Here is a 66,112-nt window from a genome sequence, read left to right as displayed (position 1 = left end):
TGCTTCTGGTTGACTGGCGCTGTAGGTGCTGCCACACAGAGATGGAGCATGGTGCTGCAGGAGCATTGATTTCGTCGATGGAGCTTTGTGAGGCTGCATGCTATAGACTTGGAGTTGTTTGGAGTAGAGGCTTGTTGCAAAGCCTTTGTGAGTCGGCATTCGGAGGTGCCAATCATTGGAGAACCATCGTGAAGCGTCGAAGTGGCTGCGGATAATAGATGGGAAACTCTTTGGAATTGCACGTCTCGTAGTCATGTACTGCACAGCTCTCTACAGCCTCAACCTATCTAGAAATAGATTGACCGAGGGGTTTCCTTCAGAGCTTGATAAGCTCAACAATTGCAAAAGCTTTACTGGGTCGATGGAGAGCGTAGCCAGGTTGCATGGCTCGTAGCAGGCTGGTAATGGAGAGAAGAAGTGCAATGAATGGAATTCCCTCAAGAAGATGGATTTCTCTTGCTCTTTCTCTCAATGAATTCTATCTCACAAGAACTCTTGAGATCTAAAACTAATCTTACATTCTGAAACTAATCTAAGAAAGGAAGCAATCCTAGTGAACTACTAATGAGCTAAACTAGGAGAGCTAAACCTATGCTCTGATACCATGAGAAAGAATGTAAGATTGTGCTAAACCTAGTGCACACAAGATCAGCAGAAGAACTAAGGAGGCTCAAAGCACACTAAATAAGACATGAGAGGGAGATAGCAAATCTATATTTCTTGCAATTTGTGTTTAACAATACATCGTAGGCCTCTTATATAGAGAGTGCCCTTTGAACAGTCAACACTTGTGGGATCCTCTGATCCACATCTCTCCTTGTGGATATCCTCAATCCATATCTCCACATCATGTGGTCCACATCTTAGGGTGGCTACTTTAATACATTCCTTATCACATACCTTTGCCCTTTAATCTATGTGCTCATGGCACCATATCTCTCAACACGTGGACGATAAGGAACCAGCCCCTCTCTGTCCAGTTGTGGGAACCTTCATTCAATCCTGACTTACCTCCACCCACTAAAGCGCCCATTTGGGTAGAGTTCCCAGATCTTCCCCTACTGCTCTTTCCACAGTTGAAAGCGCTCCCCTTGGCCGGTTTCTAGGATTAGAAATGGAGAGATTCATAAGTTCTAGAGGAAATCCGCTAGCCTGTGTGCTGATGGACTTGTCCATAGACCCTCCCAATGCCATTCGAGTACTGGATGGAGACGGGTTGAAACTAATACAAAACGTTTTCTATAAGAATATCCCAAATTCTTGTTCTCACCGTGGATTGGGAGGACACTTCATTAAAGACTGTCTTGCCCCCAATAGCCGTGGTAAAGAGAAGTAAGTTGAGAAGAGCAAGGAGCCGGAGGCATCGGAAAAGATCAAATGTAGAGGAACCAACCCCTTCGCCACAGGAAGAGGAGCCAAATCAGATTAAAGAGAGTCGGGTAGAAATAGAAATGAAAGATAAATAGATAGAAGAAGAGAGAACCAACGGAGAGAACATGGAAGATACCTCAGGAGAAGAGGATTTTGTACCCAACACACAAGATTTTGAAGCATAATTAGAGCAAGACGAACTTGAAACCATCTCTTAGGATGAATAGCCATTCACCATTGTGAAGGGGAAAAGAGCCACCTAGCTTGAAAAAAAAATGAACAGCTCCCAGCTAGATAACCCGACCAAGAAGAGATTAGCAGAAAGAGAAAAGAGGAGGTTGTCTCGAGGCTTTGCATTATCCCCTCAAATGAGCCCAATCAACTTCAAGAAGTTGAGGAACAAAAGCTCCACCTAATGATGAGTCAAAAAAATTTTACTTGTCTCTCAATTAATGTTCAAGGGTTAACGAATGACTTGAAGCCCCTGGTTTTCAAGAGATGGTTGAGAATAAACAAGATTTCCCCAGACTTCTTAGCTCTCTAGGAAGTCAAAGTTGGAGGAGCTAAGCTTCTTTGGCATTTAAAGCAGATCGATGATAATAGAAGATGGTTCACAACTGATCATGATGAAGGGAGAGGAGATGTAGCTATAGGTGTTGCATTTTCGATTCGAGCTATGTCTCAGCATTCCTCTTCTTTTTTGGCAATCTTCTTTCCTTTGTCCTTTTTTTGTAGATGGTGACATCTTTTTCCAGTACTTGCAACTAGAATTATGGCTCTTGAACTACTTGCCTTTTGCATTTCATGTTGCAGTTTATTTTGTAGCCATGTTCATTGGAATGTCCTTCTTCCTCTTTTATTATCAATAGTAGCTAGTGTGGAGTGAAGGCTTCGTGTTTGTGAGTGGTATCGTCCATGTTTGTAGGAAGCAAAGCTACATATATAGAACCCCTCCCTAAACTAGAGGTGCATGTGTTGTCCATCCCTAAAGGAGAGGTATGCCTTGCCTATTTTTGAAGAGAGGTGCATGTGTTGTCTGACCCTAATCCACAAGTTCATGTGATACTTGGTTTGCATGTTCTGCCTTGGTGAGGTTGGTGAACTTGAGCTGCATATTGTGCATACTCCAAATACTCAACCATGATCTTTGTCTATTCACCTCCACATTCAAAAAAATTATCCAAACATTTGCAAGAGCCTCCAATGCAATATGTAGGTCTAAAAACTAGGATAGTTTAGGAGCTGGCATCACGCGTGCGTGCGAGAGAGAGAGAGAGAGAGAGAGAGAGAGACCATAGTTATCAAGGAATGCCATTGCCTCTTCTTGTAGTACAAGAACATCATTCTAGAGTACCAAAATCCTAGGGAACATTCGAACCTTTCAATAATGCCATGTGAGCAAATTTGATTCTAGAACACTCGAGAATGGTGTTTCGATCTTCCTAGAATGTTCACAGCTCCCTCGTGTTCCAAGATTTGCCGCCTGGAATGCAACCTATAGGCTGTAAAATTGCCCCAAATTGCCAATTTTGGCACTTTGCCTCACTCTCCTAGCCTTGCCTTGCATGGTACTCACCTCCTAGCACCTCTACCCCCCTCCTGCCCGGCCGTGACATAGTGCTACTTCCACTTGTCACCAATATCTCTCCTTGCGGGAGTACATAATTTATTTTGGCATTGCCTAGAATCTCGTGAATCTTTTTTTTTGCTAGAGTAGTGTCTTCAGACCATTTCCCTAGTGCTTGCTTTGGCAAACTATTCTGGTCGTTTGGTATTTATCCAAGTCAAGCACATTATTGGGCAATTTGGACTCTATTGAAGATCGCAATCATAAGGTCTTTGATGATCCATCCTTCGCTAAGTATCACTTCTTCCGGGCATCCCTACGCCAATCCTTCTACGACTGTCTCCATGCGTGAGATCTTGATTATCCTGCTTTCTTGTCATATAATGAGATCTTTTAATGTTGTAGCTGGCTGTCCCGTTCTTGGGAACTGTTTTTAATAATATAAACAGAAATGAATTTCACCCAAAAAAGTGTGCACGCGCACACGTGTGTGTGTTTTTGGTGTGGCTGTGCGTGGACAAATCAGCCATGATCGATATTACTTGCTTCTCTTCATTTTACCTTTCATAGAGTTATTTGATCAAATGCTGTCATTTCCTCCCACAAGAATTACAATCTTTCCTCCCACAAGAATTCCAATCTTTTCCTCCCACAGGAATTACAATCTTTTGCTGGTTTTTCTTCTTTGCTGCTGATCCCCATGTTCTTCTAACTTCTTTACGCATGTATCATTGCAACCATTGCAATGGCATCCTTGTGCATATGTCTTGGTCATTTTAAAAACATTTGAGGGCCATTCCTTTGCATGATCTCCTTCCCTTGTGTCCACAGCTGTACAGGCAATTCTAGTGTGCCATATCAGTTTTCATAGAAAACCTGCAAACTATATACACTGAACCTGCAACATTTTCATCTTCACCCGTAAAAAATATTTTCTAAAATTTGTAAAATCTGTAAAATTTTAGGCAATTTAGTTATATTTTAGCTAAAAAATCAGCAAAATTTCGGGAAAAACCTTCAAATTTGAAACCCCAAGTTTTGAGATTTGTTCAGAAAAATATTTTCTATGAACACTGTGCCATATATTGCCAGGGAAGATTGGTCTATGATCAAGTCTCATACATGCATGCATGTGAGCTGTACACGACATCATGAACTATGTCAGACCTAATTTGAGCATGTGTAGAATAAGATGCTAAAATGAATAGCACAGATACATAATTGTTGGCTGAAACGTCCAGAAAGATTGAATGCCTTCCCATGGTAGTGACGTCTCCCTGCTCTCTGAGATTTTGCTCCACATTTGTCTCTCTTCATGATGAATCTCCACTTGGAGTCTTGCATTTTACTGTCCCAAATGCTTTTTCGGGCCGTCTTAGTGTTGAAATCCTCTCTATGGGTCTGACACAAATTCTTGATGTGATACTCTTGATGTCCGCTTGGGCTGTGAAATTCTGTGCTACTCTCTTCAAGTCAATGTCCATGTCTTTCATCCAGAGTAGATTCTTGCCTTATATTGTCCCAGCTGCTTATTTGGGGGATGCCCTAGTGTTCAAAGCCCCTTATAGCAATTATGCCTTGTCTGAAACACTCTTGAATGTCTTTTTCCATATGAAAAAGGTTGTGTATTAGGTATATTTCTCTTGTTATTGTAGATGGGAGATCATTGAGGAATGAAACTGCAACGTGCCATAAACAGCTTCTCTCTGCCTTTTTTATTTCCAGCCACATATACTGTTTGATTCTTCTCCAACACGAAAAGTCATTTTCCCATCCTCTTTGATATAACAAGTGATTCCTCTGGGCACTGTCCCTCTATATGCTGGGCACTGTCCCTCTATATAGTCTTTCTGTTCCAAACTGAGATTTTTGTGAAACAATGTACTAAAGTCTTATCTAGAGATTGTTGGTATATGTGCAATGCCCACCTTTTATATGTACCATAGTGCCCTTTTGCAAGGCCCCCATTATGAGGAGAAGGCATGGTGTGAGCACTGGACATTGGTAGGATCCTAGTTTTGACACTAGATGAGGTCTCATGGTGACCGTTTGATGGTTAGGAGATGGTAGAAGGATCAATGTACTCCATGGGGGTTCAGGGGCAGCGTCCCCGATGGGGGCGTGGAGGCAACGTCCCCAACAATAGGATTCGGGGTATGCCCTCCATTGCATGCGCGCGATCATTCGCGTGTGAATTTGCCCTTGCGCGCGTGATTGATGGTCGGTGGTCAATGGTCTTTGGTTGGTGGCGAAAGTCAAGCAAACATGTGCCACCATCCTCACACTTAGTCACACATTGTGCTAAGTCAATATGCATGTGCCACCGCTAGCTCACCAATGTGGTGGAATTGGTCTACTACGAAGGGCTATATAAGGAGGCCACTTCTCAAGCCTCAACATCGAATGCCAATACCCCTACCTCCAGTCCTCCATCTAGAGACTGTCTAGATTGCCATCGAAGCTCTACTGGAGAGCGCACGGGTGGACAATACCATCAGTTGTATTTGATACAAAATTTTTATTCTGCTCTATTGTGTCTATTCTTTGGTTATTGCACTATCGTTGTTGTCAAATGATCTCTCCGCTGCATCGTATTTGTACAAAGATTCCATATCTTGAGCTTCACACACACACACACACACACACACACACACACAATCCATCCTTCAAATGGCAAGTGAAAGGAAGATAAAAATGTCAACGTAGAAATTTGTGCATAATATCCTTTCAAGAATTCATCAGTAACTCTGACAAAAAAAAGATCCAGGATGTCGATATGCGTCCGCATATAGTATCACCATGATTAGAAAATAAATTGGAGAACTCAAACTAAAAATAACAAAGAAGAGAGTTAAAGGTTGGTATTTTATGAGGTTGATCAACCTGGAAGGCTGGAAGACATCAAATAAGGTCTTCCATATGTTATACAATGAAAGTAAATCACAGACTTGATCCACCCAAGTGGCATGGTGCACAGGGACTAGCAGTCCACCACATTGGCACAAAATATGAGGTACTCTTCATGTATTACATACAAACATCTGTTTCTCACAAAAGCCTAAATGGAGGATACTGAAAAAATGACAGTATAGCTACCCACACAAATGAATAAAATTATGCATTTCAGTATTTATATCAATCATTTTGATTCTCTAGTGGCCTGTAAAAATTCCATATGCTCAAGGTTTGAATGCTTCCACAGGAAGTTGCAGATGTGATGGATTGCCAAGGCAAGGACAGTTTTCAACCTGCTGGCAATTTTTGAGGACTAATTCAGCATCACTACCGATTATTCTTGCTTCTTAAGAAAAACCTGCTGAAACTGTTTCCATGTTTTTGTGGAGAAGACAGAGGTGCCTGGTTTAAAGACTTGGAAAGGTCTATGCCAGAAAATAGGTGTGGAATCTTCTTTTTTGATACTGGCTTTGGAATGTATTTGACAAGCTTGGAATCTGTCTCTGTGTCTGGTGAGCTTGGCATCTGTGCTACGACCCGTATGTAGTCTTCATGAACAAGGGATTTGTCACCAAATAGATCTGATATTGTCCTCCCTGAACCATGCCCACCTTTTGCAATGCCTATTAGCTCTTCATCCATAGCATCAGATAGTGCACTTTCACCAGGGTCACTAGATGTACTCTGTTTAGACCTTTGGCCTTTGTTATTTGCGTTCTTAATAGCAGGTGAGACACCCTCTTGGTCCATTGAATTTTTGGTGGGGTTTCTTTCATTTCCTTCCCTTTTTGATGGACTCCCTTGGTTTTGATGAAGCCAGTCTCCTCCTGACTGCATTCGTTCAATAACATCCAACTGATCAGCTGATGAATCTGCGACCACAGGCATTGGCTCCCTTGGGGACGCGAGCTCCTTCAAATGCTTCCCTAGAACGAGAATGGTTCGTTGACACTCTGCTAGTTTCTCTGTTGCATCCGCGATTCCTTGATCCTGCACAAATCCATGTAGGCATTCAATATGGTGGCTGCCTAACTTATGAACTTGAGAACATTTCTACTTGTGTCACCTCCTGGATTTTCTGTGTAACCGAAAAGTAATCCTGTTACTACTAATGATAAAACGTTTATAAGAACAAATTCCTCTTTCATACTATACATGTCATGACAAGCTCCAATATTCTGTGGTCATGATAGATAATGCTTGCAAGCTCTTGTTTTTGCATATTGAGACTCCAGAGATACAAGATTCAGAGGTTATCTCATTTTAGTGAAGGGGACGGACTGCGAACACCAAAGGAGAAAGCTATGAAAACGTGGAAAATCTGTAGTTTTTGATGGGGTAGTTAAAATATTATCTTATATTCCACCTATTTTTATATTTCCCCCAAAATAGATCACTACAGACACAAAGTATAACTGGCTAGCCCAAAGCAGAGCCAGAAAATAGATTGAAGATGGAAAACACCTCCATGAACTAAGAATATCACCTTTGCAGAAGACCCTTTGGAACTTTGAGCATAACATATGTCCCCAGTTGTTCAGGGAAAAGACTTGGAAAAATATGAAACCTTTCTCAAATCATTTATGCCTCTATTGCTCCTTTTTATCTTTAACGTACAACCACTTTAGACATGTCTGAATGACAATATCTTATGCAGCTGGCTTCTTCGATAGGGCTTACTGGATTAAGGGGAAAATATCAAGTATGAATTTCATTAGTTCTGACAAGAATTTGATTTCCCTGCTCCAGTTTTTGTTCAATTGGTTTGCTATGATTCCAAGACACACTCATCTGTGGTAAGGACAGATAGCAACTATCATCATCACTTTGTCCTGGAACAGGGTTTTGTAAAGAAAAGTTTAATTAATGCGATACGTGGGTATTTTTCTAGGAGAAATTGTGTGTTAATCTTGGGATAAACATACTCAGTGTTCATGCAAAGTGATCTGTATTCTGATTCTGTTTTATCTACGCAACACATTTCATTCAGATTAAAATGATCACAAATGCACAGTTGAGCCCATAATCCTCACCACAGATGTCAAATCACCTACTCATTGAAAGACCTGAGGACCTAAGACAATCCATAAATACATGAAGCACAGTCAATGCCATACTTAAGTCATCACCTTCTCACAAAAGGTGATAAACCTGCATCAAGAAATGGACAACCAAAAGATGAAATAATTGCCTGTTCTCATCACAATTTAGAAGAAGTATATGTCTTAACATGATTTATAGACATTTCACTCTTCTACGTATGATTTTGTTGCTATTCTGTAAAGTTTACCGGAGCACATTCCCTCTTTCCCTGAAGAAAGCTAACTGCATATTACCCTCTGTTTACAAGAACAAAGATGGTAGTAGATCCCTTTGCAGTGTTTAATTCCTTGAGTGTATAGTTAGCCATCCCAAACCCCATTTTGATACAGCTAGATTAATCCAGGATTATAGCAGTTTAATGAAAAGGAGTTAGTAGGTACAGTGGGTAATATGCTATTTTCTATATGAAAGAAACTTTATGTAATATTCTAAAGAGTGATTTTCGAATGTATACGATGAAATAGATGTGAAGAAGAAACTCAAAAGGAAATAGAATCACCTTGCTACTTTTTGTTCCATCAAGAATGACTGCACATCGTGGGCACTTTAAGCTAGCCCTGCAGAAATCATATAGAAATAATTAGCGATGAGAATAAGGCAAAATTAACATATCTACACCACCTTATTTATTTTGCAGGAGTAGGATCAGATAATCGATGTAGAGAAGGGAAATCATACCCTTCTCTCATAGACCTAAAAGTAAAGTGATAGAAAGGAGAATAATGACGGTCTTGCTTCAGACTAACTTACTTCTGGAGCTGTTGTTGAAGGCTTTCACATTTGGCCTGCAAGTCTTGATTCCTTGTGTGCTCCTCCGTAACACTCTTTTCCAGAGCTTCCAAATTTTCATGCATCTGATATAACTCTGTTTCATTATCCCTCAGTTGAGATTCCAAGGTTTCTTTTTCTGCAGTCACAATTGAGATGCGTTCATCTGCCAGATTCTTTGATAATTCTGAAGCAGCAAGCCGCACTCGCAAGTTGACAACAAGTTGCTCTACATCATGTAACTGGCCCTTGACAATCTCAAGCTTTTCCTTTTCTTCTTCCAAGTTATTTTCTAGCTCAGTTTTTTCTTGTTTCAACTGCACAAACATTTCTTCTATGCTAGCCATCCTAGAAAATTCTGCTCTCATGTGCGACTCCAAAGCGGCCTTTTCTGCCCGGACCTTCCTAAGCTCCTCCTCGGTTTCCAGAGCACAAAATTCTTTGGAGTCTGATATTCTATCATCAGCAGGAGCAACCTTTGCCATTGATTTTTCAGACCCATCAGATTTGCTTGTATCAGAAGCATTACTATCTGCTTCACCAAAATCTTCTTGCACACCAGGTTGAGGTATTGGTCTACTGCAGGAAGACTTCAACGCTCTATTTGAAGAGATAAAAGCTACTGAGAAGTCTACCTTAATTATTTGGTTCAACACAGAAGAAAGCTCTGCCATAAACTGCACCAAGTCTATCTTCCCATGCAAAAATTGGTTACTTGCTGCAATGAACTTCCTAGTATTTGCCTCCAGCTCCATAGGTCTGTTTTGCATACTGGGATGATCACTGCAGCGACTTTCACAATCACCATCAGACGGAGGATTGTTCTGAGGCTCTTCAAGGCAAACAGAAGAACGGTGTGAAGTTGTGGAAAAAGCAATGTCTTCAACAAGACGGACTACTTTGCAAACAGCTGAGGTGAGCTCTGGGCCAATGGTGAAGGTTTTGGTTCCAGCATCAGACCTTGTGGGTGAAGCATGTGCTTGAGGAGAACCATCTGAAGACGAAGACATGTGGGGACGCTCAGGAGAGCCCAAGTTTGAAACATGACCAGGAGATGAAACTTTAGAGAGCTTCATGACATGAACTTGAAGCCCAGTCACAGATGTACAGTGGGCATCTGCAATTGCATTTTTGACATTCTCCAGAATTCTATCTGCATCCTCATTTCCATCTTGAGCTTCAAAAATCATGTTCAACTTCTGCTGGAGGCTATACAGATTCAGCTCATTGGTGGCATTCTTTGTTCGCAGCAAGCTCAACTGCTCTTCTGCAGTCGCAAGCTTATTGCTGATCTCCTGGCACACCTTCTTGGTTGTCTGAAGCTCTTCTTCTTTCTTTGCAAGGACCTCATCTGAGGTTGAATCCATTTTTGTGGCAGTTGTACTTGGTTTCTCCAATTTTTCTTCGAGTATACTGAGCTCAGCAGAAGCCTTTACCTGCCTTCTGGGAGACATTGAAACCATACGTTCTATTTCAATAAAATCCCCAAGAATATCTGAATTTCGTTCTTCAAATACCTTGTTGGACTTGTGGGTGCCTTTTCCCTTCTGGAAATGAGAAAGTTCTGTGATCAAGGCTGATGCCCATGAATCTGCACAACTACGGTCATCGTCATTTCCATCCTCAGACATAGAAGCCTGGCTTGGTTCCTTGCTGATGCTAAGCATACTTGGAGCTTCTAAATGAATACCATGGCCCATCATGGGACTCTTAGATAACTTTGAAGAATGTGAGTAAGTATCAAAGTGATCTTCAACGGTAGACAGCTTGCCAGCAGTCCTAGCACACATCAACCTCACAGCTTGTAGTTCACTATTTCTTTTGGTCAAAGCCTCCTTCAACATCTTTGTTTCCTCCTCCATAGTAAGTAAACGTTCTGAAAGAAACTCACTTTCTGGTTTTTGAAGGGGTTCTACAGATGAAGCTTTTGGTGAGCCAGTGACCTTACCGCCTGACCTCCACCTGTTATTTTCCCCTTTATCCAATGCTTCAACTTCAAGCTTCATCTGAACCAGAGCTCCAGGACCTGGCAGCTTTCTACGAACCAAAATTCGTAGCCTCTGACATTCGGATTCCAGTTTTGATATTTTTTTAACATTTTCCAGATGCTGCTTGCTTGAAACCTCTGCAGACCTTTTGTTTATCTCCCTTTCCTGATTGCGTATTTCCAACTCCTTGTTCAAAATAAAGACCTCATACTTTAATGAAGCATTTTCTTTTTCAAATGTTTCAATTCGAACCTGCAGCACTTCCACTTTGGCTTCTGCTTGGGACCGAGCCTGGCCTAATCCTGTGATTGTTTCAGCCTGGTCCTTGACAGTTTTGTAGAGAATCCTATTCTCTTGCCCAGCCTCCATAAACTGTTGCTCCACATCAGCCAATCTTGCCTCAAATTCCGATCGTAATTTATCCCAATCTCTGGTTTTCTTTACGATGGCCTCATGTATTTTCTGCTCTTGTTCCTCCCGAACATGTCGCAGCTGTCGCATACATTCTTTCAAGGCTCCATCTAGGTGAGTGACTCTGTCCTCAGCAGCATGCTTTTGCTCCACCAAAGCATCCAGCTGATGCTTCAAGGCCACAGATTCTGCTTTAGACTTCTCCCAACCTGAAATTGCCCATTGTTGTTGATTGAAGTGAGATGAAGCGATATGTAAAAGTTTTACTAAGCTTTCCAGCACAAAAGCTGAAGGCATACCTGACACAGCTTCTTCAGCCACTTTCACATGTTGTTTGACCAAGTCATCGGCTGCTAGCAGTCTTTCATTTAGAAGTCTAATTTTTTCCTCAGACTGCTGCTGCTGCTGCAACATTGCAGCATCTGGAATCCGCATATGGTCCACCAGTAACCCCGATACAATCTGAAATAAACACAAACCAGGAGAATCAATCTTTGAGAAAATATGCGATTTAATTATATCAAGAGGGCCACCTTAGAAAACAATGCAACTGCCAATGATCACCATGTTTAGAACGCATCTTGTAATTTTGGCAAAAAATTAGCCATAATGTGTAGACAAGAAAATCTCCACCTCCCAGAAAGACCAGACCGTTTTCCCGACTGACCAGAAAGACCAGATGTGTTTTTCTGACAGTCAAAAACAGCCGAGAATATGTCCACAAATCATAACAAGTCCCTTTGTTCTATTCTATTGGTGACTTATCCCACATCTAGGGGCATCCTAGTATAGTCTCGTATAACTGGACGGTTCAGGGACATGCATGACCACAAAAGCACCTCTGGACAAGAGTCTGGCTATTTTCAAAGGGATTAACCTTGTTTGTAAAGATCTAAAGATCGGGATAGGTGTTTTGTGTGTCCTGAAATCCAAAGTTCAGATACCAAAGACAAACAAACCTGTAACGTACACTCGCTCTCCAGCTTCTTTTTACACGCATCTAAAGGTTTAAATTGAGCAACATGCCTAGTTCCTGACCGTTAACTGCTACTCCTTATCAAAGGCCATTTCAGATCTCAGTATAGTCGTTCAATCATCATTAATGATATATCTTATCACAAGCATGAACTTGGAAACCATACTTGGTCCTCCGACAGCCTGGTTGGAGATAACTCTCCTGAATCAGTGGAGTTTAAGCTCTTGTCTGAAGCCTTTCTTCTCCAGGGCCAGTTCCGTTTGTCCATGTTCCGAAGATGCACACCTCAAAATTGCTTTCTACGTCGTGACATGAGTCTGCAGAAAATTGGAAAATTAGCATTAATGCGCATCCCATTCCGTTCTAAAGATTATAATTTCAACTTTTGGTCTTTAAATTCATTGACATGATGCCAACAGAAATTCTTCCTATCGTCCGCCTTTTGATTTAATTTAAGGGCGTGCCATGGATGGCGAACAATTATACACGAAGACTACGGGGCGGAGGGAAAAGGGGACGCCGTTTTAAGGCCATGTTCATCAAATTAGCTTGCAAGATGACCAACATTGGAATTCTTGCACATCGTCACCAAAATTCACGGCAAGGGCATACTTCAGCACTTGGAAGCATTGATCGACTGAAGAAAAAATTGAAACGGAAAGAGAAGCATGTTGGAGGAGACTATTTTAGAAAAAGAGAATTTGGTGTTTTCAGAACGTTGATCGATGGATGGTCTTACCATTCCGGAGTCGGTGAATGAGATCGATATGGCATGAACTCATCTTAAGTACGATCATTGCTAAGGCGGTCCGATAAACGGGAAATCTTTAGAATCGCCGTAGCTTATTTTGGGACGGCTGCAAACACTTCTTTGGCGCTCACAAATCCGACACACAAAAGCCTCGAAACGGAAGAACAGAGCAAAGAAATGGAGGCCCTATATGGGAATCTAACGACAGCTTGAGAGAGACATGGTCATCTCGACACCTTGATTCAAAGCACGAAGATTGGAAGGACACAAGCAGAGAGAAAGATCGATTCAAACGAAGCAACGGGGAGGAGCTTCCGGTTGTGAGAGCTGGATGCAAAGATTTTGATTTAAGCTTTGGAGCTGCTGGCTTACTTTGCACTCTCGCGCGTCCCCATGCAATGCTTGCGAGCTGAACTGAAGCTCAGCTAAGCAACCACATTAACATGCAGATTTCAATGCAATGAGGCAAGTGCCGTGCTATGGCTTGCTGAATGCAAGCGGATCAGCGTCTGATCTTCTGCTGCGCAGCAACATCCAGCAGGATGAAGGGATTCTAAGCAGCACACAAGCTTAAGAAGCAAGGGACGGTTCACCAGGGGCTGGATGCTGTCGGTGGATGGAGGTAGGGAGCTCACCATGTCCGGTTGAACGTCACTGAAACGCTGGGGCATTGGGCTCCAGGGCAGCTCGTTTCACCATATATGCGACGGACAGCTCCCGCGTAAAATTTGGCAGAATCACTTAGATAGGAAGTCACAGTCTTTCTGTCTCTCTCTCTTTCTCCCTGTCACACTCTCGCATGAACTCACACTTACTCTCTCCCTCTCTCTCCCTCTCTCTCTCTCTCTCCCTCTCTCTCTATGGCTCGCTCGATCGCTCGCTCTTTTTCTCGCTCTTTTCCTCGCTGTCTCGCTCTTTTGCCTTGCCAAATCCGGCAGATTGACGATGAGAATCGCGCAAAAGGCAGCTCGCTTTCTCCCGGGACGCGAGGGGAAGAGGCGGCGAGGGGATTGACATGGAGGTGAGAAAAGATGCAAGTAATGGTGGGAGGGAAAAGGCGGGGGGGGGGGGATGGAGAGGACCGGGGGGGGGGGGGATAGAGAGAGACAGGGATGGACGGAGGGGGAAAGGGGAGCTGCGAGGGACGAGGGGTCCGCCATAGCCAGAGAGCTCGGGGACGTTCAAAGTGATGAGGACGGAAAGTGTTGATATTACGAGATGGTGAAGATGAAGATGAAGATGAAGAAGATGATGATGATGATGCAGCGATGACCGTTTTAGTTAGTTGGATTGTTCCGCTCAATGTGACACCTCCCCCCCCCTCCTTCCTCTTAAAAGGGCCCTCTCTTTTCTTAAAAGGGGGAGGAGCTGGGTTTACATCGCACAAGGGCATCACCATTGGAGGGACTCGGCCTTTCGTAGCCCCCCTTGCCCCCCTCCATCCTAGTTGTAGCCTCGAGAGTTTCTCAACATGGAAAGCCTCAAGCATCCCGTAGACCATCAGACACCTTTTTCAACCCGTACGCGATCAATGGCCCAAGGGAGAGCGGATTTTGCATGCCATCTATCGGTTTAGGTAATGTCCACCAACCAATATGTGTTCCTTGATCTATGTAAGCTGACGATCCGTGCTCAAATAGCGCCACGCCATGTGTACACACAACCGTCATCGTTGTGGCTTTCATGCCTCTAAACATGCACCTCTAGAGTGAATCTATAGCACTACACCACGTGTACACAAAGCCACCCTCAGCACAATTCTCACACCTCTAAACATGGGAACAATGTGGAGATTTCAACCAAAGGGAAGAGTAGATCTTCCAATTTTTGGACTAAAGTAATATTTGAAATGCACTTTGGTTTATGCGGTAAGTTTGGCAGTTGTCGACAAGTCACGAGGCATGACAGGTGGCAGCACATATCAAATCTATATGTGTCTATGGCAATGCCAATTGTTGAATGGCAATCTAGTCCAAGGTCGTCTTCCACAAGTGAGAATGATGATGTGTTATTTTTTAATGCACCCACCCTAAGGTTGGCAAATGTTTCATGGTACCAGGGGAGATATACTTTCCACCCTTGACAGGGGAGAAATGGCACTAGAAGAGGCAGTGCATCAAGGGGAAGAAATGACAATTCGCCCACTTGAAGAGCTTAGAGGACTTCCTCGTGTATGATAGTGGGGTTGAGATAACCCCACTAGCAACCCGTTGAAAGTGCCCCATAGTGACTACCCTGCTGAACTCTTCCTCTCAGCTCTGTAACAACACCAGCCCAGCATCTCCGTTTTAAGGCTTGCAAGCCTAGCATTGCAATGCCCAAGGATTCTAATTGGCCTAGAGACTTTGATGTTCGAGCGAGTGGCTGAAATAGCCTTCAAAAATCAATGTCATGCCTCATTAGAAAATACGAGCAAGCCTTCATGAGCAGCACAAGTCACCCCTCTGCATCCATCGCCCGTAGTAGCTGCTTAAGCCAACTCATACTCTAACCACTTGAGTTGTCGTTGCTCAACATCTTGTAGCACCCTCCTTTCGTGTCAGATGTTGTAACTTGTACTGCCCAACATTCTATAGCAAAAACGAGGGTACTACAAGCTGCCAAGTAGTTGTAGTACCCCCTTTCTATGTAGCATCCTATAGCGAAATGAGGGTGCTACAAGATGCTTCTAGTTGGCATCTTGTAGCACTCCCCTTTTGTGTAGCATTTTCTAAGTTGTAGTACACACCCTTTCCCTTTGTTATCATTCCCCATAAAGACACACTTAATAAAAAAATTTAAGTTCACTAAGGTACTCATCCTTTAAGGATCCCAAATCTGCTCATGCTTTAATATAGTGTTGTAATGTATGAACATTGAAAAAAGAAATGGGCGATACATTTGACACAGTGCTCACATGTTTACTCACACAAATTGGAGTTGGCCCATCTACGTCCCATATACCCCCTATGGATCCCTCATTCCTTGGGAATTCCGACCATCCCCTAAACTCTAAAAGATGACATTGTGGGGTGGGCGATTGGAAGGGGGGGCTTGTTTCTCACCACACCCAAAGATACCGTACCTAGAAGCCACCACGACCTAACCATAGCCTCACCTTAGCATTAAGAGTTAAATCTCTCATGTTTCACTCCTTAGTACCCAAGCCTATTATCATCAAGAGTTAAATCTCTCATGTTTGACTCCTTAGTACCCAGCCCTATTATCATCAAAACCAAGAGCACATATAAGATTACTGCTAGCAATGCAAGAGAAAATGACTTATCTAAGCCACTGTCAAATGTTTAAAGGAGCCCCCTCGAGGGGGAGGGGCGTGTGATTGCCGTCAATTAGTTAACATTGGCCGCAAGGAGGTGATTCACAACTTGCATGAGTATATGAGCTTTTCCCTGTAAAGGCCAAACTCTTTTGTAGCATTACACCTATCATTACCCCCGAATACAATCACACCTATTAATATCCACCGGTACAATTACACATGCCCTCTATCCCACATATAAAATTTGCATGTGTCCTTGAGGGTTTGACATGGGAAAAATTCTCCCATAGCTCCAATGCTCCTACAATTATTGCATGTCCCTAGGGGCACCATGCCCTATGGTCCCATCATCATTCTCATAAGAATAGACCTAGGTACTATAGGGCCCCTAGAGGGTTTTGATTGCCATTACTCAAATACATCAGTGAAAGGTGGTGGTTCTGAATGCGCATGCATGTGTGAGATTATTCTTTTAGAGGCCAAACCCTTTTATGGTGTTGCCCTCGTTAATATCAATAAATAGAATTGCACATGCTGTCAAGGTTTTAGCATGATTGAATTGCACATGTCGTCGAGGGTTTATTTATATTTTTGTTTTTGGATCCTCTACAAACATAAAGTGTCACCCACACTTCTATATCTATGGGTGTACATGCCCTATAAAAGGGTTATATATAAGCATGCCAAACTCTCATTATTTCCCCACACCCTTTGTGTCTTTGTACAATTGTCCCATGTTTGTTTTTACTCAAGTACACACTCAACCCAATGAATTTTCATAAGCCATGCTTTCATATTAGGTGAGTCTAGATCCCAATGAGATGGTAAGGTAACCCCTCGAAAGGGCTAAAGGAGGTAATTCCTATGAGATGGTAAGCAACATCGCCTAAAGTCTAAAGGGGGAAATTTCCCTCTTTGTGGGGGACTTCAACACTATTACTATGTTACCCTTGATGGACTTGTCATCACCATTATGTGCTTTCTCACCCTACACTAAGGATGGTAATGCCAACCTCATTGTCCACCAGGGACCATTTCAAGGAGGGTATTGCTAACCTCATTGTCCACCAGGGACCATTTCAATGTGAACAAATGATGTATGCATGTGTGTGTGTTGCGTGGGGGGATCGAAAAATTACTGACTTGCATAGAAAATCCAAACTCTAAAAAATCCCTTTTTGAAGGTGTCACAAAATACAACCATTTATTGTACAGATGCACTAGGCTAAGAGGCAAAAGCAACCGTACATGGTCTATGACACATGACGTTACAAGGTTGAATTCTAGAACAAATTACTAACTAAGTTGATGCATGGATTAAGATTTTATATTACCATTTCCTATGTACAATCACAAGTCAGAGGCTATACCTCCCACAACTAGAAATACATTTGCAAGTAAAAGTCACATAATCTAGCTACACAATTTCACAAAATTGAACTTGCATGGACTTGAGGTAGAGAGCTAGAGTTCCAAATTTTACACTTACCCTTGAACTACAATAGATCTTTGAGCATTTTCTTTCAATAAGAATTCTACACTATTTTTGTGAGAGAGATTACATATTTAACATAAATACATGCCTATGCATCATAAGACTCATAATCATAGAAACATTTATATTTTCTTCTTTGTGATAAAGTATTGCCCTTGCTACATTGCCGTAACTTCCAAAAATTAGATCCCCTATTATTCAAACTAGAGGAAAACATAGAGGGCTAAAAACATAGGAGGATATGAAATCGTTCAAATCATTGATATAAATGTCACATTGGGATAGGGGTGGTTTAATCTAGTTTTCTAATAGTGATGTGGATGAAATTCTCGATCAAAAAATCCTTGAAGGCATATCATAGATAGGGCTTTCAAGTAGTGATGCCCCGGAGTTGTAGACGTAATTACATAGCTATCTAGACACAAGTGCAAAATCATCTCATATTGCCAAAATGGGAAATCTTATACAATTTTTTTTAAATTTCTACTACAAATTTAAAAGCCCAATTTTCTAACATGCAATTTACTACAATTTTGAAAATTGATAGGTGTCTGTATCCCAATGTAACCCAATTTTGCATTTAGTCGTTAATCATCCTATTTTGTAGAGCACAGCAATATAGAGTTGTACTAGCTATTTTTTGCTTAGTGTGCAACCCAAGATAACAAAATTTGGTAAATATTAACAAAGTTTTGCCCAAATTAATCATAATAATGCAAATTCAAGATTTTCAGACCTACAAATGCATTTAAAACAGTCCCAACTATTTAGGTTTCATGTGGGAACCAAAATTTTCATTTTTTGTGACAAAATTTTAAATTTCTAAATCTTTGGCAAAAACTACAAAAGCAAATTTAGAAATTTTCAAAATATTGAAGAAAATTACAAAAAATGCAACAATTTTGTAGAAGGATATGCAAGATTGGTCTTTTGCACTTGCAAATGTCTTGATTTTGATGAAGCTTCTACGTGCTTCACTCCAACAACAGAAACAAGATGTAGTGCCATGAAGTTTTACAATTCGTGCTTAAATTAGCTGCGACTTGCTATGAGACCATGTTGGGACTATGTGAAGTGGGTGGGACTGAGAAAACTATGCGCTTGTATTGAAGAAGAGGGAGGAACATCATACAAAACATGAGAGAAGTACTTACATGGAGCTGCACATTGGATTGATGCATCTACAACTTCAATATTCTAGACCCTATGATGATCATGATTTGGTGATGCCACATGGTAGGAAACAAAAAAGATTGGCCCATTGTAAAGATAAGGTACTAGTGGCTCAGCCTAACGAATGTCAAATTTCAAAAATGACCTTTGGTTTGTCCAAAAATTGATATTAGTGAGTATGCTAATTGAGTACTAAAAAATATGTGGGTACAAGAAAGGGATTCAGATAGGCTAGAATGGTTATGTGGAATGATTGACCTTCTGTTGACCTTCTATATTGGTATATAGCTATGAGTTGGCCCATAAATCTTAATGTGAGAAACTATAATGTAGATGCAAGTTGGTTTCTTTTTTAGACCCTTATTATTGTACCTATAATAAGTAACTTGGGATTGTGATATTAAAAGGAGAAATCATATAAGTTAATGTTGGTTATTAATATAAGAAAACTTTGCTTGTAGCAAGTATGCATAATCTTCCCTACTATGCATGTGGGCATATTCCCTAAAGTCATACGTACAACTTTATTTTTTGGATCTCTCTGTGGATGCTAGCTTGAACTATGCATCATGATTACTGCATGACCTATTATCACTCCACTACAAAACATATTAACAACCATTGTAGAATTAGTCTCTCTTTGCATGGAATGAAGTGTTCCATCTTCCTAAACCTATCTACCACAAGTAGAATGCTATTATTTCCCTTCACATTTCTTAACAATCAATGAAAAAAATCCATGCTCACATGTTCCCATCTTTGTTTGAGATGCAATCTAGTCTAACCTCTTCGAACATGGCTTACCATTCCTCTTCAAATACGATTTAAAGAATATTACCATCTTGGAATGCATAATTCCTTCCTTTGGGCAACAATCCACTTGAACTTGGTAATCACTAATGCTTGTGTCTCATAAGCTTTGTAGGGTTCACTAAATTCTTCATCATGAACATAAAGCTTTTTCTTTTACTAGAAACTTGTCACCTAGTAATCAACAATGATCATCTCTGACACAATGAATTAATTTGTGATTCCCTTTGGCTTTGTGAAAATACTTCAATGCTTGGTTTGTTTCCATTTCTTCAATGCTTACATATGAGAATACAAGTCGTGATCATATATGCATTCAATTTTCTTTACATCATTCAACGTTTCACAAAAATATTCATTGTTAGAAATCCCAAGACATTAGATTTGATCTTGAATGGTTTTGAGAAATTTAAAAAGACAAAATAGTATATGTGCATTTGTCTCATGTGTAAGAATGCATTTACCTTCATCCAAATTGACTCCATGATCGCTCTAGTCATGCTAGCTAGAGTTGTCAACTTAGGGAATTCTTTGACAAGATTTCAAAACACATTCACAGTGCCATGGAATTTTATCAGGTACAAACCATGACATGAGACGCTTATTGAGGTACAAGACATGACATGATAGGCTGACTGCACCCTTGGATATCCCAAATCCACCTATTTGAAGATTGTGAGGATTGGTGAATTGAACAATTATCATTGCTAGCCTTGCAAATTTGAAAGGTGTATTCCATTGGTCTTCCTCTGTAAGTGTTATCTACCAATAACACTTCCTTGATGGATGCAGTAGAAATAACCTAGTGAATGTAGCATGAGGTGGAAATATATTCGTATAGAGTAAGGTCTATTAGATTTAAAAAATTCTTAGTTTGAATAGCCATGCATTCAAAATCTTGTTTAGTAAAACCCGAGGAATACGTATTGGCAATCAACGTTTATTCTTTGTTAAGGACAACAATTTGAATGCCTCAACTTCAAGAGCTCATATAATCTAGATAATCCAAAATCTCCTAAAATATGTTTTTAACATGAAATTAGAAATAGATATTCATGAATCTATGTAATCTTATTCTTTCCACAACCCCAAATTGGAAGCAAGATATAAAAGCTCATGGGTAATTCTTGATATATCAAAGTTTAGAGATATCCCCAATAATACAAGGAAAAATTTGAGTTCCAAATTAATGAAGATGCCCTAAAGATGCTTCATAATGTGCAATTGAATATTTGGTCTCTTAACAAAATTTACTTACCCTATACGTTTTGAAAGCACAAAACCAAATCCAAAATAAATTATATTCTTATTAGCAATAGTTTCAACATGGAAGTGCAAATAGTATCATGAATTCAAATGAACCACGAGTTGTTATTATAACTAGTGATTTGAGTTTCCAAGCCATATCACCTAATAGATACTCCTTTTATTTGACTAATAAGAGGGCTAAATAAACAAGTTAGTTTGAAATTACCTCCTTGGTTAGCATGTTATAAAGGAGGGAGACGAGTAAAACTTAGGCACGGATCTTGAAATTTTTTAAGTAAGGAAAACTTTTACACTTGCCACTTTATTAGGAGCCAAAGGAAGGATTGCAAATTGCTATAAGAAAATTGTGTACTCAATTGGTCATATCTACAATTATTGGGACTAGAGTAGTGGCTTATAAGGAAAATGATTGAGTGTGAACATCATCAAAAAAATAATAGACTCTAGTTCCTTTAACATCTTAAAATTTGTAATAATGGGTCATTATCATATTCGCCATTGGAAGTTGTATATTCTGCACTTACATGGTTGTTATGCTTGTGATTGTATTAGGGCTCTACATGTCTAAACCTCAGCTTTAAGGATTTTGACAAGAAGTTGGTTTGATACAAAATAACTTGGGTTTATGGAGACATGATTGCATGAGAGTTCACCATATCTCCCAAAAATTAATGTTACTTTTGAGAGAACGTGGTAGATCACAATCTAATTGAGATCATTGTAAGTATATGTTTATCATATCATACCATATCCCTCATCAAAGCACATTGTAAACACTACATTTTGATATTGGAAGATTGGATAGGATGTTTAATCGATGTTGGCTTTAATGTCGTAAGGCCATTAGTGTGTTATTCATCCTCCATCCCTTCTATTTTTCTTTGCATGAGCTTCAACTTTGACCATGCCATAATGCTTTAATCTTGGCTAAAAAAATTACACCCCATTTGGGTGATGATAGGACAAAATGGTTCTATGAATACTAGTTGCCTTACTAGGTCTACCAAGCATGGCTAATATTTTCATGTAGGAAAGAACAAGACTAATTTGATGTTTCATAGGCAATGGACATAGTACTTCATGTTGACTTTTGTGAATAATGGCAACTGTAATATGCCTTTATTCTTAGAAATGCTTACAATAATTGTACATATTATCATAGTTTTTTTAAAATTTAAAAATGTTATTATCATAGTTCTTAAAAGTGTTCTAAAAAATTTACAATAATGGGACATATTAGCATAGTCTATTAATGCTTTGATACTCTGGGCAACGTTGGTAGAGCTAGCATTTCATGACATGCTCTTTGATAATGACAGTGTTGAAAATTTCTGTATCATAAAGTAGAGGGATCCATGTCTTGAACATTCAAAGTTCATGGTTAGTTTTGTTTGTATAGATAGTGAGAAGTAGTCATACAAAGACATTGTAGGACATCAACACATTCTGATGAAATCAAACCAATTGTTGTGAGTCAGACCACATCTCCTGAGTCCTTACAAACTCGTTTACAAAGTTGTATCATTTGTTTCTAAAGGGTAACAAGAAACTTCATTGAGTTTTGGAGTATGTCGTTTGGGGCTTCTCCTCATAAAGAATTTAACATTATAAACGACATGATTCAAAACCTTCCAAATCTCTCTCTCTCTCTCTCACACACACACAGGCTTGAGCTTATGCTATGATAATAAGAATGGTAATTCATCCCCTCTCTCTCTCTCTCTCTCTCTCCATCCATCCATCCATCCATATCAAAATGTTTGGTATAAATATAGGGACACCTCGTTTTAAGTAGGTGTTCTTTCTCGTTCTTAGTTGGTAGTTGATCATATTTAGTGTGTGCTATGAAGTTGCCATCAAAGTGCTAAATCACTTGTTGGTGCGCTCTCTCTCTCTCTCTCTCAACATATGATGGAATTGGTTATGTTCGTGTTCAAGGAATATGTAGTAGTTATCACGTAGTTTCAACACGAAAATGAGAAGGGAGAGATGCGGTCTCTAATGCGACACAAGGGACGACCTTGCGCAACGCCTACTGCTTCAGCGCTCTACATAAAATAGCTATGCGATGGAAAGCAGAGAGCTTCGAGCTTCGAAGGTACGGTGATGGCATTGTTGTCAACGGACGAAAACACTGAACTTCCGTGACCACCGCATTCCCAACGTTTTTTTAAAGCAGGTGACGGCGCAAGGGCGGCGGGTGTAACGTTTCTGGTTGATCGTTCTGTGTCGGAAGGGGACACGAGGACGATAAAAAAATGGACTGCAAATCCTCCGGAGCGGTCGATGCGGGCCATGACCAACCTTTTCTTCTTTTGTAGTGGAGATGTCGCTGCGGGGGCAGTTTTCTGCGACAGTGGAAAGTGAATGGCGAGCGGCCAGACTCCACATATCTGATGCTACAAAACAGTTTGGCCATCGAGAAGATCCTCACGACTTAGAAGTCGGAACTGCATTGGCCACACGACCAGAAACAATATAATAGATTCATTAGTCCATAAGATCCTCCCACACGGCCATAAACAATATAAGATTCATTAGTCCATAATATCCTGCCACAAAGAATATAAGATACTCATTAGTCAAGAGAAATGATCTCGATCTCCAAGAATTCATATTAGTCCCCAAGGTCGTTCCACACCTTTGCTTACATTTGTTTCTTCATAAATCAAAACATTGCTTCATAAGATACAATTTGTTAATGTGTCCCTTATAGAAAGCACCTCCTCTACATTCAATTCACTTGGACATGCTTCTTGATAGCACTCTTTTCTCTCTTTGACTATTGAGCAAACTTGCTACATGACAAACCCAACATCTTGATAATTAGAGGCATGCGCATGACATATCACATTTCAATAGCATAATAGGACATCAGAAGACAAGTCAAAGCCAATTAAGAAAGTGAACTTTCGATAGCCTCTCTTTGGACACCAATTCGACCAACTTTCTGATATTTCTTGGATGCCTTGCGCAATAGATAAAAGATGTATGAAGGCATTAGGGCCTCTACGCAATTTGTATAGTATAGCTAGAGGAGTCCATCGTTCTATAGGTACATTGCATCTTACATTTTTAATGATTTTTAAACTATATAAATTTTGGAGGATGTAGATCTTGGATATATGACATAGCCTGCTTTGTGAAACTTAGTATCATATTAAATGTTATGTAGGCATGTTTAAACTTTAAACTAGTTAACTTCAAATCATGGTTAGTATTGATTTGTCACCATAACAAACCGTTTCTTGATTACAAATGAGGGAACACCTTTCATGCATATCATAGTCTTAAATTTATGTCTGAGTGTTTTGTGTTATTTAGATGGTGCAACCAATAATACATAGTCCACAACTACAAAGGTGTAGTAGCTTAAATTTTACATAAAAAACAAATGCCATATGCAATATGGTAATTGATTGGACTACAAATATAAGTTAACAAGGGCATCATGTTGACACTACTCATGTCCTAGTTGGACCAATGAGTGTAATTTCTAAAATAGTGCCCATAATAGTTCTAAGAATCCATAAGAGGAGAAGATATGCTAAACCATATTCAAAGGGCATGTTAGCTTACCGACATGAGAAAATGATCAGTCCATAAAATATGTCAAGTCATGTGGGGGCATTCATATTGTCTACACCTTTTATCTCCATATTAAGCCTATTCTATTGGGTACCTCTTTAGGAACTAGTATAAGCAAAAAAAGAGAGAATAACATGAGGCTTTTATTATCATGAGGCTTATATTACTTTCCTCCCTACTCTCCATGGCATTCCACATACCTATTATGGTCGATGTTTCTCCCTAGTCACCATGCCTCTCTTATTTTGATAAATCATGTCTCTCCTTTATATATTCTAATTATTAGAATAATGGATTGAGCAATAGGTCTAGCATAAGATATTTTAAATCAATTTGTGTGTACGTGCAAAAGGAAAATATAGTTGCACTATGAAAAAGGACAATGTCTCCGATCACTCCCTTAAAGAAATTCATTTAACCTTGATTCACATTATCTCCTTAATACCTCTCTATTTCCAAGTGTGACTACTATCATAAGTCCACAAACTAAAAGGCAAGAGATAAATGTTAATAGGAAACAAAACTTCTTTATTCTCCTGAATCTATCCAAGCTCTACACTACTCCATTTGCTTGGGGGGGTCAGCCATAAATATGTAAGCATAGCACATGGTTTCAACAAAAGGAGTTTTAAATCACTTTTTTACACATTTTTCACATACAAAAGGGTATCATATAAAGGAGGTATCCACAGATTGAATAGAAAAAGGGTGCATTTTATTCATAATAAACGCATAGATAAAGGGTTTTACAAATAGGCCTTGAATACACATGATATATAGGGTTTACACATAGTGAACCCCCCCCCCCCCCCCAGTACATTTGTGATGGTTATTTTGATCAAAATTCTAAAACTTTTTTTATAGCCTACCATAGTAGCTACATGCTATCCAACCCCAAAAGGCTCCATCAAGTAGCAGGCTCATTAGAGCATATCTCATCTTCCCTGTCCTCTAAGTTAAATCACCCATGCCATTTTCCTCATCCTCCAACTAAACATAAGAAAGATTCTCTTGTGGTTCATCCTCATCGTCACTATTGTGCCTCAAAGTGCTACTCCCCATGTTTGCAAACTATTGTTTATATATGTGGCTACCGACCATGCTTATCCACATTGAAAGGACAATTTCAAAAGTTTTCCTAAAATTGTATGCTTGTATAAAGTCAAACCTTGGGTTGAATCTCTAGGAATTTCTTACATGGAAGAATCTGATATTAAATCTTCTTAAGCCTCTTACCTTTGAATCATTGCTATAGTGTCCAATACATATATTTATGTTCCTTTGGGGGTGCAATCCCAACCTTTTACGCTAGGGCCAATTCATACAAACTTGTACTTTTTTTTGGGGAGGTAAAATGAATTATTATTAAATTTTTTTTTTTGGATTAGCAATCGAAAAAACCCATAGTATACATTCTCAATATAAATTTGTCAAAATTATGATTGAAATTAACATCAAAATATTTGTCACTATTTAAGGAATTCCTTTTATTAAATGTTTATTTCTATTGCTTTGAATCAAACTTTAACAGACTTATTGATATAGATTACCAAGTCTTTGGACTGTTATTTCAACCTTTTCATGTACATTTCCATAGACTATTTTGCCCTTTTTATTGGTGGTGACATCAACACTTATCTTAACATTGTTAAACTAATATTAATGACATTTATATTGATGCTATGATTTTTTGTCTCGTAAGATCAATTGCAAGTAGCCAATATTATAGTACGCATATGTATGTGATTGTGTTTGTATTTTAACATTGTTAAACTAATATGAAAGACATTTATATTGATGCTATTGTTTTTTTCTTGTAAGATCAATTGCAAGTAGCCAAAACTATAGTACGTGTATGTATGTGACAATGTGTAGGAATGCACACAGTGAAATCCTAGAGAGGTCTTCATCATTATAGCTACATGCTACTCATCCCAAAAACCAGCTTCCACATCAGGAGGACCTCCATTGTACTGCATGAAGATCATGATTAAGTATTTCTAACTCAATCAGACATTTTTTATGATTCTTACATTATAGGCAAATGCAAAGTGTTTCCCATCAATTGGCTCAAATGTGTAGTGAGTTAAGAAATGGAACTTGGCATCCTTTATACGTCGGTCTGGATCTACCACTGTAGTTTGTCCTTCCTGTAAAGATGGAACCTGTTGTCCGATGAAGTTGGTGAATTCTAACAGAAAATCTTCAAAATTGATTTAGTTCCTTTTGTATTTATCTTGCCAATATGCCATTGGATAAACAACGACATTTGACACTACTGGCTTCTTTCCAAAGGAAATTCAATACTTTAGGGTTCCGTGGCTTATATATAGACTCTCACATTCCCCTCCCTTCGCTTTCCCCTTCCTCTCCCCTCTCCTTTTCTCCTCTCCTCTCCCTCTCTCTTCTCCCCTTGTATCCCCTCTCCTCCCTCTCTACCCTCTTCTTTCTTTCCCCTCTCCCTCTCTCTTCTCACTCTCTTCCCTTCCGCTCCCCTCTCCCTCTCTCTTCTCCCTCCCCCCTCCCTCTTCCTCCCCCCCCCTCTGTCTCTCTTCTCTTCCCCTCCCCTCTGCCTCTCTCTTCTCCCTCCCCTCTCTCTTCCCTTCACCCCTTCCCCTTCCAATCCAAAACACAAATTGGACGACCGCGACTGCGGCCACCAAACACACAATTGTTTTTTTTGTTTGTGTGTGTGTAGGGGCTCATGTGTTAGTGAGACCCCTCCCCTCTCCTTCCCTTCCTCACCCCTCCCTTCCCCTTCCCAAAGCATGCATTAGGGGGTTGGCCACTAGAGGATGCATTACGGAGGCCCCCTCTCCACTCCTTCCCTTCCTCACCTCTCCCCTCCCTTTCCCTCTCCCCTCCCCTCCCCTCCCCTTTCCCTCCTCTCCCCATCCCCCTTCCCCTCCCCTTTCCCCCCCTTCCCTTCCCCTCCCCTTTCCTCCCCTTCCCTTCCTTACCTCTCTCTCTTTCCCTCCCCTCCCCCTCCCCATTCCCCTCCCCTCCGCTCCCCTTCCTCCCTCTCCCTCCTTCCCTTTCCCCCTTCCTCACCCTGCCCTTCCCTTCCCCTAAACTCCCCTCCCCCCTCCCCCCTTCCTCCCCCCCCCCTCTCTCTCTCTCTCTCTTTCTTTCTTTCCCATTCTCCTTCCCTTCCCTTACCCCTCACCTCCCCTTTCCCCTTCCTTTTCCTCTGTTTCTTACCTCCCTCCCTTTCTCTCTTTCCCCCTCCCTCCCCTCTCTCAACAGTTGCAGTGTGAATCCCACATGACACGAATCAACTAAAAGCCCTGCGGACATGCCCATGTTACGTGGACAAGTGCAGTGCAATGGTCCCATCATATGTATTAATGGCCTTCCATTGATGAACCAAGGACATGTACGTTCCATGCATGCATGTGCAGCATCGTGTGATGCCATATCTACTAGATTTTAGCGTTTCTAAACTCTCAAAAGGTGTTTATTGATACCATTATGTATCTTGAAGATTTTAGAGGACTCTCATGGTAAATTAATGTCATGCATGGGCCATACATACATACATTAATTTATTCATGCATTTAAATTATTTTATTAATTTACATTATAATAAATTATTTTATTGATCTAACTATTAATAAGATTTTACAAGTGTTTTTTATGTAAACTATGTCACGTTAAATTTTATAATTTTTATTTTATTTCATTCACAAAACTCTTAAAAATTGCTTGTTTTTTTTAATTTTTATGTGTGTTTTGAATACTAGGGTTTTTTCCTAAATTTTATCAAAAAACTAGTCCAAAAGTACCTATAAAAATGAATTTGTATATTAACAGGTCCAAAATTAATGAAATATATGTTTATAGTTGAATTTTTACAGCCATCAAGATGGGTAGTCACCCTGTTTTGGATGGACTATTTATTTGAAGCTCTTATAAGAAAAGAATATCCTATAAATATTATTGAAAGAAATCCCTACATGAAGTACTTGGAAACCCTAGCTCATCTCACAACTAAGTATGATAAAAAGAATGCTGGCATAGAGATGGATCGAGAAGGCGAGAATGACGAAAATGGTGAATATAGTAATGACGATGTTGATGACGGTGAGGAATCCAACGATGAAGATGATGAATATGATAATAGTGATGTTGCCTCAAAAGATCTTATAAAGGGACAACGAGCATATCTTCAGGTATGAAACATTATCTTTATACTTCTATGCTTGTTTAAGAAAGTCTTTTGTTAAAATTGAATTAATTGGGATGTGTAAAATTCATAACTTTTTTATTTATTTAGAGAAAAAGGAGGATGGGAGGACATAGCAAGCTTATTTGAAGAAAAATGTGATATAGTTGGCTCTCCCACTAAGATGAGTCATGAAAATACGACTACATTGCAACAGATATGAAACCTTATCTTTCTACTTTTATGCTTGTTTAACAAAGTCCTTAATTGGGATTTCTAAATATCGTAACTTTTTTCTATTTTTATAGAAGGAGGAGAATGTGGAGGACATAGAGAGCGAACAAGAATACAATGTAGCTCACTCTCTAAGTAAGATGAGTCATGAAAATATGACTACATTGCAGGAGGTTGGAAGTTCATTTAATGCTACGTTGTTAATTCGACAACAACCTCATACTTTTGCGTTTGGTAAAGAGGAGAGTTTAATCCTCTTGAATCCTAAGAAAGAGGTTAATGACAAAGTCATTACAGCCATCCTTAGGTTTGATGCAAACTTTTCCTTGGCTTTATAATTTTGTATTTTGATTAAACCTAACAAGCTAATACTCGATTTTTTTTTGTTGTAGTAAGGTTATAGCACACTTTCCTAAATTTATACAAAGAGTTTCATATATGCTTAATCCTCTTATTTCTAAAGTGCTTAAAAACAAACAAAATACCATAGAGGATGTTTGAAAATGGCTGAAGCTTGTTCCTATGAATGAGGCACGAGTTATCATTACAACATATCATGAGAAGTAAGAAACAAACCCCTACTTAGTTTTCCTCTTGCATTGCTAGAATTGTGTCAAACACAATAATTATTCTTTATTGATAATGCAGCTCACATATGTATATGCTAAATTCTCTCTTTCCTCCTATCCTTAGTGAGACCAGAAAGACGATAGCTGATGTTTGCAAATGGTTGCAACCTCTACATTTAGAGGGCATGCGAGTCTTGTTTATGGCATATCACGAATGTAAGTATCATCTGAACCTTGTTTTTCATCTTGTACTGGAAACATTGTGTTAAATCATAGTGGTTATTAACTCTTTGTGTAGTGCACATTGAAGCCTGGTGGTTTGGGACCTTGAAGACAAACATTTTTGGTTTTTCAACTCAAATGCTGGCTTTCATTATGGATTAGTGAAAATGTAAGTGTTCTACTAATATGTTCTTACTTCGATGTTATGTATCTTATGCAATAGACACACTAAGTTGTTTTAATATGTCATGATGGGCAGGTCGATCAAGTAGCTGGTATCTACTAGAGAAATAGGGAAGTACAAAGACCTCGGGGGGTAAACCCTATGTATCATGTGCATTCAAGGGGAATTCAAAAAACCCCTCAACTGAAATTTCACCCCCAATAAAAACACCCCTCTTTACTTATGAACTAAGTGATTTTTTTCTAAAGTTGAATTAAAAAACCCCTCCTGTTATTGTAAACTTGTCAAAATTTTCCAAAAAGTTAAATTAAAATACCCCTCCTTTTGAATGCCCGTGGTACACTGAAATTTTATGAGGTGAACCCCTCGAGACAACGACTCACTAGATTTCCAAAGGCATTTAGTAGTGGAGCAGGAGGATGGGCATCGATGTGGGTGGAGAGTTGCCTATAACTGCATGTTGATCTTCAATGAAATTTTCTCACTGGAGCCACAGGTCTCATCAAAAGAATCTTTAGAGCTCAAATATTCAGACGAGGATCTACAATTTTTTAAGGGTGAAACTGTTTGAGACTTAATTACCATCATTGGAAAACAACATGCAGCTGAAGTAGCATCAAAACTTGCAAAGGAAGAAGAGTCTGAGTCTACTCCAAAAGCACTACATCTTGCATAAGAAGTAGAGACTCATTGTGATAGCCTCCACTTGAAGCATCACAAGAGTTGTGATGCATGTATGATTTTTTTTTTTTGTATATATCCATGAGGAGCATATCCTCATGATGTTGTTTATTCCATGAGTAAAATTTTGTTTTGTGTGAGTTCTTGGGTAGAACAATAGTATTGAAATAGTGGAGATCGTTAAACTATGGTGCTAGATAAGGCATCATGAGATTTCTGCACCTCAAGTCACTCTAGACAATAGTCAAGAATTCACCTCCAAGCCAAATTCTCTAAGCTTTTCTCCCCCTCCCCCATATGGTGCTTGCTTTTTGTTGGAAGAAGAGGGAGAGATGATTGAGATACAAGATTTCTCCAAGAAGTAGTACTTTCTTCATGTATCACGGACATATATATAGTTGAGGACTAGGTTGAGTTAGGGTGAGATATATATATCTCCAACACCCCGACTCAAACTAGGCCCTTTGGCTATGGATGAAGAAAACCCTTGGGGAGTACAAAGGAAAAACCCGAGCCACTTTATAAATATCCAAGTAAAATGTACAATAGTGGTCATAGACCTTGTTTGAGATATATGCAATATAGATTGTGAAGTACATCGTGGTAAAGTGTAGATATATACAATGCACTTCATGAAGTGCATCGTGGTACAGTGGAGTTATATACAGTGTAGATTTTGAAGTACATCATGGTAAAATGTAGATTTATATGATGCACTTTATGAAGTGCATCGTGGTACAGTGGAGATATATACAATGCAGATTATGAAGTGTGCATCATGGTAGAGTGCAAATATATACAGTGGAGCTTGTGTGTCATGATACAATATGTATCATGAAGATACTAAGCTTATTTCTGAAATTTTGAAAGCCCTTTCATAAGGATGTCACACTGTAGAGGAGTGCCAAATGGCACAAAGTGACCAATATCAGGCAACAACCATCGCTACCTTGTTAAGTTTTGTGGTTGCTACCATGTCAAGTCTCATGTGGTTTAGATGCCTTCATCATGATATAACGTGTCAATAATAAAGAAAGATAAACATACTATGATCAATACTATAATTACCTAATGGAATCGTTCCAAAGTGTTGCCCTCCAAATCTAAGAGTGTTTTGGTAGCCAAAGTGTTGTAGTAGTTATCATGATCCAGATCTGCAACCTTGAAAGAATTAGATAAATGGAGTGGGCATCCGGAATACCACAACATCTGAGCATCCGAAATACTAAAACATCCAAGCATCTGGAATACCACAACATTCGAGCATCCGGAATACCACAACATCCGGGCATCTAGAGTACCAAAACATCCAGACATATGGAATACCAAAACATTCAGGCATCTGGGAAACACAAGCAACTGGGCATCCAAAATTACAGAATAACTGGGAATAAGGAACATCCAAAAAACACAAGCATCCAGGCATTTGAGAAATACAAGCATCCGGGAATCCAAAAGTACAAAACAACCGGTAATAAATAACATCCGAGAAATGCATATCATGGGCATCCCAAAGTATAGAACAACCGGGAATAAGGAACATCTCGAAACACAAAACATCGAAGAATATGAGAATCAAGTCCAGTGATCAGCAAAGAGGCACAGATCACCACAGCAAGTATTCAATAATCCTACAACAATCAGCACAAAAGGGGCACGGACCCACATAAGAACCTATGCAAGCTGCATACTATTATGACTCACATGAGAAAATATATAAATCAATACAAATTCTTATGCAAACCTGGATATGCTTCTTAGCACAATGTGATCATACAATGTGATCATACACCAGCATCTTCACAAAACCAAGGTAATAATATCATGCTTATCTTTTAGAGAGTCATCGTCAACATAGCACTAATGATGAAAGTACACTTGAAAGATTATAAATATGTAGGAAAGGACAACCCTCTAAAATATCAACTAAAGACTCTTAGGTCAAACAGACTGACACGTACTCCATGATGTTTGATGTGGTAATGTTTTCTTAGCGGTCATGGTAGTGTAACACGAAACTACCAATTTTTCTTATGATGAGCATGACCAACTTATGTTGAGTATGATAAGGTAATAATATGATGTTTATCTTTGAGAAAACCATGATGAAAATATATTATAAGAAGAAAGAGAGACTCTTCTTTATCTAGTGCATATTAATGATATAGTCAAAAGAAGTCTTCAAAATTGTAGGTGGAGACTCCAAAGGAAACCTTAGCATGGTATGGTGTATCACATCCTACATTAATGTTGAAAGGATGTGGGAGTTTACACACATCTAAGCATATCCCAAAAAATGTATCCAATGGAAATAAATCGCTAGGCCAATTGGAAACCATATTTTGATAGATACAATTGATGTTTGATGGTGTTGCTAAAGCAATACCTATGATCACTTTATTCGATGAACTAATGATACAATTGATTATAAGATTCACATCCAATAATTATTGGATTGACATCTAGGAGGATAAAGGATCATGTACATGAGTAACACAAAAGTAAAAAATAATAGTCTAAGATGGATGAACTCGTTGGCTATATCAATTCATTCCCTCATTGATTACTATGAAGATATAACCACATGCATGTATGTAACAACAAATATTGGTTTATTTGAAAGACTGCCATGTAAATAGCATTACACCTCTATTAAGAGTGGTGTGATATATGGTATGTTAATGTGTCTCTTGGCAACATGAATCAATATGAGTACATATATATATAGAGAGAGAGTGCACAAACTCAAAATAGATACATATACTTTAGAATTAGTCTCCATGTAGCATATACATGCAATATGGAAAGGGATACCTATTTATTTTCCTAAATCCATACAGAAAATGGCAAGCATTGATAGAATGGCAGCAAGCATTAATAAGTTGTATAAGCAGTGATAGTGTGTTTGGAGTGATAGATAATGTGTGTCTTGTTATATCAACAATTAGTCTGGATAGCTTCGTTTACTTTTATATATACATAATTCTATGTATAGAGCTTGCTATATGTGAGAGAGGAATTGATGGTAGTATGTTATTTAAAGGTTCCAAAAGCAAGAGCTATATAGACAGAGATCTAAAAGCAAAAGCTATATAGATAGAGATCTAAAAGCAGGTCTTAGAGTCAAATATATTATTATCTTGTTGCACGAGTCTATGATAATAATAAGGGCATAACAAAACTAGCATTTGATAAAATTCTTTCTTATCAAAAGTCCTAAAGGAAGTGTAAAATTTTCACTAAGAAGGCATGAAAATAATTCAATAATACATAAAAGCAAATTTGATGAAGAGAAAGCGTGCACTTGGTTTCCGATCCATTAATCTCAAACCTGATGTTTATGTTGAATAAGAGAGAAGTAATGATTTCGTTTTCAGTTGCTTTTATAGGGTTATGGTGGAGGCAGTCCCTGTCTGGTATAGCCAAAATCAGAGAACGATACATATCTTTTACACCTTGCATTGAAATACCCCCATGTTGGGTATTAAAATTCATGGATCATGCCTAGTATGCAAGGTACATGGGCAGAATCACCAAAAATCATCATATACAAAAGTTGACTTACTATGATGGAGGCAATCCCTATCTGGTACAATCAAAATCAGAGAACGAGCCATATCTTTTTCATCTCTCAATGGAATACCCTTATGATGGGTTTAAAACATCTTGGAATAAGTCTTGTCTACAAGGTAACGTGAGCAGATTCACAAAAAAACATCATATACAAAAGTCAACATACTATGATGAAGATAGCCCCTATTTGGTATAGTCAAAATCAGAGAATGATCCATCTCTTTTCCACCTTGCATCAAAATACCCCCCTGCTTGTTTCTGTTTGTCTCAAAACTTGAATCTATTACAATCTTACATCTTCTCTCTCTTATTGCCTATCTAAACCTCAAAGTTAGTTTTCTATGCTTCTTGTCTGCGTATCCTCCTCTTTGCCCAAGTACAATATGGAACCACCCATCAATCTTCCCTGCAACCATGGCCCCATTGACAAGGTATGCATAGTTTCTAATATGTAATGTGGAAGATTTTACGGTATCTTCCCCTCTCTCCCAGTCTTCTACATCTGCACATCTATAACTCACACGGTTTATGGAACCTGGCAACACTCTAACGTATACTGTTCATTGCAATCAGATCCAAGTTGTCGAAGATCTCGCAAAAATCATAGATTATACAAAAATATATGAAAATAGGAAGCTGATAGGAGACGGGGAGCAAAGGAAAAGAAAACTAGTAGCACAAACCAATGAACTTTCAATGGACGTTGAAGCAAGCTTACAAGGATGGCAAAGTGATTATCCAGGAAAGAGTAGACAAGGGTGAGAAAGGAGAAAGGGAGAAGGCCCAAAGGGGAATTGTGACGGTGTTGGGTCTAGGAGGGGAGTGCACAAAACAAGATGAGTATGGCTGTATGGAGTTGTAATGGTACCCTTTGGTCTGACTCGGGTGAGACATACACAGATAGAGACATATCTTCTACATCGAGACACATGAGAGCCCAGAGGTCTTTTCCTAAGAAATTCCTCATTCCATTTTGCATTGTGCAAGGCAAGATCACTGTTTGAATCCATTGCGAAGGTTTTAAACTTTTGCTAAACCATGTGTTTTCTTATTTTTTGTCGTTTTGTTTTTACAGTAACAAAATATAGACATTTTGGTGGACAATACATTGTCAACATGGACGCATTTGTATGTACAAGATTTTTATAAAGGAAATATTTACAATAGAGGAGTGCAAATAGATGTTACCTTGTTTGTGAACTACAACAGCATGGGCAAACATATGGACAAACTAAAAGTGGCAAAATGAGAAAACCATAACACCAAAGGGCACAATCTGCCACATAGCATGCATAATGTGTTGTGTAGCATACTAGGGCACTATACAATCAGTGTACTATTCATAGCATAGACAACGTGAGGCACATAGCATACATAGTGTGCTATATATGCCAAACATTATGCTGTATGGTATACTTGGTGAGCTGAATGTCATAAACCATGTGCTATGTAGCATACATAGCATTCCCCATCTACGTATACTCAAAGAGTGTGCTATATAGAAGATTCAGTTGGATAAAGAGTAGAAATAGTGTGCCTTGGTAGCATATTCAACAACTTGAATAGCACAAATAGTGTGCTATATAGCATACACATTGTGCCATGTCTATGTGTAATGAAATTGTTCGCTTTATAGCTGCTTTCATTGTTTAAATAGCACAAACAATGCGCTATATAGCATACATAGTTCCACATCTATGTGTAAACTCAAACCGTGTGCTTCATAGCATATTCTGTGGGGTGTATAGCACACCCAATGTGCTATATAGGAAACTTGGTGTGCCACGACTATGTATACTATTAAAACTATGTGCTATATAGCTGATTCCCTGGTTTGAATAGCTCAGTGCTTGAGCTATATGACATGAAAAGTTCCACAGCTTTGTCTGTGTGTTACAGAGCATATTTTGTGGGCTATATAGAACACACAATTTGCTATATAGCATACCTGGTGTGCTATGACTATGTAGACTTAAACTATGTGCTATATTTTTGTTACTGTGGTTTGAATAGCACAAACAGTGAGCTATATAGCATGCAAAGTTCCACATCTTTGTCTATGTGCTAGATAGCATATTCTATGGGTTGTATAGCATACACAATGTGCTATATAGTATACCTAGTGTGCCACGACTATGTATACTCAAACTATGTGCTATATAGCTGATTCTGTGGTTTGAATAGAAGCAATAGTGAGAGCTATATAGAATGCAAAGTTCCACATCTTTTTTTGTGCACTACATAGCACTAACTATGGACTGTATAGCACACAAAATGTGCTATATAGCATATCTGGTGTGCCACGACTATGTATACTCATACTATGTGCTATATAGCCGAATCTGTGGTTTGAATAGCACAAACAGTGAGCTATATAGCATGCATAGTTCCACATCTATCTGTGTGCTACATAGCACATTCTGTGGGGAGTGTACACACAATGTGCTATATATCATTCATGGTGTGCCATGACTATAGATACTGAAACTATGAGCTATATAGTTGATCCCATGCTTGGAATAGCACAAATAGTAAGCTATATAGCATGCATAGTTCCACATGTATGTTTGTGTCCTACATAGCATATTCCATTGGTTGTACAGCACACACGATGTGATATATAGCATTCATGGTGTGCCACGACTATATATACTTAAACTGTGTGCTACATCCCATGCTCAGAATAGTGCAAACAGTGAGCTATATAGCATGCATAGTTCCACATCTATGTCTATGTGCTACATAGCATACTTTGTTGGCTGTACAGCACACACAATGTGCTATATAGCATTCATGGTGTGCCTTGACTATATATACTAAAACTGTGTGCTATATAGTTGATTTCGTGCTTGGAATAGCGCAAACAGTGAGCTACATAGAATGCATAGTTCCACATTTTTGTTTGTGTGCTACATAACATATTCCTTTACCTACTATCATGAAGTCTTTGTCTCCTCTTCACTATGTTGGTCATCTTCATCTTTGTCTCCTCATTTGCCCTGTTGTTTAGAGTCCCAATCCTCATGGCACATGAAAAGAAATCCCCAATGTAGCCACAATGGCAAATTGCCTGTGTTGTGTGCTACCCTTTTATGAAAGTGTAGATTTTTCCAAGTACACTTCGACAACTAGTGTAACAAGATCAAGAAAAGAGAGGATTACAAAGAATATTACTATCTCTTGAGTGTACAAGAGATCTATAATTTCATGGAAGCCTGTGTTGTGTGCTAGACTTTGATAAAATTATAGATATTCCAAGTACACTTTGGTAGCCAGTGCAACAAGATGAAGAGGAAGAGAGGATTACAAAGAATATTACTATCTTTGAGTGTATGGGAGATATCTATAACTTCATGGAAGGCTATATAGTGGGTTTCTTTTCATGTGCTGAAGATGTGGACTATCATATCCTACTTAATGCTAGTTAGGACTTGAAGTATGATGCTAGTGACTTGCTTTTCAAGTCCTTGAAAACAATCATCATATTCTATACATTAGTCAAAGTCACAACTAGGAAAGGCTATTCTATTAGCTTTATGAAGCAATTGACAGTGGGAACAATGAAAGTTGAAGCCTTGTGAGGTAGGACTTGCGGGCTGAATAGCACAAATAGTGTTCTATATAGCATACATGGTGTGCGGTATCTATGTATATTGAAATTGTTTGCTATATCGGTTTGAGTACCACAAATAGTGAACTATATAGTATACCTAGCTCCACATCCATGTGTGCACTCAAACTGTGTGCTACATAGCAGATTTTGTGGGGTGTATAGCCTTGTATAGCACAAATACTATTGTATAGTGCATACATGTTGTGCCCTATCTCTGTGTATTGAAATTGTCTACTATGTTGCTATAGTGTGCCACATAACATACACAGTTTGCTCTTTTCTTGTCCATACAAAAAGACTTCTTCAGGGCGTTCAAAGTTGCATATCCTAGTATTTGTATAGGGCTGAGGTCGTTTGAAAAGATAAAACCTTACTTTTTATGCAAGCTTAAGGATAGAAACACATGTTGCTGCATATATCACATTCAAATGATATATTTGAAGGAAGCTCTTAACCATGTTCACACAAATGCATTTGGTTTACATGGAGTGTCATGCTCTTGTGACCGGTAACTACCCATACATGGATGTGAAATATTAAATAATATATTATAGTTTATATGTACTGATTAGGAAAAGAGGAATACTTGACTTTGGCCAGTTGTGGCTTGCATTTGCTAGTAGCTGATAACAAACAGTTGAAAGTCTATCTGGTTGCAATTTTTAGCTTGTATCAACCCACAAATTACATGCTAGAGAATGTTACGGACCACACTTGTTTAGTTAGTAGTAAGATGAAATTTGTGGCATACTGTACCATGCATTTATGTGAGTTTATAATACTTTTTTTTCATAATAATTAGTTGAACTTATGCTAGGTATGTTATGTATGTCTAAACTGATGTTAGGTATGTCTAACCTAGCTAGGTGTCCTTTACTCCATAGATCCGAACAAAGAATAATGATCAGTGCACATGTAGGTATTGCTAGCTACTGCACTAGTGTGTGTGAAATACCAACATTCATGTACAGAGCATGATGTTGCAAATGAACATTTGTGTACATTCGCGTACATGGGAAAAGGCAACTTGCCATCCCATGCCTATTTCCATAGATAGATTACCACACCTATTTCCACAGATAGATTACCCCGTTTGTAATCTTTGAATTATGTCAGGAGGGGGAAAGTTTGCAAGGTCTAGCACACTTACATTTTTTTTTAATGACACATTAATGGCATGGTCTTTAATTGCTTCAAATATATTAATGATCTAAGATGGTTTATATGTTTTACATGGACAACAATCATGGCGGATGTATTGAAGATATTGGTCCCAACAATGTTATTCAAATGATAACTGATAATGCTAAGAATTGTCAAAAGGCTGATTACTAATTACTAATAATGCTAAGAATTATCGAAAGGCTTGAAAAATTATAAATCATAATCCTTGTAATGATGTGCTATTTCACGTACAACACGCTGGAAGGGTGCACGGGGAATGAGATTGTCCACAGTGGTTTGGAACTTGCAGATCTCTTGAAGTTCCTTCATGCCTGATTTTTTGTGCCTCTTAATCTTTGGGGGACCCTGGACTAGCCTCTGGACATGGCCCCATGGCCGCTTGTCTGCTTTGAACTTTTTTCACCTCTCCTCCCTAGCAACCACCTCTTCAGACTCCTCCTCCTGTGTCTGGTGGGTCCTTCGAGGTGGCTTGTCGCGCCTAGGGTTCTTCTTTGTCCTTGGTCTCTTTTCCTTTTCATGAGGCTGTGAGACAGCAAGCTGAGGCTCTTGCTCAGCTCGTACTAGAGGCTCCTCATATGTGATAATATCGAGGCATAGAGGGTTGATGGTGCTCTTTCGTGCGGTTTGCTTGGTTGGAGGATTGGGGCCTGTTGAGATATCGAGCTCCACTCGTAATATGCCAAGGTGACCGTTGTGCATTTATGTCATCGACTTGTTAGCTGCAGATGCGGTTGGTACACTGCCCATGAATAATAGCTAGATGACAGCTATCTTTATATACTCTAGTTAGTGGCTCAGTTAGTATGCCACCTTAGTTAGCTTAGTTTGGTTTGAGACCCACATATAGGGTTCACCTATTCTTTTGTACTTAGAGTTCTTTTGGCTTTCACAACTAAGAAGAGAAAAACTATTTTCAGCCTCCACCTTTGTGTATATTCCCCCATTGTGTATGTGAGAAAGCTGCAAGTGAGGCTCCTTCCTTCTCTCCCACTCTCTTCACATGGTATCAGAGCTCGGTTCGTGGTAAGGAGCTCAAGAAAGCAAATCAAGTTCGTGGTGTCCTAGTAAGATGATCAATGCTACTTTCCTTTTTTTTTGAGTTTGGGAGCAAATCTCCGCAAGTAGCACAGCCGGAAAGTGCAAGAGTGCACTGTCTCAGATTGGGACGCCCTTCGTGGTGTGGTGAGAGGGCAGTATATGCTACGAGAGCAAGCAGAGCCCTTGGTGAAATTATTTTTTTGATTCGAGGCCATTTCGAGGCCTGTTTTGGTGGCAGAAGTTTTCCGCAGGCACTCAGGAAAGTGCCCTATTTTTGCTATGCGACCACTGTTCTGTAGGTCGGTGAAAAGTTATCACATAAATTACATCGTATGCCTATGCGCAGAGATATTAGGAGTGACATAATCATTCTTATTGCCTGTTGATTCATAATCGTCACTAGGAAGTGATTGTGTGGTCAAATACCACTTTCGTCAGTTTTGCAGATTTGTCCTTGTGAGGCAGAAGTTGTGTTTTTTTGCAGTGACAAAATATTTTGCAGTGTTTTGTAATGGCGTCTGATGCTCTTTCACAGATTGTCACTGAAAATCTTGACAAGAACAACTTCCAAGCATGGAAGTTTAGAATGACGAATTTCCTTAAGGGAAAAGGCTATTGGGAATTCATTACTGGAGCTGAACAAGAACCAATTATTCCTAGTGTTCCCAATCAACAGGAGTTTCAGGCATTTAAAGGCTGGCATGAGAGAGCCAAAAAAGTTATGTACTGGCTGTCTATCAGTATTTCAGATTCTATGATTGTGCATATTCAGGATGCAAGCATGCCGAAGGAGGCGTGGGATACTTTGACAAAAATGTATAGCACAAATACGCACGCCAAAAAAATGCAGCTCAAGCAGGAGTTGCATAATGTGCAGAGAGAAAATATGAGCATCAATGACTACCACATGAAGGTAAAGAAGATTGCAGATGCACTTGCTTCTATTGGGTCGCCAGTGGAAGATGATGATTTAGTTTCTATGACCTTGAATGGTGGTCTAGGAAAGGATTATGCACAATTGCGGACATCCATTGCCGTCCGCAAGAATTTTCCTAATTTTGAGGAGTTGATTGCTCTTCTAATTTTTGAAGAGCAGAGAAATGGTGGTGCATCTTCTTCAGGAGGAACTTCAAAAGAAGCTGTCTTCTACTCAAATGCTAAAAGAGGTAGAGGCAGAGGTAGAGCAGGCCGATTTGGAGGCCATGGCAGAAATCAGAATATGCAGCAAATTCAAGAAAACCAGTCCTATGGAGGAGGACATGGTAACAGGAAGGGGGAGCCAAAGAAGTCATGGTGGATGGCAAAGAGGCAAAAATGCAAATAGCAATGTTGAATGCTACTACTGTGGTAAAATGGGTCATATGGTTAAAGATTGCTATAAAAAGCAGAATGACATCATGACTCGAAAATTGCAGCAAGGCAATTATGCATCCTCTAGTAGATAGGGTGATGACAGAAATGAGCATTTGTTTATGGTGCAGCACATGACCAATTCTGTGACAAGTGTAGAAGAAAGTAATGATGTGTGGTATGTTGACTCAAGTGCGTCAAACCACATGACAGGTCATGCAGAATGGATGCAGGATGTAAGGAAAATGGAAAGACTAAGATTTGTGGAGACTGCTGATGATACTACACATCCTATTGTGCAAATTGGTAAAATTCCTTTGTCTATGTAGGATGGAAAAAAGAAATACCTGTCTGATGTATTTCATGTCTCGAATATCACCAAGAACCTGGTTTCTATTGGTCAACTGGTTGAGCAGGGCTTGTAGGTCAGATTTAATCCTCATGGATGCTTTGTTGAGGAAATGAAAAATAAAGGTCGCTTGATAGCAAAAGGGAAGAAGAAGGGCAAGATGTTTACATTGGATGCAGACATGCTTGAATTGAGTGCAACAATGTTTGCACATGGGACCGATGTAGTTGCAGATATTGATATCTGGCATAAATGCATTGGTCATGTTAATGTACCGTGACTTAAATTAATGCAAGCCCAAAATATTGTTGCAGGATTGCCTAAGTTCAAGGTTGCAGAAATGCATAAGGTATGTTTCTTAGACATGTTCAAGAGAGTAAGAGGCCATTGGAATCAATCCACTCTGATGTGTGGACTACTAAAGTTGCATCTATTGGAGGCTATCATTATTTTGTCACTTTTATTGATGACTACAATAGAAAAGTTTGGGTGTATTTTATGAAAAAGAAAAGTGAAGTGTTTGGTCATTTCAAAGCTTTTAAAGCTATGGTTGAAAAAGAAACAGGCCTACAAATAAAATGCCTAAGGTCAGATGGAGGGGGAGAGTACCTCTCAAATGAGTTTGCAAGTTTCCTGCAGGAGCATGGCATAAAGCAGCAATATTCATGCAGTCATACCCCATAGCAAAATGGACTTGCAAAAAGGAAAAATAGGCATATTGGAGAGGTATCTCGTGCCATGCTCAACGAAAAAGACCTGCTAGATTATTATTGGGCTAAAGCAGTTGCTACAGCAGTCTACATAATGAGCAGGACTCCCACTGTAGCAATACATGGCATGATGCCAGAGGAGAGGTATACTGGTAGGAAACCAAATATTTCTCATTTGAAAGTTTTTGGTTGCATTGCCTATGTTCATGTGCCAGATGAGTTGAGATCCAAGTTGGATCCAAAAGCTGAGAAGTGCATCTTTATTGGTTATTCTTTGTAGCAGAAAGGGTATAGATGCTATAACCCTTCTACTCGTAAGTTTACAGTGAGCAGAGATGTTGTTTTTGATGAGATGAGCAGCTGGTCTAAACCAGTAATTGTGATTGATGATGTAGATACACAAAATGGTAATGCTGCACAGCATAGCAGCAATCACAAAATATTAGTGGACCTGTAGTATCCTCTAGCAGTGGTTCACATACTTCGCCATGGATAGGCAGATTGAGATCAGGAGGATCTCCTCAAAGCAATGCAGATAGTGGTATGTAAGTATCATGAAAAGGAAAAGAGAAAATAGATCAGCCCATGGTTGATGTGAATGCAGGTCACTCTTATGTGGATGATGAATCCAGTGGCTCAGGAACAAAGCCTTCATGATGAGTTGGGTATTCCTTCTATTGTTACACCTAGAGTAAGGAAGACAAGGGATGTTTTGAGAGCACCTGGTAGTGAGCCTATTTTGCGCAGGTCTACCAGAGCTAGGTATCTTGTGGATAGGCTGAAATATGATGGATTTACAGCCATTCACTATGCCTATATGGGTCAAAGTGATACATGAACTAGAACCCACTTCTTTTGAGCAAGCCATGGGAAAAGAAAAATGGGAGAAAGCCATGGATGAAGATATGGATGCCTTGGAAGCAAATGCTACATGGGAATTGGTGCCTTTGCCTAAAGACAAGAATGCAATTGGCTGCAAGTGGGTTTATAAGGTGAAGCACAATGCAAATGGTTCTGTGAACAGATATAAGGCAAGATTAGTTGTCAAGGGGTATGCATAGACATATGGCATTGATTATGAAGAAACATTTAGTCCGGTTGCAAGGATGGCAACCGTAAGAACAGTGATTGCTATGGCTGCATCAAAGCGATGGTCTTTACATCAGATGGATGTAAAGAATGCTTTCTTGCATGGTGATTTGCAAGAAGAGGTCTATATGGAGCAGCCACCAGGTTATGTTCATGCTGTTCATCTTGAGTTTGTTTGCAGGTTGAAGAAAGCCTTGTATGGCTTGAAGCAAGCACCTAGAGCATGGTCTGACAAGATAGGATAGTATCTTGTCACTATTGTCTTTCAGATTTCCAAGGCAGATTTCTCACTATATGTGAGAAAAACAGAGAAAGGTATTATGCTGCTTGTCATTTATGTTGATGATTTGATCATCACAGGTGATAGTGATGAAGATATCCTTCATGTGAAAATGCTATTGAAGCAGAAGTTTGAGATGAAGTATTTGGAAGAACTGCGTTACTTCTTGGGCATTGAGGTGATTAGATCCACGAGTGGGATATGGCTCTTGCAGAGGCAGTATGGATTGGACATGCTGTCTAAATATGGGATGACAGGCTGTAAGCCTATATCAGTTCCTTTGGAGCAGAATGTGAAGCTGAGCGCAGATGCAGGTGAGCTTTGGGAAGACCCTACTATGTACAGACGCATAGTAGGAAGTTTGATTTATATGACTATTACCAGGCTAGATTTGAGCTATGCTATTGGGTTGGTAAGTCAGTTTATGCAGGCTCCAACGAAACTGCATTTGGATGCGGCTAGACACATACTGAGGTATGTGAAGTCCACATTACAGTATGGACTATTTTATGAGACTAGGGTTCAAATACAGTTGCATGGATACACTGATGTTGATTGGGCTAGTAGTATTTCTGATAGACGATCTACAAGTGGATATATGTTCTCTTTTCGGAGTGCTGTAGTCACTTGGAGTAGCAAGAAATAGCCTACAGTTGCCTTGTCGAGCACAAAGGCTGAGTACATGGGTGCAGCAATGGCTGCATGTGAGGTAGCTTGGTTGCATAAGCTACTTCATGATATGCATCCGTCTACAGATGGGCCAGTTGTCATTTATTGTGACAACATGAGTAGTAGGGAGGTAGCGAGCTAAGGGTGTCCACTTTTTGTTCACTCCCCAATCCTTAGGAGGTGGAAAAACAAGCTTTTTGGCACACAAAACTGCAAATCTCACCTACTTCCCTATGGATCTAGTCTTTGAAGTCTTCAGACACAACGTCACACATGCTATTCTGCAGACAATGGTATGGTCTAATCGAAAATTCGATGCACGCACAAAAAATTTCTTTGTGTCACATGGCATGGTTCTAGGGCGGTCACACCTTTGTCACGAACAGAGAGTGTCATATTAAATTATGAATTTCTCACTCATTTTAGATTAAATGTTATTGAAACTTTGTAGGTGGTCTGTTTACATTATGTAGAGCTTAACTTGATTTATTGGTAATTATTTGAATGATTTATCTAATTATAAATAATTATTTACAATAAATAGTCATAAAATACATGCATTTTAGTAGCACACCACATTTTTTTAGTATTTTGAATAATTAAGCAAATCCAATTCAGTGGAAGGTTAGTAGGCACGTAAGGGTGTGTGGTTCAATCATCAAATCCCAAATCCAATGGTTAGATTTAGGGAGATTGAAGTTTAATTTTTACTTTTACTCCTTATAGGATTTGACAAATCGGGGGATCGAGCTCTCCTAGTCACTGAGACAACATCCTAATACAACACTAATCTAAGGAGGATGCAACTTAAGTGCAAACATGCTGAAGAGAGTGCTCATGACATGTACCTCAAGTCAATTAGGTTCCAAGATAGATTAGCTTGGACTCATAAAGAGAATCTTGAGATAGTGCTAGGTGCTTGATTGATATTACTTCAAATGAACTTCCCTTTTATAGGTGAGGGTACTTACATCCATTTGCTTGCTCACATGTGGGATATCTCCTCCATGCCATGTGGCAGCTTGCCCTTTGCTCATACCTTTGCTCTACATGTGCTCATGGCACCACAACTCTCAACACCTCCCCTTGGTGCCATAATTCTTTGGCTACTGCAAGATGGTCAGATGTGAGTTATATTCCATCACCTCCCCTTAGTGCATGCATTGCTACTTAAGGTGGTCAAGTGTGGTTTACATGTCAATACCTCCCCTAGGTGCTTTCATAGCTACTCTCAGGTGGACAGGTTTGATTACAAAATATAAGCAAGGTTGGCAAAGTTTTTGCTTTTCAATACATGTTGTTATTGTCATTCTGCTCATGGCTTGATGCGATGTCGTTGTCTTCTTCGCTTGATGCATGATGCTTTGTTCTTCCATGTGCCTTAATGCTTTATGTGTGGATGCCATGCTTTCTGCTATGGTCATCTCATGCACTTGTGCTTTTGGCATGCTTATGACAATGATGTGTGCATTCATGCTTTGATTTGTAATTTGCTGCAAAGGTCTTACCAATTGATTTCTTTCAATATTGGCAGTGTCTAATCGCGTACAATGATTCTGATCTGACAGGCACCTTGAGCTCGAAAATACGATCACTTTTCCTTTTTGGAGCGTGTGAAAATTCTTCCTGGATTGCAAATTATGGCCTGTTGAAGCTTTTGTGAAGAAGAGGGGCCTTTGATGATGTGGCACAGGGATTCACATGCTGAATTCCATATTGTGCTTAACAAGAGGTTGTGTGCTTAGATGGCACTTGGTAGCCTAACCTCAAGCCTTTAATCATGGTTTAACTGAACCACAGTTAGTTTGACCAACTCTCTACCACGTGGCAAAAAATTAACCACTCCCAACCCAAGGTTAATTAACCTTACCCGGGTGATGTTCTATCTTGCCACGTGTTTCTGGCAACAGTTGCCACATGTCCTAAGGTCTCACCTTAGAGAGAAAACATAGAAGAAGTTTTGAAGCTTCTCTGTGTCGACGACGCGAATGCCGATGGAGTCCGTCGCGATTACCTTGCGGGTCGGAGTTTGAAGGTGCAAAGGTCAGAGTTGAAGGTGTTTGGAGACCCGTTAATGTTGGTCGTTGCTCGATGAGTCCAGCCGAGTCGAGGGAGTTTTGGGCTATGCTGAAGGGTCACGTGCGCTGTTGTGAGATCGTTTGAGATGGACTCAAGTCTGCTGGGTGTGTCATGGAGGTCGTAGGGAGCCTAAGATGATCGCTATGCTCGTTGTCTCGCTGCTGTCGGTGCTGGGCGTTGAAAGGAGCTTTATGGGAGTCGAAGGTTCTCTAGCGCAACACAGTGGGAAGGCTGGTCGAAGGTCCATTGGGTTGTAGTTTGTAGAGCCGCATCTCATCGCTGGGAGTCGTAGAGCAGTGTAGTGCACTGGGTGCTAGGTGCTGTTGGTAGTTGTAGCTTGCTGATGCAGAGCGGTCGCATGCACGCTGCCAGTCCAGGAGCACTAAAGCTTAGAAGCTTTGGTCACAGTAGTCATTGTTGCTTTGTCGAGCCTCTCCAGTCCTCTTCAGTCATCATTGTTGGCTCAGCCTTCCAACTTTCAAGCTCTAGATTCATAGCAATAAGATAGGATACCCGTGGCTTTCTCTCATCCTCTCTAAAACTGACAAAGGAGTTCGAGATTCTCTCTCTATTCTCTCTCGTAGACAAGACTATCTCAAAAGAAAGAATGACACTCTCTTTCTCTCAAATCTCTCTCAAAAAACACAGAACTATTTTGCACTCTTCAAATTTCTCTCCTTGGAGAATTCAATCCCTCACAATGGATCTCTCTTACTCTCTCAATGACGGAGTTCCCTCAATGCAATGGAAGGAATCAATGGACGGAAATTTCCTCTCTCTAGGGACATAAATTTGTTCTCAATGTAAAACTAAAACTAACCTAGGAGAAAAACATGAGCTCCTAAGACATGCCTACAACTAATCTAGGAATGGAGGCAATCCTACTAGTGAACTACGAATGAGCTAAACTAGGAGAGCTAAACCTATGCTCTGATACCATGACAAATCGGGGGATCGAGCTCTCCTAGTCACTGAGACAACATCCTAATACAACACTAATCTAAGGAGGATGCAACCTAAGTGCAAACATGCTGAAGAGAGTGCTCATGACATGTACCTCAAGTCAATTAGGTTCCAAGATAGATTAGCTTGGACTCATAAAGAGAATCTTGAGATAGTGCTAGGTGCTTGATTGATATTACTTCAAATGAACCTCCCTTTTATAGGTGAGGGTACTTACATCCATTTGCTTGCTCACATGTGGGATATCTCCTCCATGCCATGTGGCAGCTTGCCCTTTGCTCATACCTTTGCTCTACATGTGCTCATGGCACCACAACTCTCAACAGGATCAACAAAGAATATTAAAAATAAATCTAGTAATTTTTAAAAATGACCAAAAATTTCAAAAATGATTTTTAGTCCTTTGCGTGATGAATAAGAGGAAAAAATTTTGGTTAAATTTGAGTAAGGGAAGGGTGCAGTATGGCCTCCACAAGTGAAATCTCCCTTTTGTGGGGGAAAAAGGGCCATCCAAGCCTAATACCAAGACAAGGTATGCTTGGTATTAGGCTTGGTGAAGTAGGTTAGGAGCATCAATGACCCTAGTGGCAAGCCTTTGGAGTGTGCATGCTGCCCATGTGGAAGGCTGAGTCATCTATTTTTGCCTTGCCACCATGCCACGTTGTTAGACTGCATGGTGCCATGTCATCAAGGAGATGTGACATCACTCATTGCCATGTCACCTTACATTGCCACACGTGCTGCCACATCAGCCACATGTGCCACCTCATCATTCCACATCATAGGAACTCTTGGAGCCATGTCATCACACCTTGCCACCTTGGCGTACCTCGTCAACATTGCCACATCACCAATCCCTCCACCTCAATTTGCCATGTCAATCTACCACCTCATGAATGCCAACTCTTCATGCCACATCACATTTCCACGTCATGGAAGAGCCTCATATATTCCACACCATCACCATGCATGGTGCCACATCAGCCACATGTATACACATCATGATGATGGCAAGCCACATCATCAACATGCATGGTAAGTTATACATGCATGAGATTTGAGTGCGTGAAGCATAGAATACCACGATCGAGGTATAGGTGATTTGAGTGCTTGAAGCATAGAATACCATGATCGAGGTTTATGACCACGATCAACGAGGTATTTGGAAGTGGCAAAATAATCAAATTGTCATGGTTCATGACCATGATCGAGGTATTTGGAGGTATCCAAAAGTGGCAAAATAATCAAATTGTCATGGTTTATGACCACGATCGATGTATTTGGAGATATTTGCAATCAAATTATCATGGTTTATCACATAGATTATTCTCAAATTGCATTATAATCAAGATAGGCACATATGTTATGTGAATATTAAACTGAAATAAAATCAAACGATGAAAATATTTAAAATTAATATTGGATTCCATGTATATATAATATGATTAAAATCAACTTATTTGAGTAGACCACAAAAATTAGTTTCAAAGCAAAATCAAATGAAATTTTAGTAGCCAATTATTTTCAATCTTAGCACCTTCTCCCCCAATAATAATCAAGAGCAATCTAGTGGATGAGTTCATGCTCTGTATAAGACACCACATTTTGGTTCATTTCACCCATTCTTAGCCATTCTTGCCTCCCCATCACTTTGTCACACCTTCCATCCTACTTTCATTGAGAATGGTTCTCAAAGCCGTAGAGCTAGTAGACGTGAAAGATGTAGGAACCCCCCCTAAATCTCATTGAAGAGGAGCTCAAGCAGAAGGATCGCGAGCCTAAGAGAGCCTCTAGAGCTAGAGCTCGCGTTGCCACCACTGATCCACCTCCACCTCTACATCCCACCTCCACCTCCACCCCCCCACCTCCATTGTCCCCCCCTCTACATCCTCATCTGCTCCCCTACCTCCAACCTCTGCCCTTCCCCTAGCCACCGACATTTTGCCCTCCACCTCTACCTCTTCCCCCTCCCCCCTCCCCCTCCCCCTCCCCCCCTTCCCCTTGGTGCCTCCCTTCCCCCCTCCACCCTACCATCTCCCATAGATCCCCTTGCCCCACCTTGCAGCAGCAGTGTTGTTTCACAACACGACTTGCCGAAGTCCACTATCCATTGTCATACTAGCAAGATTGTGCAGTCTTTTTTTAGTGACCTTACGCCAGCTTTGCAGTCTACTCTTCTCACATCCCTGATTGATCACCCTGACTTGGTAGAGAGTAGGAGGCTTGCTGGTCTTGGTGCACGTAGAGATAGGGTTGTATGTAGCAAGGTCCTTAGCAGTGTTCGACGTTCCTATGCTTCTATTAAGCATAGGAACTCCAGTGATGCCTTGGCAGCACGTCGTGCTATTGTGGCTTCCATTCTAAGTAGACCTCAGATGACAAGCCATGTGCGTACTGCTTCACATCTTGTTCAGATTACACCGCGCACATTGCGAGTAGGCATGATTAGGAGGCAGATTCTAGAGGATAGTGAGACTGATGCTCTTTGGGCTTCGAGTGTGGTCATACACCTCGCAGTGATCGATTGTTGGATGATTCCACTAGGTCCTTCATATAACAGTTTTGGGAGGAGCATTGCAGAGCATCCACAGTGTTCAAGAAGGCATTACGAAAGAGGGTGTCATGTGGTGTGTACATTGAGCATGGTGCATGTTTTTTGGAGTGTACCCAGACTGAGTTGTACACTCAGTTTGTAGAGGCACACCCGGAGTTCAGGATTGGGCAGAGGTCATTTGAGCGATGTAGGCCATGGTTTGTGCGATGCTCTCAGGAGCGTGACACATGTTGTTGTTGCTACCATGTGGATTTTGGATTGATGTATGACATATTCTATTCCCTTGATGGTCATAGGGGAGTGGTTCCTACTAGCCCTCGTGACTTCACTCATTCTATATTGTGTACACGAGATGGCGATGCTTTATTCCACTCCCTTGATTGTGTGGAAGGCAGGTGTACTTTGTGTGGTGACTTTGCTTGAGTGCCACGAGTTGCACTAGATACTTGTGACGTGCAGATGGTTCGTTGGGAGCAATATGAGTACAGTACCCTGACATTAGATGGTGGTGCACAATCGAGGAGGTTGCAGCTTGTGGGGAAGGAGACTCCACGTGTTGTATTCATGATAGTTTTCGAGGGAAGCTGTACCACTACATACACCACTCGCACATTGCAAAGTGGGAGGATCGTCAGTTTTGTGCATGTTTGAGGACATTTCCTATAGGGGTGGTTGTCTCAATGGTGGACTTTGTGGAGAATTATACCTTTGCACCACAGCATGAGATCCAATTGGAGTATTATTTCTCCGAACAGGTGACGTGTGATTGAGTTATTGGTTTTTTTATGGCCTCATTATATTGAATTATTTCAATAGCCTTTTTTTTTTTCAATGCCATATTGTAGGTTGCTATATTTGTGCACATTAGCTATCGTCATGCACAGGCTCATGTGGATGGCATTGATAGCACCATGGACTCACGCATCATTGTGCAAGAGTATCACTTTTACATTAGCAATGATCGATCGCATGATGCCCATTTTGTGCAGCATTGCTTCACTTTGCATGATAGTTTCTTGAGGGATCGTGGTGTCACATGGCAGTGGTGCTGGATCTGGTCAGATGGTTGTGGTGGTCAGTTCAAATCTATTAGATAGTTTTATTGGTTCTACAGATGGCACTGTGAGACAGGCATTCCGATCACAAGGAGCTACTTCGAGACATGGCATGGTAAGGGAGAGCATGATGGTGCAGGTGCTTGCATGAAGCATGCTTTACGTCGATATCAATTGCGTCACAGTGCCGATCGCTTCAAGGATGCACATGATGTGGTGCGGTGGTGCAGCCAGCACTTATCCACTAGTGCTATCTCCTCATTTCAGTCATGTGACGATAGGGTGGTGAGCCGATATTTTTGGTGCATGGACATTGGGACTATTGATCGACAGTCTAGGCCTTTTGATTGTCATTCAATGTCTGGCACTCTTGATTTCCATTCCATCAGGAGCATAGGTGGGTCTCACTCTGCGATCTTTTCTCGACGGTTTGCATGTTTTTGCTCCGTATGCATTGATGATGATTGGGGAGGGTGCTTCATGATACCATGGGCCAATCCATGGGCACGCCGAGTGCTTTCTCCCTTCCAGCCTTGGGAGGAGGTACATGATGATCAGGATGTGGGATTCAGGTCCTCTAGAGATTACATCTAGCTTACAGATATGTTGCATATTGGTGATATCTTCGCGGTCATTACTTCGGAGGGTGTGGATTATTACTTGTTGTGATGCTCTATGGCAAAGAGTGTGCTGAATGAGGATACAGTGGATGGGCATGGGATGCACTTCGATGCTCATATCATGATCATAGGTGGCTACTATTTTCAATAGATACAGAGGCGTGGTTGTTATATTGAGTTCCAAGAGTACATGGTGGATCAGGAGGCATACATGTATTCTCATCTTGTTGTTACGATCAAGATTACTTTGAGTCGTGTTCGCATTCACAGAGCGACGTCCACTCCATGATGGCGCCTTGCAGTGGAGGATCACGAGAGCATACTTGCACTATTGGCATGAGAGCCGATTCTGAGGAGTAGCACATTACATATCATAGTTTTGGGGATCATCAGTTGATCAGATAGATTTTTATTGGGTATCACTAGTTGATTACATATTTTTGTATTCGATATGTATAGGCTCACTGTGTGAGCGTACCATTGTAATTTTCATGGACTCATATTTTATATTTCACTATGATGGTTTTATACACATGTTCATACACATCATTGTATTAGATTCTATTTTATACATGATGTCCATTGTCTTCTCAATGGGATTTGTTGTTTTTGTAAAACAAAATTTTTTTAATTATCTAGTTATGTTGTAATTGTGTTTTGTGCTTTAGGACATTTTAAAAATGTGACTAAGAAAATTTGTGCACGTATTAACCAAATATGCATGTGGACTTATCTATTGGGGATGAAACTCTACATGGCCCTTAGGATACCATAGACCTACATCCATGCAAGATTTGGTTGCCAATAGATTTTCTATGTGCTGTGTGGAAGGTATAATGCGTACATTTTTGCATGCACTCCCTACTAGTGACTACGTATGAAAAATGGTGCACATACTAACCAAATATGCATGTGGACTTATCTGTTGGGGATAAAACTTTGCACGACTCTTAGGCTACCCTAGACCTACATCCATGCAAGATTTGGTTGCTGATCGATTTCGTATGTGCCACATGGAAGGTATAATGCGTACATTTTTGCAATCCCTACTAGTGACTACGTATGAAAAATGGCGCACGTACTAACCAAATATGCATGTGGATTTATCTGTTGGGGATGAAACTTTGCACGACCCTTAGGCTACCCTAGATATACATCCTTGCAAGATTTGGTATCCAACTGATTTGGTATGTGCCACGTGGAAGGTATAATGCATACATTTTTACAATCCCTACTAGTGACTACATATGAAAAATGGCGAACGTACTGACCAAATAAACATGTGGACTTATATGTTGGGGATGAAACTTTGCACAGCCCTTAAGCTACCCTAGATATACATCCCTGCAAGATTTGGTCTCCAACTAATTTGGAATGTGCCACGTGGAAGGTATAGTGCATGCATTTTTGCAATCCCTACTAGTGACTACGTATAAAAAATGGCAAACGTACCGACCAAATAGGCATGTGGACTTATCTGTTGGGGATGAAACTTTGCACGACCCTTAGGCTACCCTAGATATACATCCCTGCAAGATTTGGTCTCCAAATGATTTGGTATGTGCCGTGTGGAAGTATAATGCCTACATTTTTGCACTCCCTACTAGTGACTACGTATGAAAAATGGCGAACGTACTGACCAAATAGGCATGTGGACTTATCTATTGAGGATGAAAATTCGCACGGCCCTTAGGCTACCCTATACCTAAATCCATGCAAGATTGGGTTGCCAATCACTTTGGTGTGCCGTGTGGAAGGTATAATGCGTACATTTTTGCATGCATTCCCTACTAGTGACTACGTATGAAAAATGGTGCACGTCTCAATCAAATATGCATCTGGACTTATCTGTTGGGGATGAAACTTTGCACGGCTCTTAGGCTACCCTAGACCTACATCCATGCAAGATTTGGTTGCCAATCGATTTTGTATGTGCCGCGTGGAAGGTCTAATGCGTACAATTTTGCAATCCCTACTAGTGACTACGTATGGAAAATGGTGCACGTACTAACCAAATACGTATGTGGACATATCTGTTGGGGATGAAACTTTGCACGGCCCTTAGGCTACCCTAGATATATATCCATGCAAGATTTTCTCTCCAACTGATTTGGAATGTGCCACGGCGAAGGTATAATGTGTGCATTTTTACAATCCCTACTAGTGACTACGTATTAAAAATGGCGAACGTACTGACCATATAGGCATGTGGACTTATCTCTTGGGGATGAAACTTTGCACGGCCCTTAGGCTACCCTAGATATACATCCCTGCAAGATTTGGTCTCCAAATGATTTGGTATGTGCCACGTGGAAGGTATAATGCGTACATTTTTGCACTCCCTACTAGTGACTACGTATGAAAAATGGCGAACGTACTGACCAAATAGGCATGTGGACTTATATGTTGGGGATGAAACTTTGCACGGCCCTTAGGCTACCCTAGATATACATCCCTGCAAGATTTGGTCTCCAACTGATTTGGTATGTGCCACGTGGAAGGTATAATGCGTACATTTTTGCACTCCGTACTAGTGACTATGTATGAAAAATGGCTCACGCACTAACCAAATACGCATGTGGAATTATCTGTTGGGAATGAAACTTTTCACGGCTCTTAGGGTACCCTAGACATACATCCATGCAAGATTTGGTCCCCAACTGATTTGGTATGTGCCACGTGGAAGGTATAATGCATACATTTTTGCATGCACTTCCTACTAGTGACTAAATGGCACATGTACTAACCAAATATGCATGTGGACTTATCTGTTGGGGATGAAACTTTGCATGGCTCTTAGGCTACCCTAGACATACATCCATGCAAGATTTGGTTGCCAATCGATTTTGTATGTGCTGCGTGGAAGGTATAATGCATACATTTTTGCATGCACTCCCTACTAGTGACTACGTATGAAAAATGGCGAACATACTAACCAAATATGCCAGTGGACTTATCTATTGGGCATGAAACTTTGCACAGCTCTTAGGCTACCCTAGACATACATCCATGCAAGATTTGGTCTCCAACTGATTTGGTATGTGCCAGGTAGAAGGTATAATGCGTACATTTTTGCATGCACTCACTACTAGTGACTACCTATGAAAAATTATATATGTATTATATGATTTTGGACCAATCGTACATAATCATGCATTAATGTTTGACACATGTTACTACCATTGAGCACCATTCCATGCTAAACATTGACACTTTTTTCTTAATCTACAATTTACAAAAATTAGTGACAATATTAGTGTAATAATTGCAAGCATTGATATATACGAAATTCAATATGATATTCAAAATGATAAAGTTCATAGCACAAGAGAGAGATCAAGAAAGAGAGAGAGAGAGAGAGAGAGAGAGAGAGAGAGAGAGAGAGAGAGACCTTATACTTGAATACCTTTTCAATGCTTAATGTTTACAATTACTTCACACGGCATTATTTTTAAAATACCTTATGTATTAGATGTGTGAATTGAGATATCTGAAATTCAAAATGATACTTCTAATTTTAAATGTTTATGTTAGATTTGAACAAACTATAAACTGAGATAAACAAAGTAAGAACAACATCATGAAAGTACCAAAATGAATGTGTACATCATCATCATCATCGTGAAGAAGTGCATCCCTAAACAAGATATGTGTGAAGCATGAACAATCATCCTGAATCAGAATCTGATAACTCCACATATGATCCTCTAGTCATCCTCTGATGTGGCTCCTGTATGACCCGCTGCCCAACCGTCCGCTGTGTGCCCTCGAGCAAAGCCGGATCAGATGGGCCAGCCTCATCCTGATGAAGAGGAGGGCATGCTGCACAAGCCACCGCTGCCATCTCTGCCTCCCTTGCCTCCTCTATGTATGCGCGCCTCAGCTCCCAAAGTTGTGCATCTACAAATACCCGTGCCTCAAATCTAGCTCGAGTAATCGTCTCTACATGTAGAAGATGTTGGTCTCGGCCCCGCCGCCCAAGCTGCTGCCCCACCCACTATTGCAATGAAATATGAATCTTTGCCTCTCGCTCAATACGACGTGCCTCCTCTACTCGTGCCTCATCACCTGGCATGAAATCACCATATGAGAAGCGTCGCGGAACAGACACTACAACCACTGAAGTATTAGCACCCTCCTACTACAACAAAGCTCTCTGTGCCTCCTCCCTGTAGTGCTCTGTCAAGACCACATGGGCAAATGGATCAATGGCCTGATGATGACCAGGATACAGATCAACCATGCCTAGTCCTCTATATGTGGCCACATCAATGTCAACAAAGCATACAGGGCACACTGATCGTGCCACCATGTGGCGGGTCATGCAATGGAGATGTGCGATGTGGCCGCACCCTAGTCCAAACCACCCTACGGTGTCAAAATCCTCGTGGCGAGGGACGCAAGTGGCAGTAGGAAGCCTGTCTATGACTGGTGCATCTATGGGTGTCCTAGTCGGCACATTTACAGGAGGGGCGGGGTACAGGGCCACAATGGGGTGGAGCCTATGGCGAGATGGATCACGACTAATATGTCTCAACTGCAAATATAGTGCTCCGCTCGATGGTAGGCTATGCATGTCCGAATCCTCTGCTCCTCCAAATCTGCCTCCAACTATCATACATTAGACTCCATATCCTGTCACAATAGATGTGCCTGCCAAGCAAACATGTCGCGTACGTGGTGAGAATGAACCAAAAAACTTCAGTTCAAAACACGCAACAAAAAAATAAACTAAAATAATCAGAATAACTAACCTCAACCCTAGACTCAGCCAATAATGACCCCAACTCTGCAATCCATGCGTCTCGAGTATCCAACTCATGCTGAGGCAGTGTAGATGTGGGAGGTAGTGTAGATGTGGGAGGCTCCATAGATGTGGGAGGTGGAATCGAAAGTGATCTCGATAGGGCAGAGACCATGTCGTGCAAGGATGAGGCCACTGAATGAACATCCCCCCTAATCCGTCCTCCAATAGCTCGCAATGCTGGTGCAGGGATAGTGTGCAGCTCTGGTGCCTCGTGTCGATGCCGAACACTTGCAGTTTGACACTCTTGATGCCCCATCCTACCATGTCCCGCTCCTGATCCTAGACGAGTACTAAGGTAGTCTACCCGATGACCAAGCACAAACTTAGCATATAGCTGCATGGCAAATGACCTGGCTATCTGATGGTTATGAGGCAATCGACCACCATTTGCAGCGAGATATCTCGAATAAATGTGCGCTGCTATGACGGGGTGCCTACAACGTAAAATATAAAAGGGCTTCCCTGATCATGGTCGCATCGCCTCGGTGTGACCATCCCAAAACATATCCTCTAAGGCCTACCTGTGAGGTGACTCACACTCAAACAACTCTCGAATGGCTCTCCAATCCAAGCCATGACCACCGATCTCTGCCTCAACCTGTGCTTGAAAGGTATCCAAAACGTCATCAATTGTGTCTAATCGACCTAGAGCATCAATGATTGAATCGAGACTCGCGACCAAGTGAGGGGGTGCCCCAGCATCCTGCAATGCCCTCATCTCAGCTCTCAAAATCTCTATCTGCATATGAACAGTGGTGCCAGAACCTGCGCGCTGGCTGGCGCATGCACAAAAAAACACATGGAAATTAATATTCTATTTGGGTAATGAAAATTAATATTCTATTCAATGGGACTTAATATTCTATTTGGGTAATGAAAACTTTTAGCTAGCCAATTTTGATTGAATTTTTGCAAAAGCTCATGACAAGGTTTCATGGAATCACATAAGTCTTTGTATTTGTCTATGTAACTATATCCATACATAGATCTACAACCTTCCCTAGTTCCCTATTTCTATAGTTTCACGTGACACCTGAAGGGATTGCTAGCCACATGATCTACCCTCTCCTTGCATCAACCTCTCGTACCATATGATTTGAAAATGATGTGTAGGTGAATGTGTTGTTCAAATCATCCTATTTGTTTGATTGATTACACTTAGTCACGTACTCCTTGATGACGTAGGATGTCGTTGTGATCATCCTATGCACCTAACAGTAGATGGGCCAAATGTGTGGCTATGCCTACAACAATGCTATGTTGCAAATGCAACACATGCACTCCCTGCATGCTCTAAGTTGCTCCCACTCCTCAATGGAAGATGCACACACAATAGTTATTTAACGGTATTATTGAAAAAGGGATTTAGATGTACATCCTTGGTCTTATTTCATTTTCAAAGAAATTTCAAACTTTGTGTTAAAGATGCTACACTTCCCTAATTTGAAAAATAATATAAAAACTACTTTAATCTCTTTTTTTAAATTAAAAAAATAGATGATTTTAGAAAACAAAATATATACGTTTTGACATTTAAATAAAAACTTCACTAACTTGAAAAATAATATAAAAGCTACTTTAAACTCTCATTTTCTTTTTTTTAATATATGATTTCTAAAAATAAAATTTAAATGTTTTTATATTTAATTAAAAACTTCACTAATTTAAAAAATAACATAAAAACTACTTTAATCTCTCTTTTTTTTAATAGATAATTTAAAAAAACAAAATATATACATTTTGACATTTAAATAAAAACTTCACTAACTTGAAAAATAATATAAAAGCTACCTTAAACTCTTATTTTCTTTTTTTTTTAAAGATGATTTTTAAAAATAAAATTTAAACGTTTTTTATTTAAATAAAAAATTCACTAATTTGAAAAATACCATAAAAACTACTTTAATCTCTCTTTTTCTAAATAGATGATTTAAAAAAACAAAATATATATGTTTTGACATTTAAATAAAAACTTCACTAACTTGAAAAATAATATAAAAGCTACTTTAAACTCTTATTTTCTTTTTTTTTAATAGATGATTTTTAAAAGCAAAATTTAAACGTTTTTATATTTAAATAAAAAATTCGTTAATTTGAAAAATAACATAAAATTTACTTAATTTTTTAAAAAAAATAGATGATTTTAAAAAGAAAATATATACGTTTTGACATTTAAATAAAAACTTCAAGTAATTAAAAAAATAATTAAAAAAAAACTTTAAAATGCATTTTAAAATTTCAAGTATTTTATAATTAAATTAGATATTCCTATAAACTAAAATTTAAATAAATTTTTGCAAAAAAATAATGCTACACTTAAAAAACCTTACCTGGAATCTCCCGCTCCATCCATCCCCGTCGCTCCGTCGTTCTCCGTCAATCTTCGTCGGTCCTTGTCCATCGCTCCAGCAATTCCATCGATTTCGATGAGGAGGAGCTCGATCGATGTTTGAAGAATGAGGGGGTCCCTTTCTTTATATACGAAAATTTAGGCTTCAAAATACCACGATCGAGGTATGCCGATGCCACGTACCTCGATCGTGGTATTTGACATGCCACATACCTCATTGGTCTAGCATACCACGTATGATGCCACATACCTCGATCGTGGTATATGACATGCGAAATACCTCAATCGTGGTATTTGACATGCCACATACTTCATCATTCCAGCATACCACAATCTAGGTATCTCGACATGCCACGATACCTCGATCGAGGTATGTCAGCTGCCAGCATAGTACACTGAATAACATGTCAGATGCCACATACCTCGATCGTGGTATTTGACATTCCGCCATGTCATCTATCCAGCATACCATGATCGAGGTATGTGCACTAGCCACGATACCTCGATCGAGGTATGTCAGCTGCCATGTCGGATGCCACATACCTCGATCGTGGTATTCGACACGTCCCATGTCATCGATCCATGATACCCTGATCGAGGTATCGTGGACTTGCCATGATACCTCGATCGAGGTATAGATGTCTTGCCACGATACCTCGACCAAGGTATAGGCTTGATTCGGTGGATTAAAATGGAAGGCCTCAATCGAGGTATTTGCTTGGTTCGGATGTGCGCGTGTGCCAATTTCATTGGAGACAATACCTCGATCGATGTATTTTACACCAAAGCAAATCCTTTGTATTTTCACTCGAGGGGGTGTCACACTCCCCTGTAGGTGCTCCGGAAGTGGACACCCGTAGCTTGCTACCTCCCAGTATACACTTGGCAAATAACCCAGTCTATCATGCTAGAACAAAGCACATTGAGGTGCATTATCACTATGTGCGGGAGAAGGTTCTAGTAGGTTTTATTGATCTAGTTTATGTTAGCATAGAGGATCACGTAGCTGACATATTCACGAAGGCATTGGGTGCAGAGAAGCTGCACAAGTTCAGAGACCTACTTGGTGTGCAGGAATTGGGATTGAGCTCGAGGGGGAGTGTGGAGATATTGAGCTTCACTCGTGATATGCCAAGGTGACCGTTGTGCATTTATGTCACCGACTTGTTAGCTGCAGATGCAGTTGGTACACCGCCCATGAATAATAGCTGGATGACAACTATCTTTATGTACTCTAGTTAGTGGCTCAGTTAGTATGCCACCTTAGTTAGCTGAGTTTGGTTTGAGACCCACATATAGGGTTCACCTATTCTTTTGTACTTAGAGTTCTTTTGGCTTTCACAACTAAGAAGATAAAAATTATTTTCAGCCTCCACCTTTTTGTATATTCCCCCCTTGTGTATGTGAGAAAGCTGCAAGTGAGACTCCTTCCTTCTCTCCCACTCTCTTCACAGGGCCAAGGTTCATTATATCTATGAGCCCGCCAAATACTTCTTGTCTCTCCATCTCCTCTCTTTGCCTTTCTTGCTCCCCTTGTTGGTCTAGATGCTCCATGCCAGGACCCCATGGACGAGGGAGGGGTAGTTGATCACGATTGACTGGACTATTTTGCCCCTCTCGGGAGACCTCTCTACTTCCACAGTTAGTTGTGTGGAAGGACTGAGAGGACCCCTAATCGTGCTTGGATCCTTCATCGTGCTGGGATTCCTCATATGCTGAGACCCCTGGGATCCCCCATGAGAGTTGGATGGTGGAGACTCGCATTGCTTGGATTTTGATGATGAGAACTACCTTCAGATCCCTGCTGATCATTGCCCTCTTGGCCATTGGGGCTTGCAGTGTCTTCGGAGGCCATGGAGTTGTGAGGAGGAGAACGGGTAGCGTCTAAACAATGTCGAGTGGGTCTAGCAGTTTGTTTAACTCGTGCCATAGAAATGATGGATTTTAGGATTTTGAAGTGCTTTATATAGTCTTTTTTAAAGCACTTTAGGGTTTTTCTTTTAAATTAGGGTTTTTGGAGTGCACTCCCTCCCCCCAGTCATTTGTCGTCAATTCGGTAATACTTAATCTTCACCACCCTCCCTCCCAACCCACTCACCCCTCTTCCCTACCATGTCGCACATGCAATTCTACAATTTCCAAACAAATTTGTGAATTTTGGAATCTATAATTGACTCAAAATAGTGTTAACTTTGTTCATCAAACATTTTACATTTGGGGCTCTCTTAGGACCCAACGCCTCCCTTGTCTGACTCTACGTTGCAACCAAAGTGCAACCCCTTGGCTCCCTGTTGAGGACTTCCAAGCAGCACATCTCCTTGTCTTCTTCACATGTTGAACTGCTTTTGCGAGACTTGAGACCTCCACCTTATTGCGCTTGAGAGTCCTGGCCTCTAGACATCTATGAAACCAATTGAACATTTCATGTAGTGCATTGCTTCGCGCGATACCACCCCCATGCCTTGTATTCTTGAAGTATGCAGCTGCCTTTGCTTTGTAGTGCAATTTCTCCATTCCTTGAGTATTCCAAATGGACAGAGGGCCCCATTCCTCCACAAACCATGATGCATGTGCGTAAAGAATATGTTGTAAAGAAAAATATTGTATTAGAAACATAAACTGACTCAAGTTTAAAGCACAAAATTCAACCTAAGGAGGATTACCATGTAATGTGTAATATGTGACTCCCCCCATGCTTCTACCATGAATGATATGAATTCTCCCAATGCTGTCCTGAATCTCTCATAATAAAGCTCATCTGTTTGTCTAAGAAACTTTATAAATGCATCAAGCTTTGTCCACAGTTTTGCTCTCAAAGTAGCAATTCGTGGATGTGAAGCTTGATTTGTAGTGCACTCACATAAAGCTTTGCAGTACTCCCAACCTAGGGTCCTTTGAGCCAATGTATGTTTTTCTTTATCAGCATTGTGGTTGGACAAGAACCTCCTTGCCTTTCCTCCACCCATGGACACTTTAGCAGGAAGATTTTGTGTCTTTCCTGATTGTTTCTTGTCTTGCTTAAGCTTCATATTGCCTCCGTGAAGTCCCATTAGTGAGAGTAGTTCTGCAGCTTTTGCAACGCATTGTGCAGATACTTGCTGTGGCCTCAAATTACAAGCATAAACTAGATGGAGATAGAGTAACTTATCAAGTATACACAGTTCAGCATGCAAAGTACACACGTGTACCTGCTCCAATGGAATTGGTAGAATGGGATCCCACTTAGGATCCTTTTTGTGATGATCGGTTGCAAGAAAGGATGTCATTTTTCCACTGTAGGCTTCCCTTTTGCATCTTCTAAGAGTGGGTGTAATACAAGCATGTCCATTTTGCATCTGCACCTGTATCACAACCATACAAGCACTTGAGGGTCTTCAAATCACTAGCTAGATGCCATTCAACTTGAAACATTCCATGCCCATCCACTATTAATGTTTGCCCTGCCTCTTGTCTTCGAATAATCGATGGGATGCCGGTTCTCTCCAAAACCCACTTCAATGTCTCATGGCACTCCTTTGGGGTCTCAAAGGCTGCAAGCCACCATATGTCCTTCTCATATTGGATTGAGAAAGCTTCCTAGACCTTCTTATTGTGAGATTGGTACAATCCTTTTAAAAATAAGGGCCGCTTTTCTTTTGGTGATAGAATAATACAACTCTTCGAATTCTCAAAAGAAGAAGGGAGAGTGTAGATAAAGTATGAGGTGACACCTTGGCATGTTTTTTCTTTTTTTTCCAAAAGAAAATGCCGAATATAAGTAAAAAAAAGAGACCATGTACGAAAATTGGCATAACAATGTACACCTTGGCATGTTAGAGTGCATTGATTAAAATGTTTTTAAAAATAATAATAATTTTAGGGGCCTTTGGTTGAGACCACATGAGATTCAAGGCGGTTCACACATTTCTGCGGACATCTAGGCTATGAAAATTGTATGTCTGCCACATTATCAAGCATCCATTCAATCGTTGCTTTCACAAGCCATACAAAGTTTTATCAAATCCGCCAAATGCACAAAATCATTCACGATCGAGAGGTTGTCCATGGAATCAAGCGACCCAAGTTTAATTCTTGATCATGATTGCCTTGAATCTAGCAGGCATACTCTTGCTTGAATTTTATCCCTCGCCCGTCTACTGCGACTAGGCAACCGTGTCATTTTGGTTATCAAAGGAGCGAGTGGGCAGGCGTGGGTGAAATTTTTTTGGTTATCATGGGAGGGGGGGTGTGAAAATTTCTTCGGAGCAAGTGAAGAGAGAGAGAGAGAGAGAGAGATTATGAGATCTCAATATCTCAAAGTCTTTAGTCACTGCATGTTCTTTATTATCAAGTTATCTCAATATTGTAAAGTCTTTAGTCGCTGGATGTTCTTTATTATCAAGTTGATTGGTAGACAAGGAAGGACCCTGACGATTTCTCAAATATCAATTTTGAGTATGTGCATGAAAAGGGCTCAGGATAGATCTACACGGGGTCCTTTTGTCCTATGTGCCATGCTAGACTATGGACCCCACTTAACATTAGAAGAGAGGCGATAGGTGAAGCCTTCCATGCTAGAATTGCTGCAGCCAATGTCTCGCCTTCCTTTAAAGTCCTATAGCATTAATTTAGAGTACTCTTTACCTGATCGCCACAAAAATCCCTTGAAATCTTGCACCTCCATGAAGGCAAGGCTCGTTGGCGAGTTCGGTTTTAGATTGTTGACTAAGCCTTGTATGAATCTCCCTTTAGCTCTCGATAGCTGATGTTTTCTGCTTATCTGGTCCGTGTCCATCCATTGTGCTCCTCCTGGATCCCAAATTTTCTTGGAAGTAATCAGCCCTTCTTCGTAGAGCCTAGATGCCTTTCTGAGATAAGCTATTGCATACACAAGCGGATCTTTTAGAGCCTAGTCTGTCAGCCACAATGATCTACCTAATGAGGCGTCGCCCTCTAATTTTATGCTTTTGACCAAGTAACTTCCCTGCTTTCCATAGTCGGAGTAGCTCTAACAGTGACATTAGGGAGGTGGACATACTTAGATGATGGGGGAGAGAGAGAGAGAGAGAGAGAGAGAGAGAGAGAGAGAGAGAGAGAGAGAGAGAGAGAAGGGGGGGAAAGGGGGCGGTCTAAGACTTGAAATCTATTTTATGCATTATCGGCTATCTCAAAGTTTCACAAGATTGGATTTAAAGATCTTTAAGCTTAAAAGGTAGATAAACTATACGTGCGGCTAATCCAAATTGAGATTTATGTGATGAGGTTTCTAAAGATGTGTTTTTCCTTTGAGCTAATTTTCTATAGTCCACAAGAGTGATATTTGTAGGCCTCCATTTTCTTTGTGGCCATACGAAAATAAATTCTATCAAACATAGATATTGGTGTGGAGCTTTCGAAATAGGTCCCAAGGGCTAGGACGATGTGGAGACCTTTCATGTAGAAGAAATGGCAAGTGGCACAAGCGATGATCTCTCATGATCCATCCTTTTGTAATGAGGAAGGGTTATTGCATTCAATTAAGGGTTTTAGGGGGGGTTCTAAGTCAAGAATAGGGGTCCCTGTTCATTAATGTATACATAATGATTTGGTACTTGTTCATAATGATTTTAGGGCGGGTAATGGAGAAAATTGCGGCTAGCCATGAGAAGTGTGGTATAGTCTACAGAGGGGAAGGCATGTCCCACAATGGGAGACACATTTTAATGATGACAAAAGGGTGGGGATGATGGAGATTGTGGGGAATCCTTGGAAAATGCATGAGAATTATGGGTGTTTAGAGAGAAATTTGCATCTCAATTTGATAGCATAGAATAAATGTTAGGAAACCAGTTGACCAAGTTGGTACTTGACCTTATTTATGTTCATGTTTTTGGCCTGCCCTCGTGGAAGGGGAGGTCTTAGTAATGAAATCAGCCCAAAGAAACAAGATTAGGTACTTAAAGAATTCAATACACTAAGTTATTTGTGGCATCTCTCGATTGGATTGTGAACACGTGTTCTAGTCCTCCTTGGAAAATTTCTTAGTTTGTCACCAACAGCCGCCGTTGCAACCTCAGTTCACTCTTACTCTCGTGCACACCCCCAACTCTCCCCATGTCGATTCTCTTCCTTTCCCACTCTCAACTTGTTCTCCCATTCCTCTTGTTCTACCAACGCACCCTGCATCGCTTACACTAGAAGCTTTGCACAACCACCCCTTTTCCAAACCCCAATTCTAATGTCCTTTCAAGCAAGCCTGATGAATCGCATTCACCTTTTTCCCTTGATTTCTATATGGTTGGTGGGTCCCTATAACTTATAGACAAAGGAAAGGTGAGGTTCTAGAAAAGAGGGCTCTTTGGATCAGATCTTCCAATGAGATTCATGGATAAAATGAAAAAGCTAAGGATGAAGAGAGACATTGTGCACCTCAAGTACTCTTGGTCATGGCCCCTTCAAATTAGCTTCCTTAGCTACTCCTTGTTTCCTGGGCCATGCATGCAACTTCATATCATTGTTGTAGCTTCCTAGACCTTCTTATTGTGAGAATTGTACAATCCTTTTAAAAATAAGGGCCGCTTTTCTTTTGGTGATAGAATAATACAACTCTTCGAATTCTCAAAAAAAGAAGGGAGAGAGTAGATAAAGTATGAGGTGACACCTTGGCATGTTTTTTCTTTTTTTTCCAAAAGAAAATGCCAAATATATTAAGAGGGTGGTCATCACCGAGCAAAAAAAAGAGACCATGTACCAAAATTGGCGTAACAATGTACACCTTAGCATGTTAGAGTTCATTGATTAAAATGTTTTTAAAAATAATAATAATTTTAGGGGCGTTTGGTTGAGACCACATGAGATCCAAGGCGGTTCATACATTTTTGCGGACATCTAGGCTATGAAAATTGTATGTCTACCACATTATCAAGCATCCATTCAATCGTTGCTTTCACAAGCCATACAAAGTTTTATCATATCCGCTAAATGCACAAAATCATTCATGATCGTGAGGTTGTCCATGGAATCAATCGACCCAAGTTTAATTCTTGATCATGATTGCCTTGAATCTAGCAGGCATATTCTTGCTTGAATTTTATCCCTCGCCCGTTTGCTGTGACGAGGCAACCGTGTCATTTTGGTTATCAAAGGAGAGAGCGGGCAGGCGTGGGTAAAGTTTTTTGGTTATCATGGGAGGGGAGGGGTGTGAAAATTTCTTCAGAGCAAGTGAAGTCCGTGTAAGAAAATAATACAACGTCTGTGCTCAACAGATAACAGGATCTCATACGCAAGAGAGAAAACAAGATAGTATGGAGAATCAAAAATTTGATTACTAT

The 66,112-nt window shown here is 40.2% G+C and overlaps 1 protein-coding gene across 3 annotated transcripts; it reads right to left on the bottom strand.

The window, feature by feature from the left end:
- Nucleotides 1-5,739: 5,739 nt before the first annotated feature.
- Nucleotides 5,740-13,914, bottom strand: LOC147881351 (filament-like plant protein 4). 3 transcript variants are annotated; one of them, XM_087402452.1, is made up of 6 exons: nucleotides 13,526-13,914; nucleotides 12,306-12,456; nucleotides 11,463-11,625; nucleotides 8,747-11,372; nucleotides 8,496-8,553; nucleotides 5,740-6,883 (listed from the first exon to the last, which is right to left on the bottom strand). In XM_087402452.1, exons 2-6 carry the CDS (start codon nucleotides 12,405-12,407, stop codon nucleotides 6,221-6,223), a joined length of 3,612 nt encoding a protein of 1,203 aa, XP_087258578.1. In that variant the 5' UTR covers nucleotides 12,408-12,456; nucleotides 13,526-13,914; the 3' UTR covers nucleotides 5,740-6,220. The 3 variants fall into 3 exon arrangements, with proteins under 3 accessions (XP_087258578.1, XP_087258577.1, XP_087258579.1); XM_087402451.1 differs by lacking the exon at nucleotides 13,526-13,914 and adding an exon at nucleotides 12,879-13,484; XM_087402453.1 differs by lacking the exon at nucleotides 13,526-13,914 and adding an exon at nucleotides 13,263-13,484.
- Between the last annotated feature and the right edge of the window lie 52,198 nt (nucleotides 13,915-66,112).

Source organism: Dipteris shenzhenensis, chromosome 31 (genome assembly GCF_047967505.1).
Source record: "Dipteris shenzhenensis isolate YYH24624 ecotype China chromosome 31, Dip_SZ_1.0, whole genome shotgun sequence".
NCBI lineage: Eukaryota > Viridiplantae > Streptophyta > Polypodiopsida > Gleicheniales > Dipteridaceae > Dipteris > Dipteris shenzhenensis.
Note: the sequence above shows the minus strand (reverse complement) of the source record. Positions and strands in the feature narration are given on the sequence as shown.

Bases quoted from the DNA above. Each gene is read 5' to 3' on its own strand.
- LOC147881351 (XM_087402452.1), bottom strand. From the start codon at position 12,407: ATGGACAAACGGAACTGGCCCTGGAGAAGAAAGGCTTCAGACAAGAGC. The intron at 11,626-12,305 runs GTATGGTTTCCA...TGTTTATTTCAG, and splicing joins CCAGGCTGTCGGAGGACCAA to ATTGTATCGGGGTTACTGGT. The intron at 11,373-11,462 runs GTATGCCTTCAG...GGGCAATTTCAG, and splicing joins GGCTGAAGAAGCTGTGTCAG to GTTGGGAGAAGTCTAAAGCA.